Here is a 72,089-nt window from a genome sequence, read left to right as displayed (position 1 = left end):
AAAAAAATTATTTTTAATTTGCAACCTGATGGAGGTCAGTATAGATGGACTAATAGACCAAGTCCCACACACTGCTAGAAGCCCAAATATTTTTTCAGAGCTAGATGCAGAAAAAAATTATTTTTAATTTGCAACCTGATGGAGGTCAGTATAGATGGACTAATAGACCAAGTCCCACACACCGCTAGAAGCCCAAATATTTTTTCAGAGCTAGATGCAGAAAAAAATTATATTCAATTTGCACCCTGCTGGAGGTCAGTATAGAAGGACTAATAGAACAAGTCCCACACACTGCTAGAAGCCCAAATATTTTTTCAGAGCTAAATGAAGAAAAAAATTATTTTTAATTTGCAACCTGATGGAGGTCAGTATAGATGGACTAATAGACCAAGTCCCACACACTGCTAGAAGCCCAAATATTTTTTCAGAGCTAGATGCAGAAAAAAAATATTTTTAATTTGCAACCTGATGGAGGTCAGTATAGATGGACTAATAGACCAAGTCCCACACACTGCTAGAAGCCCAAATATTTTTTCAGAGCTAGATGCAGAAAAAAATTATTTTTAATTTGCAACCTGATGGAGGTCAGTATAGATGGACTAATAGACCAAGTCCCACACACCGCTAGAAGCCCAAATATTTTTTCAGAGCTAGATGCAGAAAAAAATTATATTCAATTTGTACCCTGGTGGAGGTCAGTATAGAAGGACTAATAGAACAAGTCCCACACACTGCTAGAAGCCCAAATATTTTTTCAGAGCTAGATGCAGAAAAAAATTATTTTTAATTTGCAACCTGATGGAGGTCAGTATAGATGGACTAATAGAATGATGCTATGCCCAAAAGATTTTATTTCACTAGGTGCAGTAAAAAAATTGGTATTCTATACACAGGTGGTATATCTTGCAACACAGATAGGCTACTCCACTGACTAACACACTCTGCAATAGGCCAAAAAGGATTAGCTTTGCTAGATTCAGCCAAATGCTGTGAAAAAAACTTGCACAGCACTGGCACAGACCTGCCTGGCAAAAACTGATAGGAACTGATGTAACCTAGTCCTGAAAAGGACTCCAATTACAATTAGTCTTTACTCCCACAATCTATCTATTTAAGAGCACAGACCTGCCTGATAAAAGTCGTAGGAAATGCTGTAACCTAGTCCTTAAAAGGATTGCAATCACAACTATTCCCTACTCCCAAGCTATCTGTATATTTGTGCGAAAATTGGCTTGAAATTAACAAGGTATAGCGCACACAGCAACAGCGGTGCCGTCTAACACGCAGCTGCAGCAGTGAGAAAATGGTGGCGACGGGGAAAATGGCTTGGTCTTATAGGGCAAGGACATGTGACATACACTGCCAATCACACATGCCCTTGCTTGTGTGAAAAAAAGCACTTCGCTCCATGTGTGCGCTGCTGATAGGCTGACAGATTGCACCTCCCCACTGCAAATGCGGGAAAGAGAAAAAAAAATGGAGATCTTCATTGTTCCTGCAGAGATCCATCCCCTGCCCCTCCCCCCGCCCCGCTGTACACTCAAACTGCGTATTAACATTAATTTTCATCATTACTGAGAAAAAATCCAGTTATGATTTTGGTGCACGAACAGTTATCGAACATAACCTCGAACAGCCGAATTTTTCTCAAATTGTTCGTGTTCGCCGTCCGGCTCGAACACCGCCCAAAACAGCTCGAATTTGAGATTGGCGAACAGTTCGAGTAGAACAACGCTCATCTCTAATTATTATCTTCATTTAATTTGCTTGCAAGGAAAAAACACAAAAGAGAATAAAGCAAAAATCATATCATTGATCATTTAACACAAAACTCCAAAAAAGGGCAGGACAAAAGTATTGGCACCCTCAGCCTAATACTTGGTTGCACAACCTTTAGCCAAAATAACTGCGAACAACCGCTTCCGGTAACCATCAATGAGTTTCTTACAATGCTCTGCTGGAATTGTAGACCATTCTTCTTTGGCAAACTGCTCCCGGTCCCTGATATTTGAAAGGTGCCTTCTCCAAACTGCCATTTTGAGATCTCTCCACATGTGTTCTATGGGATTCAGGTCTGGACTCATTGCTGGCCACCTTAGAAGTCTCCAGTGCTTTCTCTCAAACCATTTTATAGTGCTTTTGAAAGTGTGTTTTGGGTCATTGTCCTGCTGGAAGACCCATGACCTCTGAGGGAGACCCAGCTTTCTCACACTGGGCCCTATATTATGCTGCAAAATTTGTTGGTAGTCTTCAGACTTCATAATGCCATGCACACGGTCAAGCAGTCCAATGCCAGAGGCAGCAAAGCAACCCCAAAACATCAGGGAATCTCCGCCATGTATGACTGTAGGGACCGTGTTCTTTTCTTTGAATGCCTCTTTTTTTTTCCTGTACACTCTATGTTGGTGCTTTTTCCCAAAAAGCTCTAATTTTGTCTCATCTGACCAGAGAACATTCTTCCAAAACGTTTTAGGCTTTCTCTGCCAAAACTTACCTAACTCCAGCCTGGCTTTTTTATGTCTTGGGGTAAGAAGTGGGGTCTTCCTGGGTATCCTACCATTCAGTCCCTTTTCAGTCAGACGCCGACGGATAGTACGGGTTGACACTGTTGCACCCTCGGACTGCAGGGCAGCTTGAACTTGTTTGGATGTTAGTCTAGGTTCTTTATCCACCATCCACACAATCTTGCGTTGAAATCTCTCGTCAATTTTTCTTTTCCGTCCACATCTAGGGAGGTTAGCCACAGTGCCATGGGCTTTAAACTTCTTGATGACACTGCGCACGGAAGACCCAGGAACATTCAAGTCTTTGGAGATGGACTTGTAGCCTTGAGATTGCTCATGCTTCCACACAATTTGGTTTCTCAAGTCCTCAGATAGTTCTTTGGTCTTCTTTCTTTTCTCCATGCTCAATGTGGTACACACAAGGACACAGGACAGAGGTTGAGTCAACTTTAATCCATGTTAACTGGCTGTAAGTGTGATTTAGTTATTGCCAACACCTGTTAGGTGCCACAGGTAAGTTACAGGTGCTGTTATTTACACGAATTAGAGAAGCATCACATGATTTTTCAAAGGGTGCCAATACTTTTGTCCACCCCCTTTTTTAGGTTTGGTGTGTATTTATATCCAATTTGGCTTTAGGACAATTCTTTTTGCGCTTTTTTCATTGAAGACAAATTAAATGAAGAGAATAATACCAAAGAATTTGCGATTGCAATCATTTTCAGGAAGAAACTGAGTATTATCTGACAGAATTGCAGGGGTGCCAATACTTTTGGCCAGCACTGTATTTACAAAGTGTCAAACAATTGCATTCATTCGACTTTCTTTTTTTCATTTTTGAAAATTATCTACCTACTAAGATATATTCATGGAATATGAGGCCACTTTCTCTGTAGAAGATCAAGTAGGTTGGTGGCTGGCTGAAGCTTTATACCATAGAATGAGGATAAAATTAGACATTTTGTAGTGTAATTTTGCACAAAAAGTCTCTTGCCCCAGTCCATAGTATGAAGTCTTGACCAACCTCAGAACTACTTGCTCATCTTGTATAAAGAATATGGTGTCTTATTCCAAGAACATATAAATATATATATAAATATATATATATACACACATAAAAAAGTTAAAAATATCCAATAAATTTCGTTCCACTTCACAATTGTGTCCCACTTGTTGATTCTTCCCAAAAAAATTAGAATTTTATATCTTTATGTTTGAAGCCAGAAATGTGGCAAAAGGTAGAAAAGTTCAAGGGGGCCAAATACTTTCACAATGCACTGTATATACAGTACAGACCAAAAGTTTGGACACACCTCATTTAAAGATTTTTCTGTATTTTCATGACTATGAAAATTGTACTTTCACACTGAAGGCATCAAAACTATGAATTAACACATGTGGAATTATATACTTAACAAAAATGTGTGAAACAACTGAAAATATGTCTTATATTCTAGGTTCTTCAAAGTAGCCACCTTTTGCTTTGATGACTGCTTTGCACACTCTTGGCATTCTCTTGATGAGCTTCAAGAGGTAGTCACCGGAAATGGTTTTCACTTCACAGGTGTGCCCTGTCAGGTTTAATAAGTGGGATTTCTTGCCTTATAAATGGGGTTGGGACCATCAGTTGTGTTGTGCAGAAGTGTGGTGGATACACAGCTGATAGTCCTACTGAATAGACTGTTAGAATTTGTATTATGGCAAGAAAAAAAGCAGCTAAGTAAAGAAAAACGAGTGGCCATCATTACATTAAGAAATGAAGGTCAGTCAGTCTGAAAAATTGGGAAATCTTTGAAAGTCTCCCCAAGTACAGTTGAAAAAACCATCAAGCGCTACAAAGAAACTGGCTCACATGAGGACCGCCCCAGGAAAGGAAGACCAAGAGTCACCTCTGCTTCTGTGGATAAGTTTATCTGAGTCACCAGTAGTGTTGAGCCACCCCCGTAGTGTTCGAGTTCGGTTCGGTTCGTCGAACACCCGTGTGTTCGCCGAACTGTTTGTCGAACTGTTCGTCGAACACCTTCGAACACCGTTAAAACCAATGGCAGGCAAACAAAAACACATAGAAACACATAGAAAACACCTTCAAAGGTGTCCAAAAGCTGACAAACTGCTCAGAAGACACAACTAACACATGGAAAAGTGACAAGTACATATAGTCATGCGAAAATAAAAGAGGTGGAGGAGTAAAAGGAGGGGGAGACACAGATATAGGCATGTCATGCCCTTCTAAAATCCAAAAAGTGAGAAGCCGACACGGCCAGTCCGCTCCTGCCCGTGCCACCTCCGTGTCGCCGGGTTTGTGCCAGAGCCGCGGTGAACCCTGATGGCCAGCCCCCCTCTCCCAATACTGGTGCCTGTCCGCTGGTGGGTCGAGCGAGCCCCCCTGTGGTGGAGGCAGCTCTAAGCTTTTTAATTTAAATTGTCTCTCTAATTTGAATGAATACACTTTAAATCCATTTACAAGGATCTATTGGAGGGCAAGTCTCATGCCAGCAGCCGCGTAATTCCAGCTCCAGTAGCGTCCACTAAAGCTGCTGCAGTTAAAAAGCTTTTATAAGGATTGAGCTCGGCTGTCCACCGCAAGGCATCCTACTGCCAGTCCCAGCCCCTATGCCTTGGGGTGCCTCCTGATGCTCTTCACTGAGTATCCCATGGTCCCGAAGCATTTCCTTTGAAAAAATTAAGTGTCTAAACTACAGGTGGTGTAGCTTGCTTAACAGCCGGGATAATCCGCTAACTAGCAGACACTGCTACTAGGCACAAAGTATTTCCTGGGCTAGATGCAGTTAAAAATTTGTAATTAGATACTCTCGTTGGATGCTGAGAAAGCATTCCATAGAGTCTCCTGGCACGCCATATATGATTCTCTTAAAAAGCTTGGGGTAGGGGTCTAGGGGACCCTTTTATAGCCAAAATCACGGCCCTGTATCGCAATACGTCACCTAGGCTGAAGATAAATGGAACTGTAGCACCCTGAGGGCTCGGTTGCTACAAACGTATTGCACCTCACCCAGAGGTGTGATATCTCACTCTCAGGTAAGGATGGAGTGTGAATCAGGTCCCGACACCTGCATGCATTACACCACATTGCCGTGGGGCAGGGCGACCAATATGCCCCTGAGATGGGCACGACAGTCCCTGTCCCTGGCTGGAGTGGGGGGAGGGAACACTGAGGAAGGGGAACCCTGTAGTGCAGGAGCAGGGAGGAAGCAGTTCCTGGGTGCATTGAGAAGGGAGTATAAAAGGTGGGCACCATCTTAGTTCAGTGCAGAGAAGTCTGAGCAGAAGTGGCAGGGAGCAGGGGCTCTGCATGAGCTCTGCTCAGGAGGCGGGCCTAGTAACAGAGGCCCAGGCCTGGAAGAGGGAGAAGGAAGGAAGAGGAGCGGAGAAGGCTCCAGGAACGAGGAATGAAGGGATCCCAGGGGTGCGGACGGGCGAGTCGCCACCGCACGCCCTAATCCACCTGCGTGGAGGGGTCAGGCCAAAGGGGGAGACCGGTCCCCGAACTAGTGGAGGCAGGAAACGACCCTCAGCTAGAAACCGGAGGCTCTGACATTTTATGTGGCGCAGCCCCTCGCTACACCCACTAGGAAGGCACCACATAGGGTCAGGGAAACTGGCGCCAAGTTTACCAAGAGGAGGCCCGAGGCAGCCGGACAGAAGTGTTGGTAAGAAAGGCCAGACAAAGGACACACAAAGGGGGTCCTGTGAAGTGCTCCAAAGTTATCTGGGAGTTGTCTGAGCCCCTCACCTGGTGAGCACAGTACGACGTGGGGAGCCGTTACCTGCAGACGTGGTCTGGATAATAAGAACTGTGAGTAAAGGCCCTGGACTGCATCACTGACTCCGTGTCGTTACTGCTGCTGCCCTGCACCATCACGCCCATCCTCCGCATACACTGCCCTGAGGCTATACTCCTCCCGTGGGGAGATATGCTACGCTCTGCTGCACCCACAACACCAGCCTCAGCGGTCTGCCCTGTAGCGGCGGTTCACTCTGACCGCAATCCATGGGTGGCGTAGTCGGACATTTAAACATCAAAACCACATAAATAGTTCCGCCACTGGTTTGACCGCCCTGAGCCACGGAACCGGGTCGCCGCCACGAAGACTACAACCACCAGCATCCACCAAAAAGGGTCCGGCTCCGGGTGTCCCAAGGCCCAGGGGGTGCGTCAGAACATTTTCATCACCTTTCACAATCACCAATGGGACAAGGCAGGGATGTCCTCTGTCCCCTCTCTTATACATCCTAGTGACGAAGCACCTGCTCTCATCAATTCGCCATAACCCCAATATTAGGTGGATTGAGGTGGGAGGCACCGAGTACAAGTGCTCTCTATTTGCTGATGATGTCCTAGTATATATCACTCAATCACATATATCCATCCATGCTGTTATGGCTGAAATAGATCACTTTGTTACATGGTAAAATTTTAAAATCAATGCAGCGAAGTCTGAGGCCCTCGATGTCTCCCTCCCCAAATCCATATAGGATTCCATCCAGTCCAACTTTCCCTTTGCCTGGCCCTCACAGGGTATCAAATACTTAGGAATTCCTATTCATAGAGACCTCTCCCATCTATGTTATCTTAATTTTGGGCCCTTTATTGAACAATTCCATACAGACCACGGTTGGCAAGTTAGAACTGTAAGATTCACTACGTGAACCGCTGGTGTTTTGTGGAAAAGCACATGTACACCGCGTTCCAAATTATTATGCAAAAAGTGTTTAGGAGTGATAAGGGAAGAATTTGTTTGTTTGTCAGTTAAACTCATTGATGGTGATGTGTGTCAGGGCTCTTTATATCACTGTAAGCAATTGCAGACACCTGTGCTAATTAGTTTGGCAGGTGTGTCCAATGAAAGGCAAGACTACTTAAGAAGGCTCTCTCACATTATTAAGCAGCCTACATTTTCTGCCAAAATGGGAAAGAAAAAGGATGTGTCGGCTGCTGAGAAGCAACAAATTGTGGAGTGTTTAGGTCAAGACATGACTACAATCAACATTGTGCGATGATCAGGATGAAGTGTCTTGGCAATCAAGAAGTATGTAGCTGATTCACAGTACACACGTGTGCGTGCTGATAAGGGCAAATTGAGGACTCTTTCCTACAGGCAATTTCGTCAGGTTGAAAGAGCAGCGGCAAAAAAGCCTTGTCATAGCAGCAGACAAGTTTTTGAAGCTGCTTGTGCCTCCAACGTCCCCCGAACAACAAGATGCAGGGTCCTTCAAGGGTTTGCAGCAGTGCATACGCCATCCTGTCGACTTCACACAAGCAGAAACGGCTCCAGTGGGCCAAACATTACATGAAGACTGATTTCAAAACTGTTTTGTTCACGGATGAGTGCCGTGCAACGCTCGATGGTCCAGATGGATGGAGTGGAGGATGGCTGGTTGATGGACACCCCACGCAAACACGGCTACAGCGCCAACAAGGAGGAGGTGGAGTAATGTTTTGGGCTGGAATCATGGGGAGAGAGATTGTCGGCCCCTTTAGGATCCCTGAAGGCGCTAAAGATGAACTCCATAATGTATGTGGATTTTCTCAAACAGCACTTCCTGCCATGGTTCAAGAAGAAGAACCGTGTATTTCACAGCAAGATCATTTTTCTGCATGATAATGCACCATCTCATGCTGCACATAAAACATCTGCATCTCTGGCTGATATGGGCATAAAAGGGGACAAACTTATGGTGTGACCCCCATGCTCCCCTGACCTCTACCCCATTCAGAACCTTTGGAGCATCATTAAAAGGAGTGTCTATGATGGCGGGAGGCAGTTCACATCTAAGCAACAGCTCTGGGAGGGTATTCTGTCCTCATGCAAAACAATTGAAGCAGAAACCATCCAAAACCTGACAAATTCAATGGACGAGAGAGTTCAGAAGCTCCTTTCGAACAAGGGGTCCTATGTGAAAATGTAACATCACCTAGAATAAAGTTTTGAGTTGAAAACTGTTTGATTTCAGTTTCTAACAACCTGCTAATGCTTATAATTTCAAAAATGACCATTTTTTTGGTCTTTATTAAAATGAAAAGGTTGATCGAAAAGTTTGGGGGATCTAAGAGTGTGGCAACCCAGTAGTCATGATTACTTCGAATTCTGACAATATGAGGGTCATGCTGCAGGTAGTGCAGCAAGAAGGCACTTATGTGTCTTGCGCATCTCGGAGCCCCAAAATTATTTTCCGGGCTAGATGCAGCTAAAAATTATTTTTAATTTTAAATCTGGTGGAGCTTATTATAGATGGCCTAATAGGATCAGTGCTGCACACTGCTACAAAGCCCAAATTATTTTCCAGTCAAGATACAGATAAACATGATTAGTAATTTGAAAGCTTAAAACGTTTGGTAGGGTGATTTTAACCAATCATCAAGCTTTTACTCTCCCCAGGATGACACAGGGGAAGAAAAGTCGTTTCGGATCCATGATTTGTTCATCTTTATGAACGTGAGTCTGTCTACATTATCAGTGGAGAGCCGCGTGCGCTTATCTGTCAGCACACCACCAGCAGCGCTGAACACACGTTCAGACAGAACGCTGGCTGCGGGGCATGACAAGATCTCCAAGGCGTAAGTGGCTAGCTCCGGCCATTTATCCAGATTGGAAGCCCAAAAATAGCAAGGGTCTAGTGACACAGTCGTGGCTTCAATGTTTACTTGGAGATACTCCTGTACCATCGTCTCTAGGCGTTGACTATGTGTCAGACTTCTTGTCTCCTGTGGCCTTGCAAAGGATGGGCTAAAAAAGTGGTGAAATGATTCCGCAAAATTGATGTTACCAGCAGATACTGTGGTTCTGTTACGGTTTGAGTGCTGAACACTTGACGGTCCCACGGTTGGCAAGTTGGAACTGTGAGATTCACTACGTGCACCACTGGTATTTTGTGGAAAAGCACATGTAAGATTCTGCAACAGTCTCTGCTGATACTCCTGCATGCGTGCATCCCTTTCTATGGCAGGAATAATTTCTGCAAATTTACTTTTGTACCGGGGATCTAACAGTGTGGCAACCCAGTAGTCAGGATTATTTCTAATTCTCACAATTCGAGGGTCATGTTGCAGGTAGTGCAGCAAGAAGGCACTCATGTGTGTTGCGCATCCAGGAGCACCAAGTCCCTGTTGTGTTGGTGGCGAGGTAACAATCATGCTTCCTTCCTCTGTCCTCTCCCCCCAACCTCGCACAACAGAAATGTGATCAAGGTCTCCCTCATCTGATGAGTCTTCCATCAGTTCGTCCTCCACTTCTTCCTGGGCTCCTGCACCTTCCTCACTAGTTTGGCTGCTACCATGCGCCCTGGTAAAACCATCTCCCCCACCCTCACATGCCTGCCGCCTTGGTGCTGCCGACCTTCTGGACCTTGCAGATGTTAGCCCTTCCGCATACAACTCCTCCTCCTCTACTTCCTCCACCTCCTCTTGTGCCACCACCTGACTCCGAATTCTGTTTAACATGTGCTCCAGCATGTAAATCACCGGAATAGTCATGCTGATAATGGCATCGTCAGCACTAAACATCTTCGTCGCCATTTCAAAACTGTGCAGAAGGGTGCATAGGTCCCTGATCTGAGACCACTCCTCCAGCGTGATTTGCCCCACCTCTGAATCTCGTTGGCCCAGGCTATACGTCAGAACGTATTGCACCAGGGCTTGTCGGTGCTGCCACAGTCGCTGCAACATGTGCAGAGTTGAATTCCACCGGGTAGGCACATCGCATTTTAGCCGGTGAAGTGGCAGGCCCAACGACTTCTGTAGAGATGTAAGTCGCTGAGCTGCGGGATGCGAACGGCGGAAGTGAGCACACAGCGACCGTGCCCTCTGCAGAAGGCCATCTAGTCTGGGATAGTGGGCTAAAAATTGCTGGACAACCAGGTTCAACACGTGAGCCATACAAGGCACGTGTGTGACATTGCCCCGGCGAAGGGCCGCACCCAGGTTTGCAGCATTGTCGCACACGGCCTTCCCTGGTTTCAGGTCCAGTGGAGACAACCATTCATGAAATTGGTTCTCCAGAGCTGACCACAACTCCTCAGCTGTGTGACTCACATTTCCCAGACATTTCAATGTAAAAACCGCCTGATGACGTTGAGCCCTACTGCCAGCATAGTAAGGAGGTGTGCAGGATCCCTTCTGCGCAGTTAGAAAGCTTGTGGCATGACCAGACAGGCTTTGGGTGCAGGTGGAAGACCGAGAGGAGGTTGAGGAGGCAGAAGCAGTGGAGGAACTTTGACATAAAGAGGATTGACGCACAACTCGTGGGGACGGCAAGACTTGGACAGCAGCCCCTTGTCCTGCTGTCACCATAGTTACCCAGTGCCCAGTCAGCGACATGTAACGCCCCTGTCCATGCCTACTCGTCCAAGTGTCTGTGGTGAAATGCACCCTGTCACACACAGAGTTTCTCAAAGAAGCGGTGATGTTGTGTGCGACATGCTGGTGGAGCGCAGGCACACCTTTCTTTGAGAAGTAGTGCCGACTGGGCATCTGGTACTGGGGCACTGCGACGGACATAAGGTCTCGAAAATCCTCTGTGTCCACCAGGCGGAAAGGCAGCATTTCTGTAGCCAAGAGCTTGCAGATGGTGAAATTCAACCTCTTAGCTTTCTCATGGCTAGGAGGAAATGGTCTTTTACTTGTCAACATCTGAGGGACCGAGGGCTGGCTATTGTGCTTAGAAGGGGTTGATAAGGGTGTCCCCGGCAAACTGCCGGTCTGTGAGGAAGATGCAGGCGGACATGTTAGGTTGCCTTCATCCAAAGGTGGTGCTATCGATGTCGGACAGCGCTCAACGCCAGCTGGTGTTACCACCTCCAAAGAAAATGATGACCTGCCAATCACGCTGGCTGTTGCGGGTAAAGAGGTGGCAGGTCTGCGCCCCAAAACAGGTGTGACTGCTGTCCCCCCAGTCACAGAGGATGAAGAGGCCGCGGATGCACAAGATATGGCAGACGGTGGTTGGCCCGGCCGGCTAGGCCGCATTGTAGCACACTGAGCTTCCCACTGCAACTTATGCTTTATGTCCATGTGCCGGTTCATGCATGAAGTACTCAAACTATGTATTTTTTGGCCTCTACTTAGCTTTTGCTGACAAATGTTACAGATAACATGAGTTGGGTCATCTTTATCGATCTGAAAAAATGCCCAGGCTATGCAAGGCTTAGCACCCATGCGACCTGAAGAGCCACCACGACTTGTGGTGAGAGGCAGAGTTGTGTTTGAGGATGCAGTTGTTGACGTGCTTCCAGTACTACGTCTCTGTCCAGGAAGGCGCAACCTGACCTCGTCGTCACTAGCATCTTCCTCCACCTCCTCTGCTGACCTCATCTCTTGGCTGACTGTGGGTTGACAGTAAGTGGGATCTCCGACCTCATTATCATCACCCTGTGCGTTATCACACCCGTCGTCCTCAGAGCCAACCTGTTCCTGCCCTGACAAAAAACTAAAGTTGTCGCTCCAATCAGGTATTTGAGTCTTATCATCGTCTTCCTCATTGTCTCCACCAACAGGAGTTACAGTTTGGGAATGAGGGTCTACATTATGGTCAGAACCTTCTGCGTCTGGTCCTGGATCCGACTCATAAAGATTCTGGGCATCAGTGCAGATCATTTCCTCGTCTGGATTCACAGAAGCGCTGGAGTCGACCTCTGATTCCCAGGCTATAGTATGAGTAAACAGCTCTGCAGACTCAACCATCTGTTCTACCTCATACTCAGACGGGCAGCTGGAGATTTGGGAGCTGTGAGGAAGCAAGTGCGATTTGGGTGACACCTTTGAGGACTGGAGTATTTGTGATGTTGAAGTTGATGTGGAGGAGAGCCCACTTAAAGGAGCACTTGATATCCGTTGAAGCACCTGCTGTTTTTGTGCCTCATCTGGAATTTGTAGCGATTGGCGTGGCCGTAAGAAAGGGATCTTATCACATTGTCCGCTAAAAGAAGTAGACATTTTAGTTTGGCTGGAAGATGGTCTTTCTTCTGCAGATGTTACTGTTGCTTTAACACCTACCCCACGGACACAACCTTTTTTCCCCTTCCCAACACGCCTATTCCCCTTTCCACCAGCAGCAGGCCTTTTTCCACTCATTTTGGTGGTTAACTAATTCACAACTCTGGAGTTGTTTGCACAAAAAAACAATGGATGGTAACCGAGCAGAGCTGAGTGGCCAAACTGTGGTATTAGGACAAAACTATTGGCTGGGTTAGATGCAGAAAAAAATTATTTTGAATTTGCAACCTGATGGAGGTCAGTATAGATGGACTAATAGAGAAAGTCCGACACACTACTAGAAGGCCAAATATTTTTTCAGAGGTAGATGCAGAAAAAAATATATTCAGTTTGCAACCTGATGGAGGTCAGTATAGATGGACTAATACAACAAGTCCCGCACACAGCTAGAAGCCCAAATATTTTTTCAGAGGTACTGTAGATGCAGATAAAAATTAGTTTTAATTTGCAACCTGATGGAGGTCAGTATAGATGGACTAATAGAGAAAGTCCGACACACTACTAGAAGGCCAAATATTTTTTCAGAGCTAGATGCAGAAAAAAATTATATTCAGTTTGCAACCTGATGGAGGTCAGTATAGATGGACTAATAGAGAAAGTCCGACACACTACTAGAAGGCCAAATATTTTTTCAGAGGTAGATGCAGCAAAAAATATATTCAGTTTGCAACCTGATGGAGGTCAGTATAGATGGATTAATAGAACAAGACCCACACACAGCTAGAAGCCCAATAGTTTTTCAGAGGTAGATGCAGAAAAAACTATATTCAGTTTGCAACCTGATGGAGGTCAGTATAGATGGACTAATAAAACAAGTCCCACACACTGCTAGAAGCCCAAATATTTTTTCAGAGGTACTGTAGATGCAGATAAAAATTAGTTTTAATTTGCAATCTGTTGGAGGTCAGTATAGATGGACTAATAGAGAAAGTCCCACACACTGCTAGAAGGCCAAATATTTTTTCAGAGGTAGATGCAGAAAAAAATATATTCAGTTTGCAACCTGATGGAGGTCAGTATAGATGGACTAATACAACAAGTCCCGCACACAGCTTGAAGCCCAAATATTTTTTCAGAGGTACTGTAGATGCAGATAAAAATTATTTTTAATTTGCAACCTGATGGAGGTCAGTATAGATGGACTAATAGAGAAAGTCCGACAAACTACTAGAAGGCCAAATATTTTTTCAGAGGTAGATGCAGAAAAAAATATATTCAGTTTGCAACCTGATGGAGGTCAGTATAGATGGACTAATACAACAAGTCCCACACACAGCTAGAAGCCCAAATATTTTTTCAGAGGTACTGTAGATGCAGATAAAAATTAGTTTTAATTTGCAACCTGATGGAGGTCAGTATAGATGGACTAATAGAGAAAGTCCGACACACTACTAGAAGGCCAAATATTTTTTCAGAGCTAGATGCAGAAAAAAATATATTCAGTTTGCAACCTGATGGAGGTCAGTATAGATGGACTAATACAACAAGTCCCGCACACAGCTAGAAGCCCAAATATTTTTTCAGAGGTACTGTAGATGCAGATAAAAATTAGTTTTAATTTGCAACCTGATGGAGGTCAGTATAGATGGACTAATAGAGAAAGTCCGACACACTACTAGAAGGCCAAATATTTTTTCAGAGCTAGATGCAGAAAAAAATTATATTCAGTTTGCAACCTGATGGAGGTCAGTATAGATGGACTAATAGAGAAAGTCCGACACACTACTAGAAGGCCAAATATTTTTTCAGAGGAAGATGCAGCAAAAAATATATTCAGTTTGCAACCTGATGGAGGTCAGTATAGATGGATTAATAGAACAAGACCCACACACAGCTAGAAGCCCAATAGTTTTTCAGAGGTAGATGCAGAAAAAACTATATTCAGTTTGCAACCTGATGGAGGTCAGTATAGATGGACTAATAGAACAAGTCCCACACACTGCTAGAAGCCCAAATATTTTTTCAGAGGTACTGTAGATGCAGATAAAAATTAGTTTTAATTTGCAATCTGATGGAGGTCAGTATAGATGGACTAATAGAGAAAGTCCGACACACTACTAGAAGGCCAAATATTTTTTCAGAGGTAGATGCAGAAAAAAATATATTCAGTTTGCAACCTGATGGAGGTCAGTATAGATGGACTAATACAACAAGTCCCGCACACAGCTAGAAGCCCAAATATTTTTTCAGAGGTACTGTAGATGCAGATAAAAATTATATTTAATTTGCAACCTGATGGAGGTCAGTATAGATGGACTAATAGAGAAAGTCCGACACACTACTAGAAGGCCAAATATTTTTTCAGAGGTAGATGCAGAAAAAAATATATTCAGTTTGCAACCTGATGGAGGTCAGTATAGATGCACTAATACAACAAGTCCCACACACAGCTAGAAGCCCAAATATTTTTTCAGAGGTACTGTAGATGCAGATAAAAATTAGTTTTAATTTGCAACCTGATGGAGGTCAGTATAGATGGACTAATAGAGAAAGTCCGACACACTACTAGAAGGCCAAATATTTTTTCAGAGCTAGATGCAGAAAAAAATTATATTCAGTTTGCAACCTGATGGAGGTCAGTATAGATGGATTAATAGGACAAGACCCACACACAGCTAGAAGCCCAATATTTTTTCAGAGGTAGATGCAGAAAAAAATATATTCAGTTTGCAACCTGATGGAGGTCAGTATAGATGGACTAATAGAACAAGTCCCACACACTGCCAGAAGCCCAAATATTTTTTCAGAGGTACTGTAGATGCAGATAAAAATTAGTTTTAATTTGCAACCTGATGGAGGTCAGTATAGATGGACTAATAGAGAAAGTCCGACACACTACTAGAAGGCCAAATATTTTTTCAGAGCTAGATGCAGAAAAAAATTATATTCAGTTTGCAACCTGATGGAGGTCAGTATAGATGGACTAATAGAGAAAGTCCGACACACTACTAGAAGGCCAAATATTTTTTCAGAGGTAGATGCAGAAAAAAATATATTCAGTTTGCAACCTGATGGAGGTCAGTATAGATGGATTAATAGAACAAGACCCACACACAGCTAGAAGCCCAATATTTTTTCAGAGGTAGATGCAGAAAAAACTATATTCAGTTTGCAACCTGATGGAGGTCAGTATAGATGGACTAATCGAACAAGTCCCACACACTGCTAGAAGCCCAAATATTTTTTCAGAGGTACTGTAGATGCAGATAAAAATTAGTTTTAATTTGCAACCTGATGGAGGTCAGTATAGATGGACTAATAGAGAAAGTCCTACACACTACTAGAAGGCCAAACATTTTTTCAGAGGTAGATGCAGAAAAAAATATATTCAGTTTGCAACCTGATGGAGGTCAGTATAGATGGACTAATACAACAAGTCCCGCACACAGCTAGAAGCCCAAATATTTTTTCAGAGGTACTGTAGATGCAGATAAAAATTATTTTTAATTTGCAACCTGATGGAGGTCAGTATAGATGGACTAATAGAGAAAGTCCGACACACTACTAGAAGGCCAAATATTTTTTCAGAGGTAGATGCAGAAAAAAATACATTCAGTTTGCAACCTGATGGAGGTCAGTATAGATGGACTAATACAACAAGTCCCGCACACAGCTAGAAGCCCAAATATTTTTTCAGAGGTACTGTAGATGCAGATAAAAATTATTTTTAATTTGCAACCTGATGGAGGTCAGTATAGATGGACTAATAGAGAAAGTCCGACACACTACTAGAAGGCCAAATATTTTTTCAGAGGTAGATGCAGAAAAAAATATATTCAGTTTGCAACCTGATGGAGGTCAGTATAGATGGACTAATACAACAAGTCCCACACACAGCTAGAAGCCCAAATATTTTTTCAGAGGTACTGTAGATGCAGATAAAAATTAGTTTTAATTTGCAACCTGATGGAGGTCAGTATAGATGGACTAATAGAGAAAGTCCGAAACACTACTAGAAGGCCAAATATTTTTTCAGAGCTAGATGCAGAAAAAAATTATATTCAGTTTGCAACCTGATGGAGGTCAGTATAGATGGATTAATAGAACAAGACCCACACACAGCTAGAAGCCCAATATTTTTTCAGAGGTAGATGCAGAAAAAAATATATTCAGTTTGCAACCTGATGGAGGTTAGTATAGATGGACTAATAGAACAAGTCCCACACACTGCTAGAAGCCAAAATATTTTTTCAGAGGTACTGTAGATGCAGATAAAAATTATTTTTAATTTGCAACCTGATGGAGGTCAGTATAGATGGACTAATAGAGAAAGTCCGACACACTACTAGAAGGCCAAATATTTTTTCAGAGCTAGATGCAGAAAAAAATTATATTCAGTTTGCAACCTGATGGAGGTCAGTATAGATGGACTAATAGAGAAAGTCCGACACACTACTAGAAGGCCAAATATTTTTTCAGAGGTAGATGCAGAAAAAAATATATTCAGTTTGCAACCTGATGGAGGTCAGTATAGATGGATTAATAGAACAAGTCCCGCACACAGCTAGAAGCCCAAATATTTTTTCAGAGGTACTGTAGATGCAGATAAAAATTATTTTTAATTTGCAACCTGATGGAGGTCAGTATAGATGGACTAATAGAGAAAGTCCGACACACTACTAGAAGGCCAAATATTTTTTCAGAGGTAGATGCAGAAAAAAATATATTCAGTTTGCAACCTGATGGAGGTCAGTATAGATGGACTAATACAACAAGTCCCGCACACAGCTAGAAGCCCAAATATTTTTTCAGAGGTACTGTAGATGCAGATAAAAATTAGTTTTAATTTGCAACCTGATGGAGGTCAGTATAGATGGACTAATAGAGAAAGTCCGACACACTACTAGAAGGCCAAATATTTTTTCAGAGGTAGATGCAGAAAAAAATATATTCAGTTTGCAACCTGATGGAGGTCAGTATAGATGGACTAATACAACAAGTCCCACACACAGCTAGAAGCCCAAATATTTTTTCAGAGGTAGATGCAGAAAAAAATATATTCAGTTTGCAACCTGATGGAGGTCAGTATAGATGGATTAATAGAACAAGACCCACACACAGCTAGAAGCCCAATATTTTTTCAGAGGTAGATGCAGAAAAAAATATATTCAGTTTGCAACCTGATGGAGGTCAGTATAGATGGACTAATAGAACAAGTCCCACACACTGCTAGAAGCCCAAATATTTTTTCAGAGGTACTGTAGATGCAGATAAAAATTAGTTTTAATTTGCAACCTGATGGAGGTCAGTCTAGATGGACTAATAGAATGATGCTATGCCCAAAAGATTTTACTTCACTAGGTGCAGTAAAAAAATTGGTATTCTATACACAGGTGGCATATCTTGCAACACAGATAGGCTACTCCACTGACTAACACACTCTGCAATAGGCCAAAAAGGATTAGCTTTGCTAGATTCAGCCAAATGCTGTGAAAAAAACTTGCACAGCACTGGCTCAGACCTGCCTGGCAAAAACTGATAGGAACTCATGTAACCTAGTCCTGAAAAGGACTGCAATTACAATTAGTCTTTACTCCCACAACCGATCTATTTAAGAGCACAGACCTCCCTGATAAAAGTCGTAGGAAATGCTGTAACCTAGTCCTTAAAAGGACTGCAATCACAACTATTCCCTACTCCCAAGCCATCTGTATATTTGTGCGAAAATTGGCTTGAAATTAACAAGGTATAGCGCACACAGCAACAGCGGTGCCGTCTAACACGCAGCTGCAGCAGTGAGAAAATGGTGGCGACGGGGAAAATGGCTTGGTCTTATAGGGCAAGGACATGTGACATACACTGCCAATGACACATGCCCTTGCTTGTGTGAAAAAAAGCACTTCGCTCCGTGTGTGCGCTGCTGATAGGCTGACAGATTGCACCTCCCCACTGTAAATGCGGGAAAGAGAAAAAAAAATGGAGATCTTCATTGTTCCTGCAGAGATCCATCCCCTGCCCCTCCCCCCACCCCGCTGTACACCCAAACTGCGTATTAACATTAATTTTCATCATTACTGAGAAAAAATCCAGTTATGATTTTGGTGCACGAACAGTTATCGAACATAACCTCGAACAGCCGAATTTTTCTCAAATTGTTCGTGTTCGCCGAACGGCTCGAACACCGCCCAAAACAGCTCGAATTTGAGATTGGCGAACAGTTCGAGTAGAACAACGCTCATCTCTAGTCACCAGCCTCAGAAATCGCAGGTTAACAGCAGCTCAGATTAGAGACCAGGTCAATGCCACACAGAGTTCTAGCAGCAGACACATCTCTTCAACAACTGTTAAGAGGAGAATTTGTGCAGCAGGCCTTCATGGTAAAATTGCTGCTAGTAAACCACTCCTAAGGACAGACAACAAGCAGAAGAGACTTGTTTGGGCTAAAGAACACAAGGAATGGACATTAGACCAGTGGAAATCTGTGCTTTGGTCTGATGAGTCCAAATTTGAGATCTTTGGTTCCAACCACCGTGTCTTTCTGCGACGCAGAAAAGGTGAACGGATGGACTCTACATGCCTGGTTCCCACCGTGAAGCATGGAGGAGGAGGTGTGATGGTGTGGGGGTGCTTTGCTGGTGACACTGTTGGGGATTTATTCATAATTGAAGGCATACTGAACCAGCATGGCTACCACAACATCTTGCAGCGGCATGCTATTCCATCCGGTTTGCGTTTAGTTGGACCATCATTTATTTTTCAACAGGACAATGACCCCAAACACACCTCCAGGCTGTGTAAGGGCTATTTGACCAAGAAGGAGAGTGATGGGGTGCTACGCCAGATGACCTGGCCTCCACAGTCACTAGACCTGATCCCAATCGAGATGGTTTGGGGTGAGCTGGACCGCAGAGTGAAGGCAAAAGGGCCAACAAGTGCTAAGCATCTCTGGGAACTCCTTCAAGATTGTTGGAAGACCATTTCCGGTGACTACCTCTTGAAGCTCATCAAGAGAATGCCAAGAGTGTGCAAAGCAGTCATCAAAGCAAAAGTTGGCTACTTTGAAGAACCTAGAATATAAGACATATTTTCAGTTGTTTCACACTTTTTTGTTAAGTATATAATTCCACAAGTGTTAATTCATAGTTTTGATGCCTTCAGTGTGAATGTACAATGTTCATAGTCATGAAAACACAGAAAAATCTTTAAATGAGAAGGTGTGTCCAAACTTTTGGTCTGTACTGTACTTATATACAGTATTTAAATATTTATGATATAAATTAAGTTTCTATGGTTATATAAGTCAGTATATAATAAACAAAAACATTTGGTCCTTGGAAGGTCTTAAATTAAGGCACATACAACCTCAAATGAACACATCACAAATTACAATCAGGTCATTATTTATTTAACAAGTAGAGTTTTTGTTAATTAAATAATGACACGGCATTAGTAATGAGCAGATTGATCCATAGAGGATTGAATTTTAGTTAAATTGTTTAAAATCCACGGTTCCACACAAATTCGAACAATCATCGATTCGATTTGCAAAGATCGACAAAAAAACGGCCTTGTGCCATTTCACACATGCTGCACACTCAATGATTGGGAAAATGGCATCTGGCACGGAAGCACAGGTTTTCCCCATAATGCCCTACAGCAATCTGCTCACATGGTGTAACACAACCAATCAGAAGGGCTTTCTCAGGCATCATAAAAGATTGCGGCTGGCAAAAAAACTGTTCTGTGCCTGTACTATGTAGTGTTAAGAGCTCGGAACACTCAGGGTAGGGATAGAAAAAAGACCTAATGTGATTGTAGTGCTCTCCTTCGGTGCTGATGTCTATAATTTTTATAGACTTCTACATTGCTCAAATACCAGTCTAATATAAGACATATACACACACCATCTGAATACAGCGGCAAGTTGCACGTTCTTGCTATTGAAATGAAATTCTACATATATTTCCTTGTCCCATCCTAATTAGTAAAGGCATATGGAAATTTAAAAAAAAATGTAAAAAAGAAAACTGCGTTATCCTGAAACTTAAACACAAGTGTTTACCTGCTATAGTGTGTGTGTTATTTTTGTCATTTATTTTCACTGCTCCATTTTGTCTAATATTACACATGTGCACACACAGCCTGAATACAGCGGCCAGGTGCAGTGATTCTACCTACATTTTGTGGTCTATTTTGGAAAGGCACGTGGCCTTTTTTTTCTTCATTTTTATTATAAATGGTCTCTCTTTATTTTTGGAATACCTGTTTTAATCATTTACTCTAGATATCCTACACTCCATGACCAAACTGGCATTTTTTCAACATATTTGTTACTGGTTAAGAGCCTGCATGTATCAACTTTATAACCTAAGTATTTAGGTTTCATTAACTTACTTTTCATTTCGGATGAAGGTCAGTATTGTAAAAAAATGCAACTGTTTGATTAGTCACATTTAACAATCATAAGCGAGCAATACTGCTGGCTGTTGCCTCAAATTACTTTCCGTATATGTACTTATGCCGTGCCTTGTCATTGTCATCTACCCCATCATCAATCTCACCTACTGCTTTTCATACTCTTCCTCCTCTTCCTCCATTGCATCATTAGTTCTCATTTTCCGTGCCCAAGAAAAATGTGTTCAGTCATCCTGTTGCATGGTAATTATCTCCAAGTTCACCACAATTGATGCCTTTTGTAAAAGAATTGATCAGTGGAAAGTATACTGTATAGCCTCAAATATTTATTGTACCTCCTTGCCAGATTTGGGCAAAAAAAGGCAGCAATGTTTTAAATTAGAGTATTATGTGCATTACTTTTTTCAATGCAACAAATTCATCTTCTTTATAATTTGGGTGAAATTAAATATTAGAGTCTGCATCCGGGTTGAATTTTCCTGATAGCACCCTAACCAGAATTGTGAGAAAAGGTAAAACTGTTTAAAATTATCCAATCTATATTCTTTCACCTTCATAAGTGATTTTTTTTTAAATTTTGATTTGTTTCCAATATTGTTCAGAAATTTCGGGGCAATGGAACTTCCATACTATCAATCTGCGTTCCCTAATATGGATGAGTGAACGCCTGAGTGCTTCATAATACTCGGTTATCACTCGAATATCAGGGTGCTCAGATGTGCTCGTTACTCGGTGAGCAATGGGCACTGCTCGAATTCAAACTCGAATCCCTGCATCCTTGGCGCCTGTTACGCAGCCTATAAGCATGCGAGGATTGTCTGTGAGTCACTGTAATGCCATTGCCATATTTGTAGTGGCATTATTGTGATTGGCTGTCTGTCTGAAATCATCAGAGATTATAAAAGGACAGGTGGTGCCAGGCTCAGAACACTGACATCATTGCACAGCTCTGTGACAGTTTGTATTGGAGTAGAGAGTGCTTATACAGGCATGTGTGCAACGTATAACGATTCAGAGTCCTGTACTGTTGATACTGGTGCTGAAGCTGAGCCATCATACTAACAGCCCTTGTCAAAGCTAATCCTGTGTTTTCATGCTTGTATATATACATTCTGCATTTAGTGTAGGAAGGGAGAGAGAGTCGGAGGAGCAGGTAGAGTGACAGAATACAGTCTGTAGACAGGGACTAGGTCTGTGCAGTCCATTGGCTAGTACAGTTCCGGAAATAAGTATTTCATACACTGATGATTTTGCAAGTTTTGCCAACTACAAAGAATGGAGAAGACTGTAATTTTTATCGTAGGTACACTTCAACTGTAAAAGACAGATTCTTAAAAAAATCCAGAAAATCACATTGTATGATTTTTACATTACTGATTTGCATGTTATGGCATGAAATAAATATTTGAACACCTACCAACCAACAAGAATACTGGCTCTCACAGACCTGTTAGTTTTTCTTTAAGAAGCCCTCCTACTCTGCACTCATTACCTGTATTAATTGCACATGTTTGAACTCATTACCTGTATAAAAGACACCTGTCCACACACTCAATCAATCACACTCCAACCTCTCAACCAAAGAGCTGACTAAGGACACCAGGGACAAAATTGTAGACCTGCACAAGGCTGGGATGGGTACAGGACAATAGGCAATCAGTTTGATGAGAAGGCAACAACTGTTGGCACAATTATTAGAAAATGGAAGAAACACAAGTTTACTGTCAATCATCCTCGGTCTTCGGCCCCATACAATATCTCGCTTCAAGGGGTACGGATGATTCTGAGAAAGGTCAGGAATCAGTCCAGAACTACATGGGAGGACCTGGTCAATGACCTGAAGAGAGCTAAGACCACAGTCTCAAACATTACCATTATTAACACACAACGACGTCATGGGCTAAAATCCTGCAGGGCACGCAAGGTCCCCGTGCTCAAGTCAGCACATGTCCAGGCCCATTTGAAGGTTGTCAATGACCATCTGGATGATCCAGAGGAGGCCTTGGAGAAGGTCATGTGGTCAGATGAGACAAAAATTGTACTTTTTTGCTTCAACTCCACTTTCTATGTTTAGAGGAAAAAGAAGGATGAGTACAACCCCAAGAACACCGTCCCAACCGTGAAGCAAGGTGGGGAAAAACATCATAATTTGGGGGTGCTTTTCTTCAAAGGGGACAGGATGACTGCACCATATTTAAGGGAGAATGGATGGGGGTCATGTATCGTGATATTTTTGACAACCTCCTTCGATCAGATGGGTCATGTCTGGGTCTTCCAGCATGACAATGACCTGAAACACATAGCCAGGGCAATTAAGGAGTTGCTCCATAGGAAGCATTTCACGGTCCAGGAGTGGCCTAGCCAGTCTCCAGATCTAAACCCCATAGAAAATATTTGGAGGGAGCTGAAACTCAATGTTATCCAGTGACAGCCCCGAAACCTGAAAGATCTGGCGAAGATCTGTATGGAGGAGTAGGCAAATATCCATGCTGCAGTTTATATAAACTTGCTCAAGAACTACAGGAAATGTCTTATCTCTGTAATTGCAAACAAGGTTTCTGTGCCAAACATTAAGTTCTGTTTTTCTATTGTAACTAGTGTTGAGCGATACCTTCCGATATCGGGAAATATCGGATCGGATTGGATCGGACCGATACCGAAAAAGTATCGGATATCGCCGATTCCGATACCGGAAACCAATGCAAGTCAATGGAACAGAAATATCGGAATGAAAATAAACCCTTTCTTTCCTTGTAGGTTAATTCTACATGAAGGAAAACAACTAAGAATAATGTAGAATGTATTGGGGGAGGTGGGGGAGACAATAAACGCATAGAGGTTTAGCCCAATCAAATGGAATAGCAGGAATTAATATTTTTTTTAAGACGTTCTGAGTTACGGAAATATTGACTATGTTAAGTATTTTTATATTTTGTCAGATATTTATGTTTCACTACTTCCATGCTCTTCACCTTCTTTTTTACTTCTCCCACACTTTCTCCTTCATCATCCACAGCATCTTTTTCATCCTCTTCTTCTTCACCTTCTTCATCTTCTTCTTCTTCACCTTCTTCGTATTATTCTTTTTTTTTACATTCTTCATATTCTACTTCTTCATCTTCTTCATATTCTTCTTCTTCATCATATTCTTATTTGTGACAGGCATTCCTGTAGTTGTTATCTATAAAAGGTTGGACATTACACCTTTCGTTCTGCCCGTCACAAAAGATTTACAACAGGATTTGTCCGCGTACAGTTTGGCCTGCAGCAGCAGGTCTTTTCCAGGGGCACCATGAGGAGGAACGGACTCACCCCCATACACTGCTTATAATTTAGATATTATCTTTTGCTCTGATTTTTAGTCTTATGCTTAATGTTCTTCCACTTTTTGTTCTGCAGCTTCTTGTATTTCTGCTTCTTGGTTTTCTGTCTCTTGTTCTTCTGTATCTTGGTGCTTGTCTTCTCTTCTTTGTCCTCTTGGTCAACTTCTTCAGGGTCATCTTCTTGGTCTTCTTCGGGGTGGTCTTCAGGGTCCTCGTCTTCGGGGTCCTCGTCTTTGGGGTGGTCTTCAGGGTCCTCGTCTTCTTCGGGGTGGTCTTCAAGGTCCTCATCTTCTTCGGGGTGGTCTTCAGGGTCCTCGTCTTCTTCGGGGTGGTCTTCAGGGTCCTCGTCTTCAGGGTCATTGTCTTCGGGGTCCTCGTCTTCTTAGGGTTGATCTTCAGGGTCCTCGTCTTCAGGGTCCTCGTCAGGGAGATCCAGAGTGATTACCAAGAACCATTTCAAAAAGCTTGAACTTGGAAATGTAGCAGAAGGTACAAGAAAGCTGAGGAACTACCGAGAACCAGCTGACGGTACTGGAACCCCGATGGGTAGCAGAAGGTACAAGAGCAAATGGAACTGCCGAAGACCAGCTGACGGTACTGGAACTTGGTTACTAAGCAGGAGGTACCTGTGCCAGAAAGCACTACCAAGGACCAGCAGACGTTGGTGGAACTTGGATACCGAGAAGGAGGCACCTAATCCAAAGGCACTGCCGAGAACCAGCTGACGGTACTGGAACCCGGCTGGGTAGCAGAAAGTACCCATGTAAAAAAAAGTTCAAGGCCGCGAGCCGGCCGCAGTTACCAAAACCCACAGTCCTACAGGGGGTGCTTGTCCTATAGGCACTATGGAACCAGCCTTCATTGCCAGATCCCGCAGCCCACATAGGAGTCACCTAAACTGCAGGCACCATAGAGTCGGCTAACCCGACCGCAACACGACAGGACAACGCATTGGAGGCAAAGTGACGTTGACACTACCCGGAAACAGCTGGCGTGCTGGAACCAGGCTGAGCAGGAGGGAGTACCCGTGCCAAAGACACTGCCGAGAACCAGCTGACGGTACTGGAACCCGGATGGGTAGTAGAAGGTACAAGAGCCAATGGGACTGCCGAAGACCAGCTGACGGTACTGGAACTCGGTTACTAAGCAGGAGGTACCTGTGCCAGAAAGCACTACCAAGGACCAGCAGACGTTGGTGGAACTTGGATACCGAGAAGGAGGCACCTAATCCAAAGGCACTGCCGAGAACCAGCTGACGGTACTGGAACCCGTATGGGTAGCAGAAGGTACCCATGTAAAAAAAAGTTCAAGGCCGCGAGCCGGCCGCAGTTACCAAAACCCACAGTCCTACAGGGGGTGCTTGTCCTATTGGCACTATGGAACCAGCCTTCATTGCCTGATCCCGCAGCCCACATAGGAGTCACCTAAACTGCAGGCACCATAGAGTCGGCTAACCCGACCGCAACACGACAGGACAACGCATTGGAGGCAAAGTGACGTTGACACTACCCGGAAACAGCTGGCGTGCTGGAACCAGGCTGGGCAGGAGGGAGTACCCGTGCCAAAGTCACTGCCGAGAACCAGCTGACGGTACTGGAACCCGGATGGGTAGTAGAAGGTACAAGAGCCAATGGAACTGCCGAAGACCAGCTGACGGTACTGGAACTCGGTTACTAAGCAGGAGGTACCTGTGCCAGAAAGCACTACCAAGAACCAGCAGACGATGGTGGAACTTGGATACCGAGAAGGAGGCACCTAATCCAAAGGCACTGCCGAGAACCAGCTGACGGTACTGGAACCCGGATGGGTAGTAGAAGGTACAAGAGCAAATGGAACTACCGAGAACCAGCTGGCGGTGCTGGAACCCAGGGTAGATACTAAAAACAGAGTGGAGCCAGAGGTGTAATTGGAGCAAGTTTTAAATCAGCAGTACAGTGGATGTGGACAAAGCAGGAGAATTTGCCGGACACACAGCAGGGGAACAGCTGACGTTACTGAACCCCCATAACACTGGAGCAAGCTTTGACTGTGCAGACGGCACATCTGAGCAGCAACTAGCGGTATTGGAGCCCAGGGTAAATACTAAAAACAGAGGAGCCAGAGGTGTATTTGGAGGAGGTTTTAAATCAGTAGTACAGTGGATGTGGACAAAGCAGGAGAAATTGCCGTCCGCACAGCAGGGGAAGAGCTGACGTTACCGAACCCCAATAACACGGCAGCAAGTGTTGACTGTGCAGACGGCACGTCCGAGCGCCAACTGGCGGTGTTGGAGCTCGAGGATAATACTGAAAACAGAGGAGCCAGAGGTGTATTTGGAGGAGGTTTTAAATCAGTAGTACAGTGGATGTGGACAGAGCAGGAGAAATTGCTGTCCGCACAGCAGGGGAACAGCTGACGTTACTGAACCCCAATAACACGGCAGCAAGTGTTGACTGTGCAGACGGCACTTCCAAGCGCCAACTGGCGGTGTTGGAGCTCAGGGATAATACTGAAAACAGAGGAGCCAGAGGTGTAATTGGAGCAACTTTAAAATCTGTAGTAGAGAGAATGTGGACAGAGCAGGAGAAATTGCCATCCGCACAGCCGGGAAACAGCTGACGTTACCGAACCCCAATAACATGGCAGCAAGTGTTGACTGTGCAGACGGCACTTCCGAGCGCCAACTGGCGGTGTTGGAGCTCAGGGATAATACTGAAAACAGAGGAGCCAGAGGTGTAATTGGAGCAACTTTAAAATCTGTAGTAGTGAGAATGTGGACAGAGCAGGAGAAATTGCCATCCGCACAGCAGGGGAACAGCTGACGTTACTGAACCCCAATGACACGGCAGCAAGTGTTGACTGTGCAGACGGCACTTCCGAGCGCCAACTGGCGGTGTTGGAGCTCAGGGATAATACTGAAAACAGAGGAGCCAGAGGTGTAATTGGAGCAACTTTAAAATCTGTAGTAGTGAGAATGTGGACAGAGCAGGAGAAATTGCCGTCCGCACAGCAGGGGAACAGCTGACGTTACCGAACCCCAATAACACGGCAGCAAGTGTTGACTGTGCAGACGGCACTTACGAGTGCCAACTGGCGGTGTTGGAGCTCAGGGATAATACTGAAAACAAAGGAGCCAGAGGTGTATTTGGAGGAGGTTTTAAATCAGTAGTACAGTGGATGTGGACAGAGCAGGAGAAATTGCCGTCCGCACAGCAGGGGAACAGCTGACGTTACTGAACCCCAATAACACGGCAGCAAGTGTTGACTGTGCAGACGGCACTTCCGAGCGCCAACTAGCGGTGTTGGAGCTCAGGGATAATACTGAAAACAGAGGAGCCAGAGGTGTAATTGGAGCAACTTTAAAATCTGTAGTAGTGCGAATGTGGACAGAGCAGGAGAAATTGCCGTCCGCACAGCCGGGGAACAGCTGACGTTACTGAACCCCAATGACACGGCAGCAAGTGTTGACTGTGCAGACGGCACTTCCGAGCGCCAACTGGCGGTGTTGGAGCTCAGGGATAATACTGAAAACAGAGGAGCCAGAGGTGTAATTGGAGCAACTTTAAAATCTGTAGTAGTGAGAATGTGGACAGAGCAGGAGAAATTGCCGTCCGCACAGCAGGGGAACAGCTGACGTTACCGAACCCCAATAACATGGCAGCAAGTGTTGACTGTGCAGACGGCACTTCCGAGCGCCAACTGGTGGTGTTGGAGCTCAGGGATAATACTGAAAACAGAGGAGCCAGAGGTGTATTTGGAGGAGGTTTTAAATCAGTAGTACAGTGGATGTGGACAGAGCAGGAGAAATTGCCGTCCGCACAGCAGGGGAACAGCTGACGTTACTGAACCCCAATAACACGGCAGCAAGTGTTGACTGTGCAGACGGCACTTCCGAGCGCCAACTGGCGGTGTTGGAGCTCAGGGATAATACTGAAAACAGAGGAGCCAGAGGTGTAATTGGAGCAACTTTAAAATCTGTAGTAGTGAGAATGTGGACAGAGCAGGAGAAATTGCCGTCCGCACAGCCGGGGAACAGCTGACGTTACTGAACCCCAATGACACGGCAGCAAGTGTTGACTGTGCAGACGGCACTTCCGAGCGCCAACTGGCGGTGTTGGAGCTCAGGGATTACAGTTCAGGTGGTAGAAACATGAACAGAACAGGAGACCTGGATACTTTTGCCAACAATTATTTATTCTGGAAGAGGACTGGCAAATTCATGAGAGATCCAGGCCTTGCTCATTTTGAGAAAAGTAAGCCGGTCAACGTTATCGGAGGATAGTCGCATGCGACGGTCTGTTAGTACACCACCTGCGGCACTAAAGACGCGTTCCGATAATACACTAGCAGCAGGGCAAGCTAGCACCTCCAATGCATACTGACTTAGCTCTGGCCATGTATCTAGCTTACAGACCCAAAACTTGAAGGGAGAAGAGCCGTCTGGGAGTACACTAAGAGGGCAAGACATGTAGTCTGTCACCATCTGACGGAAACGTTGCCTCCTGCTGACTGGAGCCGTCTGTGATGGTGTAGACATTTGTGGCGGCGGGGACACAAAACTTTGCCACATTTCGGCCATACTGGTCTTGCCTTGTGCTGAGGCGCTGCTTCTGCTCCCTCTTTGTGCAGAGCTTCCTCCACTGCCTCGACGCACTGAGCTGCTTTGTAAAGCACTAGCAGCACTGCTCTCGGTTGGAATGGAGAACATGATGGAATGCACCAGTGCGTCTTGGTACTCCCGCATTTTACGCTCCCGGTTCAACGGTGTTATGAGGCTTTGTAAGTTGTCCCGGTAGCGAGGATCTAGGAGGGTGGATCTCTGCTTGAGGCTTGATCTCTGCCTGCTCTGCATCACCCCACCCTCGCTCTAGATACTGACTACTAGAGCATTGTGTACCTCCCTCCTCTGGACAGATGTCTTCCTCATCCATTGACTCCTCCTCATCCTCCTCACAAAGTGTCCCCTGCCTAGGCCTTTGTGAGGAACCACGTTGCGCAGACTGTAGAGAAGCAGATGGCATTTGTGACTCCTCATCCTCCACCTCTTCCAAAACCTCGTCCCTTAGTGCTTGCAGTGTTTTTTCAAGCAGGCAGAAAAGGGGGATAGTCATGCTGACTAATGCATCATCTGCACTCGCCATCCGCATGGAATAATCGAAGGCACGCAAAACGTGGCAAATGTCCTTCATAGAGGCCCACTCAGTGGTGGTGAAGTGTGAACGGCACGCACTGCGACTTCTTTGCGCCTGCTGCAGCTGGTACTCCATTACTGCTGCCTGCTGCTCACAAAACCTCTCCAACATATGTAACGTTGAATTCCACCTGGTGGGTAGGTCACATATGATGCGATGTTCCGGAAGACGTAATCGGCGCTGCAGAGCTGCAATGCGTGATCTTGCATTGCTGGAACGCCGCAAGTGAGCGCACTCTATGCGGACCTTGTGAAGCAGTGCATCAAGATCCGGATAGTCCCTCAAAAAACTCTGCACGACCAAGTTGAGCACATGTGCCAGACATGGGATGTGAGTGAGGTTGCCTAGGCCCAGATCTGCCACCAGATTTCGGCCATTGTCACACACTACCATGCCTGGCTGGAGATTCGCTGGCACAAACCACACGTCGCTCTGCTGCTTGATGGCATTCCAGAGCTCCTGCGCTGTGTGGCTTCGATTCCCCAAAGAAATTAATTTTAATACGGCCTGTTGACGTTTGGCCACGGCTGTGCTCATATTGGTCACCATAACAGGTAACCGTTCACGGGTCGATGTGGAGGTAGACCGTGACGGCTCCTGCAGCGCTGATTCAGAGGAACTGGAGTATGAGGAGGAGTCAATGTGTACAGACTGGATTCCTGAAATCCTTGGAGTTGGCAGAACACGTACAGCGCCACTCTCAAGATCTGTACCCGGCTCCACAACATTTACCCAATGGGCAGTGAGGGAAAGGTATCGTCCCTGTCCATGCTTACTGGTCCACGCATCGGTGGTCAGGTGGACCTTGCTACTGACGGCGTTTTGTAGCGCATGTTTAATTTTTCCCTCCACATGATGTTGCAGGGCAGGGACGGCTTGCCTGCTGAAATAAAATCGGCTGGGCACATTGTATTGTGGGACTGCCAATGCCATAAAGTTACGGAATGTGTCAGTCTCCACCAGCCTGAATGATAGCATTTCAAGGGCCAGTAGTTTAGCAATGCCAGCATTCAGAGCCTGTGCTCGGGGGTGGTTTGTCGAGTATGGGCGCCTTTTCTCCCATGCCTGTTCTAACGATGGCTGTAGACTGGCCTGGGAGTGTGAGGATGACTGGGAAAGTGGTGCTGTGGGTGGAATTACACTGTGTTTCTGTACAACAGTGCCAGAGATTCTTCCATGGCGATCCTGTGAGGAAGCCGAACCAGCTGTGTGTGAGCTGGAGGAAGAGGCTACAACACGAGCTGAAGAGGTGGTAGGTGGCGCTGTAGGTTGGCCTAGGTCTTCAGTGTGTTTTTGTAACTCCACCACGTGCTTGGTCCGCACATGTTTCCACATATTTGTGGTATTGAGGTTGCTGACACTTTTCCCTCTTTTCACCTTCTGATTACACAGCTTGCATTTGACAAAGAAAATGTCATCTGCAACTGTGTCAAAAAAGGACCAGGCACTGCAAGTCTTGGGAGCGCCCGCTTTGGATTTTGGAAGAGCCATGCTCCTAATGGGTGCCGAAGTGGAGGCTACAGGCAACCAAGTCTGCCCCCTCCCTCTCCCTCCTTTTTGGGCTGTTCGGGGAATCTCTTCCTCAGAGCTGCTCCCACCACCTTCCTGTCCCTCGCGCCATGATGGGTCAAGGACCTCATCATCTACACCACCCTCTTCAAACAACTGCTTCTCCTGGGTAGTCTCGACAGCACAGTACGCACCAGAAAGTGGCACCTGAGTCTCATCATCAGATGCGTACTGAGGAGTGCTGCTGACCATAGGCACTGGCCCACCCGCCTCTTCAGATTCAGAGAGACAAAACGGTTGCGCATCACTGCATACTACCTCTTCTTCAAATTCTCGAATTCTGCTTGGCTGGCCCCCTCTTTCCAAGCTAAGAGATTCAGATAACAGAAGTAGAGATGGCTCCTGTCCAGGGCTCTCTGACTGCCTGGGCAATTTGGCAGGTGGTGAAGAGACAGATGGGTGCTCTTCAGTGCTCAGGACCTGAGAGGATCTGGAACTAATTGAAGTCGATGCGTTAGCTGCCATCCATCCGACAACGGCTTCAATTTGGTCCTCCCGCAGCAGTGGGGTACGGCTAGCTCCTACAAAGCTGCGCATAAAGGACTGTTCCCTGGTAAAACTGGGGGATGCTGAGTCACTGGTGCCCGCAGCAGGCACAGAATCCCCACGTCCTCTCCCTGCAGGCACAGAATCCTCACGTCCTCTCCCTGCAGAAACTCCACGCCCACGCCCACGCCCACATGCCTTACTCCCTGCCTTCTTCATCTTGGTAGACTGATAAAGATAGGCAGAAAAGTACTAAGGGCTTAGTGTGCTTATTCCTGAACAGCTGCTAACAGGTATAAGAAACACTAATTTTATAAAGTGTGGACTAGACTTTAATATGAGCTAATGTGGCCTACACAACTGTAAAGTGGAGTGTTTGGTGAACTTTATTTAGTTTTTTTTTGTCACAAAAAGACACTGGATGTGCCTAAAGATGTAATAACGATAGTATCACAAACTTTTTGTAGCTATTACAATTTAGGAAGGTAACCTACAATGCAATAGATGAGGCTGCAAAAAATAGGCTAATACTAATCTGGCTGGGGCTGCAGGGCCCAATGCTGCAGAAAGGCTCCTCTAACTACTCCTATATAGTGTGTTTGGAACCAATTTAGCTGAATACGGATGGAACCACCACACTAATAGGAGAAATCAGGAAAAATTATGAATTGGCAAAAAAGGACAATGTATGAGGCAGTGACACACACTGAGTGCACTACAACCAGACGTGGTTGAAGCACACACTACAGGGTGAGCTGCACTCACACACCAGACCTTGCAGACAGCGGTGAACAGTACAGATTTTGAGCACTGTGCACTAGCGCTGCAAGACCAAAAAAATTTCTCTATCTACTCCTATATAGTGTGTTTGGAACCAATTTAGATGAATACGGATGGAACCACCACACTAATAGGAGATATCAGGAAAAATTATGAATTGGCAAAAAAGGACAATGTATGAGGCAGTGACACACACTGAGTGCACTACAACCAGACGTGGTTGAAGCACACACTACAGGGTGAGCTGCACTCACACACCAGACCTTGCAGACAGCGGTGAACAGTACAGATGCAGAGCACTGTGCACTAGCGCTGCAAGACCAAAAAAATTTCTCTATCTACTCCTATATAGTGTGTTTGGAACAAATTTAGCTGAATACGGATGGAACCACCACACTAATAGGAGATATCAGGAAAAATTATGAATTGGCAAAAACGGACAATGTATGAGGCATTGACACACACTGAGTGCACTACAACCAGACTTGGCTGAAGCACACACTACAGGGTGAGCTGCACTCACACACAGAGACCTTGCAGAAAGCGGTGAACAGCACAGAGAACTGTGCACTAGCACTGCAAGGCACAGCGATTTATAAAGTAGCTTGGGTAAAGCAGAATAGACCAAATAGGTAGCTAAAACTGTCCCTCAGAGCAACAGCATCCTATCCCTAACTGAATTCACAGCAGAGTGAGCTCAAAATGGCGGCGGCGGCATTTATAGTGCATCATGACATCATTTCAGCAGCCAATCACAGCCATGCCATTAGTTAAGATGCCTACATGCCTAACAGGATGTGCCCACACTTCTTAGGATCCTCATTGGCTGAATAAAATGAAAATGGCTCATTGCATTATGGGAACTTCCGATTCCGGTATACGATATTGCAAAAGTATCGGAATTAAGTATCGGAATTCCGATACCGCAAATATCGGCCGGTACCCGATATTTCAGTATCGGAATGCTCAACACTAATTGTAACAAATACTTATTTGAAGCAATAAAATGCAAATGAATTATGTAAAAATCATACAATATGATTTTCTGGATTTTTTTAAGATTCTGTCTCTCACAGTTGAAGTGTACCTATGATAAAAATTACAGACCTCTTTATTTTTTGTAGGTAGGAAAACTTGCAACATTGGCAGTGTAGTAAATACTTATTTCCTCACTATATATAGCTGTACCTTTTTTTGTAGGGGCTGAAAAAATGTAATATATTTTGATCCAACGAGTATTACGTGCTTTGAGGTCCTTTTTTGTGTTATACAACATTTCCAAAAATCATTGAAACATTTTCCGAGGGTACATCTCTCAGCCATAAACTATTCTGTAGTATAGGGAACATTTCTGTGATCTATACAAAAAAGCTTTTAAAAATTTTGTAGGGTTCCATTTCTCAGCCATACAATGTTACGTGGTCTGTGGACATTTCTGTGATCTATAAAACTGAAAAAAAAGCTTTTCAAAATATTGCAGAGTTCCATTTCTTTTTAAAATTTTGTAGGGTTCAATTTCTCAGCCATACAGTTTTACGTGGTCTGTGAACATTTATATGATCTCTAAAACAGAAAAAAGTTTTTAAAAATGTTATAGGGTTGCACTTCTCAGCCATACAGTATAATGTGGTCTGGGAACATTTCTGCGATCTCTAAAACTGAGCCAAAGCTTTTAAAAGTGTAGTAGGGTTCAATTTCTCAGTTTTTCAGCCATAAAGTGTTACATTATCTGTGAACATTTCTGTGATCTCTAAACCTAATTAAAAGCTTGTATAGTTTTGAAGGGTTCCATTTTTCAGCCATACAGTGTTACATGGTCTGTGAACATTTCTGTGATCTCTAAAACTGAAAAAAAAGTTTTAAAATATTTGCAGGGTTCCATTTCTGAGCCATACAGTGTTACGTGGTCTGGGAACAGTTATTTGATCTCTAAAACTGAAATAAAAAATTTGCAGGGTTCCAAACTGAAAAAAGTATTTTCAAATTTTGTAGGGTTCACTCTCTCAGCCATACAGTGTTACGTGGGCTGTAAACATTTCTGTAATCTCTAAAACTGAAAAGGGATTTTAACAATTTTGTAGGGCTCCATTTCTCACAGATGCAGTTTTACATGGTCTGTGAACATATTTGTAATCTCTAAAACTGAAAAAAGATTTTAAAAATTTTGTAGGGTTCCATTTCTTATCCATACAGTGTTACATGGTTTGTGATAATTTCTGTGATCTCTAAAACTGAAAAAAAGGTTTTAAAATTTTTGCAGGATTTTATTTCTCAGCCATACAGTGATGCGTGCTTTGGGAACATTTATTTGATTACTAAAACTGAAAAAAAAAGTTTTTAAAAATGTTGTAGGGTTCTATTACTCATCCTGTCAGTGTTACGTCATCTGTGAACATTTCTGTGATGTCTAAAACTGAAAAAAAGCTTTTAAAAATGTTGTAGGGTTCAATTTCTATGTCGTACAGTGTTACGTGGTCTGTGAACATATCTGTAATCTCAAAAACTGAAAAAAGATTTTAAAAATTTTGTAGGGTTCCATCTCTTAGCCATAGAGTGCTACGTTGTCTGTGAACATTTCTGTGGTCTCTAAAACTGAAAGAAAGCTTTTAAAAATTTTGTAGGGTTCAATTTCTCATCCATACAGTATAACGTGGTTTGTGAACATTTCCGTGATCTCCAAAAGTGAGAAAAAGCTTTTAAAAATTTTATATGGTTCCATTTCTCAGCCATACATTGTTACATGGTATGTAAACATTTCTGCAATCTCTAAAACTATTAAAAAGGTTGTAAAAATTTTGCAGGGTTCTATTTCTCAACCATACAGTGTGATATGGTTTGGGTACATTTCTTCGATCTCTAAAACTGCTGCTTCCAATAGGTGGCACTATAGAGTTCATGTCCTCTTTTTCTCTGAAGAGGCAATTTGCATATTAAATTTCGCAGAGGATCATTGCATGGTGAATAAGCCTCCTTACTAGTGTTGAGCGAGCATGTTTGACACTGCTTGGTACTCGCCTGAGCATCACGCTACTCGGGATGTTCGGCGATCACCGAGCATTTCCGGGTTACTCGGGCGGGAGCTCGGGTCTCCGCCCTGCATGCTTGGCTTTACAGAGCCAATGAACATGCAGGGATTGCCAGCCAGTCACTGTAATGGCGCAGCCATGTTGGTTGTGGGCATTACATTGATTGGCTGGACACACAGCATCACCTCGAGTATTTAAAACCGGACGCCGCCATCTTGGACACAGACGGCTGGGATCAGACAGTGTAGGGACAGCGCTGCTGATTTAGGGGGAGATATAGTGCGAAATAGTTCCAGCTTTTGGCATTTTTTGCCGTAAAGAAAAACTAATAGTGTCTCCCTGATTTTTCAGACACAAATATATCTGTTGAAAATAGTCTGGTGTAGGCCAGAGAAACAGAAGTGTGGTTTTGTAGTTCCACGGTTAAAACCTCTGTATTATCCACTTTTGGGCCATTTGTATCTTAAAAAAAACAGATTGAGTGTGTCGCTCACTGTTCAGCCGCAAATATATCTATTTAAAATTGTCTGGTATACCCCAGTAAACAATAACTGTGGTTTTGCCATTCCACGGTAAAAAATCTCTATTATTCAGCTTTTGGTATTTTTTCCGTAAAGAAAAAACGTAATAGTTTCTCCCTGATTGTTCAGATTGTTTAAAAGAGTCGAGTGTAGGCCAGAGAAATAGAACTGTGGTTTTCCTCTTCCACGGTTCTAATCTACTTTTTATTACCTTTTTCCATTGATAGTGCGAGTGTAAGCTATTTTACTTCCTTTACAATGGGCAAGGCGCATGGCAAGGGACGTAGAACTGGACGTTCTGGTGATGGTGCTTGCAGAGGACGGGGCCGTGGCCAAGGTGAAAATGTGTCACAACCAACAGCCACATCTTCTCGCTCCCACTTCTTGACCGAATTACTAGGGAAGCACAGAACAACACCAGTATTGTGAACTGATCAGTGTGAACAGGTTATTAATTGGAGAGCAGATAATACTTCCAGTAATCTGGGCAACACCACCTCTGGTCTGTCTTCCACACGGTCAACTCTTAGTAGCTGTGAGTCTCGACCTCATACTCTTCCTCACCCTGATGCTCCTTCCTCGCACCATGCCGAGTGTCGTCAGACAGCAACTGATCCCACACTTGGACACTCTGAAGAGCTGTTCACTGGTCCATTTCTAGATTTGTGCCCCTCGCCTGCTCCGCTTGAAGTGGTGGAAGAGGAGATCCCATGTAGCGAACCCCAAATATTTGAACAGCCACGGCCACAGGAAGTCAACGTTGGCAATTTGTCACAAGAGGTGGACGATGACGAGACACAATTGCCAGGAAGTGAGGAGGAGGATCATGGTGCCCAAGTGGAAGAGGAGGAGGTGGTGGATAGAGATGAGCGGTGTTCGACTCGAACTGTTCGCCAATCTCAAATTCGAGCTGTTTCGGGCGGTGTTCGAGCAGTTCGGCGAACACGAACGATTTTAAAAAAATTTGGCTGTTCGAGGTTATGTTCGATAACTGTTCGTGCACCAAAATCATAACTGGATTTTTTCTCAGTAATGATGAAAATTAATGTTAATACGCAGTTTGAGTGTACAGCGGGGCGGGGGGAGGGGCAGGGGATGGATCTCTGCAGGAATAATGAAGATCTCCATTTTTTTTTCTCTTTCCCGCATTTACAGTGGGGAGGTGCGGTCTGTCAGCCTATCAGCAGCGCACACATGGAGCGAACTGCTTTTTTTCACACAAGCAAGGGCATGTGTCATTGGGAGTGTATGTCACATGTCCTTGCCCTATAAGACCCAGCCATTTTCCCCGTCGCCACCATTTTTTCACTGCTGCAGCTGCGTATTAGAAGGCACCGCTGTTGCTGTGTGCACTATACTTTGTTAATTTCAAGCCAATCTACAGATAGCTTGAAAGTAGGGAAGAGTTGTGATTGAAGTCCTTTTAAGGACTAGGTTACATTATTTCATACGACTTTTATCTGGCAGGTCTGAGCTCTTAAATAGATAGATTGGGAGTAAAGACTAATTGTAATTGCAGTCCTTTTCAGGGCTAGGTTACATCAGTTCCTATCACTTTTTGCCAGGCAGGTCTGTGCCAGTGCTGTGCAAGTTTTTTTCACAGCATTTGGCTAAATCTAGCAAAGCAAATCCTTTTTGGCCTGTTGAAGAGTGTGTTAGTCAGTGGAGTAGCCTATCTGTGTTGCAAGCTACACCACCTGTGTTTAGAATACAAATTTTTTTACTGCACCTAGTGAAGTAAAACCTTTTGGGCACAGCATCATTCTATTAGTCCATCTATACTAACCTCCACCAATTTGCAAATTCAATATAATATTTTTCTGCATCTAGCTCTGAAAAAATATTTAGGCTTCTAGCAGTGTGTGGGACTTCTTCTATTAGTCCATCTATACTAACCTCCATCAGGTTGCAAATTAAATCTAATTTTTTTCTGCATCTAGCTCTGAAAAAATATTTCAGCTTGTAGCAGTGTGTGGGACTTGTTCTATTAGTCCATCTATACTGACCTCCATCAGGTTGCAAATTGAATATAATTTTTTTCTGCATCTAGCTCTGAAAAAATATTTGTGCTTCTAGCAGTGTGTAGGACTTGGTCTATTAGTCCATCTATACTGACCTCCATCAGGTTGCAATTTAAAAATAATTTTTATCTGCATCTAGATCTGAAAAAATATTTGGGCTTCTAGCAGTGTGTGTGACTTGTTCTATTAGTCTGTCTATACTGACCTCCATCAGGTTGCAAATTGAATATAATTTTTTTCTGCATCTAGCTCTGAAAAAATATTTGGGCTTCTAGCAGTGTGTAGGACTTGGTCTATTAGTCCATCTATACTGACCTCCATCAGGTTGCAAATTAAAAATAATTTTTATCTGCATCTAGCTCTGAAAAAATATTTGGGCTTCTAGCAGTGTGTGTGACTTGTTCTATTAGTCTATCTATACTGACCTCCATCAGGTTGCAAATTGAATATAATTTTTTTCTGCATCTAGCTCTGAAAAAATATTTGGGCTTCTAGCAGTGTGTGGGACTTGTTCTAATCGTCCATCTATACTGACCTCCACCTGGTTTCAAATTGAATATAATTTTTTTCTGCATCTAGCTCTGAAAAAATATTTGGGCTTCTAGCAGCGTGTGGGACTTGTTCTATTAGTCCATCTATATTGACATCCATCAGGTTGCAAATTAAAAATAATTTTTATCTGCATCTAGCTCTGAAAAAATATTTGGGCTTCTAGCAGTGTGTGGGACTTGTTCTATTAGTCCATCTATACTGACCTCCATCAGGTTGCAAATTGAATATAATTTTTTTCTGCATCTAGCTCTGAAAAAATATTTGGGCTTCTAGCAGTGTGTGGGACTTGTTCTATTAGTCTATCTATAATGACCTCCATCAGGTTGCAAATTAAAAATAATTTTTATCTGCATCTAGCTCTGAAAAAATATTTGGGCTTCTAGCAGTGTGTGGGACTTGGTCTATTAGTCCATCTATACTGACCTCCATCAGGTTGCAAATTCAATATAATTTTTTTCTGCATCTAGCTCTGAAAAAATATTTGGGCATCTAGCAGTGTGTGGGACTTCGTCTATTAGTCCATCTATACTGACCTCCATCAGGTTGCAAATTGAATATAATTTTTTTCTGCATCTAGCTCTGAAAAAATATTTGGGCTTCTAGCAGTGTGTGGGACTTGGTCTATTAGTCCATCTCTACTGACCTCCATCAGGTTGCAAATTGAATATATTTTTTTTCTGCATCTAGCTCTGAAAAAATATTTGGGCTTCTAGCAGTGTGTGGGACTTGTTCTAATTGTCCATCTATACTGACCTCCATCAGGTTGCAAATTTAATATAATTTTTTTCTGCATCTAGCTCTGAAAAAATATTTGGGCTTCTAGCAGTGTGTGGGACTTGTTCTATTAGTCCATCTATACTGACCTCCATCAGGTTGCAAATTGAATATAATTTTTTTCTGCATCTAGCTCTGAAAAAATATTTGGGCTTCTAGCAGTGTGTGGGATGTATCGGGTCTGGGAGGCGGAACCTCTGAGCAACTATACAAGGGGGCGGTCCTTGTAAGGAAGCGGATGACTCCCAGGGAAGACGGGCAGGTAGTCACGGCAAGTGACAGGGACAGTCTCTGGGTAGAAGGGCAGGTAGTCACGGCAAGTGACAGGGACAGTCTCTGGGTAGAAGGGCAGGTAGTCACGGCAAGTGACAGGGACAGTCTCTGAGTAGAAGGACGGGTACTCACGGCAAGTAACAGGGACAGTCTCTGGGTAGAAGGACAGCAGGCAGGTGGCTGGTGAGCGCTCCCAGGTGAGCCGGCGAGAGTCTTTGGACAGGCAGGTGGTCACAGCAAGTGACGACAGAGCCTCCTGGTAGGCTAGCAGACAGGTAGCAGGTGAGCGCTCCCAGGTGAGCAGGCAAGAGTCTCTGGACAGGCAGGTGGTCATGGCAAGTGACGGCGGAGCCTCCAGGTAGGCTAGCAGGCAGGTAGCAGATGAGCGCTCCCAGGTGAGCGGGCAGGCTGGTCCATAGACAGACCGACAGGTGTCGGAAGGCAGACCGTCGGACCGCAGGCTTGCAAGCAGGTAAACGGATATCAGGCGGGTATCAAGCAGGAATCTGGCAGGTGACAGGCAGGAAACAGGCAGGAATCTGGCAGGTGACTGGCAGGTAACTGGTAACGGGACCTGAGGGCTGAAGCAGAGTGAAAGTTTGCTGTTCAAAATAGTTACCTACAGGTTAGGTATACAAAACTTTGTTTTCCCCGTCACACAGATCACAAATACGTTTTCAGAAAATAATGCCATTTCGGGCCTCTATTAAAAAAAAATTCAGTGTGTCAGTGAAGCAATTGACACCAGTTTGCTGTTCAAAATAGTTACCTACAGGCCAGGTATGTAAAACTGTGGTTTGTCCGTCACACGGATCACACATACATTTTCAGAAAATACTGCTATTTCTGACCTCCATTAAAAATTTATTTCAGTGTGTCAGTGAAGCAATTGACACCAGTTTGCTGTTCAAAATAGTTACCTACAGGTCAAGTATTTAAATCTGTGCTTTCTCCGTCACACGAATCACATATACGTTTTCAGAAACTACTGCCATTTCTGGCCTCTATTAAAAATTTATTTCAGTGTGTCAGTGAAGCAATTGACACCAGTTTGCTGTTCAAAATAGTTACCTACTGGCCAGGTATTTAAAACTGTGATTTGTCTGTCACACGGATCACATATAAGTTCGCTCCAAATTCAGTCATTTGTAGTGAGCATGGAAGATATTGTCCTCCATTTAAAATGGACAAGGCACATGGCAAGGGACGGGAAACTGGACGTGATGGTGATGGCGCATGCAGAGGTCGAGGCCATGGGCAAGCTGAAATTGTGCCACAACAAACATCTTCTCGCCCGAACTTCCTGTCCCAATTAATAGGGGACAGCAGAACACCAGTATTGAACACAGTGCAGTGTGAAAAGGTTATTGGTTCGATAGCAGATAAGGCTTCCAGTCACTTAGCCACCCCCACCACCACCTTGTCTTCCACACGCTCAAGTCTCAGTAGCTGTGAGTCTGGACCGGATATTCCTCACCCTGAACCTCCTTCCTCCCACCATGCCGAATGCCCGGAGACAACTGATCCAACACTTGGACTCTCTGAAGTGCTGTTCACTTTTCCATTTATAGATTTGGGCCTCTCGCCTGGTCCACTTGAAGTGGGGCAAGAGTAAATCGCATATAGCGATGCCCAAATATTTGAGCATCCATGGTCACACGAAGGCGACGGTGGGAAAGTGTCACAAGAAGTGTACAATGATGAGATACAATTGCCAGAAAGTCAGGACGAGGACCAGAGTGCGGAAGTAGAAGACGAGGTGATGGATAATATACAGTAGTAACTGACCCAACCTGGCAGGAGGACATGCAGAGCGAGGAGAGCAGCTCACAGGGGGAGGGAGGCAGAGCACCCCAACAGGCTGGAGGAAGCAGTGTGGTGGCCACAGAAAGAAGGCAGGCAACCGTTACCCGTAGCACCAACATGAAGGAAGTTGCCAGTACAACTGTTAGGTCTTCCTGAGTGTAGTTGTTTTTGAAAGACTCTGCCGATAACCCCAAAAAGGCCATTTGCACCACCAGTGAGGCTAGCATCAGCGGGGGTGCCAAAACTGCCATCCTGACCACCACCAGCATGATCAGGCACATAGCAGCAAAGCACCCGACTTTGTGGTCCGAACCCCAGGGTCCAGGAACAGTGTCTGCGGGTGGCACCACTGCTTCTTCCGCTGTTGTGCATGCAAGCCAATCCACTGTTCATGGTGCATGTGAATATGCCTCCTGCCCTGCACTAGTCATTGCACACTCTCAAGTAGCAGCATCAGGAAGCACGTCCATGTCCTTGTCCCAATGCAGAGTTCAGCTGTCCTTGCTATGCAAATACGCAGCCAACGCCCCACAGGCCACACTACTAAATTCCCACGTTGCACTAGAAATGTTGCCTTTTAGGCTCATGGAGACAGAATCATTCCACAACCTGATGTCGGCGGCCGTTCTTTGGTACTCGGTCCCCGGCGGCAACTATTTCTCCCGGTGTGCCATCCCCGCATTAAACAAGCACGTGTCCCAAAACATTTGCCGTGCACTCTACAACGCAGTTACCTGGAAAGTCCACCTAACCATGGAACATGTCCTCTTGACGCCAAGGATTGCAGGCCCTAGGTCAATCATGGTTGACCCCACAGTGTACAGTTCCTGCACCTCATGCTCCTCCTGTCGTGGCAATCTCTCAACTAGCACCATAAGCAACCACATCCACGTCCTTGTCCCTGCGCAGCATTCAGTGGTCCCTATCCCAGTTCTTGGAATGCAAGCTCAAATACGTAGCCAACGCCCCACAGGCCACACTACTAAATTCACATATTTCGCAAATGTTTGCGCTCAAAATGTTGCCCATTAGGCTCATGGAGACAAACTTTCTGCAATCTAATGGCTGCGGCCATCCCTCGGTACTCGGTCCCCAGCCACCACTATTTCTCCCGGTGTGCCGTCCCCGCATTATACAAGCTCGTGTCCCAAAACATAAGCAGTGCCCTCTACAACGCAGTTGATGGGAAAGTCCACCTAACCACGGACACGTGGACAAGTGCTTGTGGGCAGGATACATGTCGCTGATGGCACACTGGGTTAATATAGTGGCAGTTGGGACCCAGTCGAACCTTGGGACAGAGCATGTCCTCCTGACACCGAGAATTGAGGGCCCTGGATCAATCGGGGTTGCCCCCACATTCTAAAGCTCCCGCACTTCCTTCTCCACCTCTTCAGCCTCCATCTCCGAAATGACCACATCAGTCACAAGCTGGAAGCACTGCAGCACTGCCTCGGCCAAGCGGCAACAGGCTGTGTTGAAGCTAATATGCTTAGGTGACTAAAACACACAATGCTGAAGAGTTGTGGACAGCTCTGAAAGAGCAGGCAGATCTCTGGCTCACACTGCTGAACCTACAGCCAGGCATGGTCGTTTGTGACAATGGCCGGAACCTGATGGCAGATCTGAGGCGAGGCGAGCTCACACACGTACCATGCCTGGCCCATGTGCTTAACCTCGTGGTTCGGCGATTTCTCAAATCCTACCTGGAGCTGCCAGATCTGCTTGTCAAAGTATGCCGCCTGTGTGCCCATTTTAGAATGTCAACTACAGCTTCTGCTGACCTTCCCATGCTTCAGAACAGTTGGCAGCTTCCGGCTCACAGACTGGTGTGTGATGTCCCCACGTGTTGGAACTCTAAACTGCAGATGTTGCGTAGGATTTGTGAGCAGAAGAGGGCAGTTGTTGAGTACTAGTATCAACAAGGCTGTCGGTATTCATTTCAGACTCCACACATAAGACCTCCGGAGTGGACATGGATGTCAGACATATTTACCATCCTCCAAAACTTTGAGGATTCCACCAAGATGGAGAGCGGCGATGACACCATAATTAGCGTCACCATCCCGCTTTTCTGTCTTCTGAAATGCTCTCTGTTCACAATCAAAGAGGATGCATTGCAGGCGGAGCATGATGAGAGGGAGAAAGGAACCATACAGGGAGATTACACACAGCCCAGCCTCATCCCATCCCAACGTGGATTGGGTGACAATGAGAAAGAGGAGGAGCAGGAAGAACTGGAACTAGTTTCCTGTGCTATAGACGGTGCTAACTGCTCAACTGTCATACCGTCTGTTCAGCAGGGATGGTATTTGGACAGAGAGGAGGAGAAAGAGGAGGAGAGCATAGTTACTCGTCCTCTGGATGAGGACACGGAAGTCTTGCCTGTTAGCAGTCTGGAACGCATGGCTGAGTTTATGTTACGCTGCCTTTCCCATGACCCTTGCGTTCTCAAAATTTTTGGTGACAGACATTACTGGTTGGTGACACTTCTAGACTCACGCTACAAGGAGAACTTTATATCTCTTATTCCTGAGGCGGACAGGTCTACAAAAATGGGGCAGTACAAGAAGGCCCTTGTGTAACTATTAAAAAAATTCCCATCTGAAAACGCTGGCGGCAGAGGTCACAGTTCGTTGGACAACCAAGGTCTATAGGCGAGAGAGACACACCTCCAATCCAGCAGACTCTGTCAAAGTTCTGGGAGAATTTTCTCAGCCCCTCCCATCGCACAAACCCTGAGGCGCAGGGTACTCTCACAAGGAGTGCAAAGTTTGGGAAGTTGCTGAGGGAGTACCTTGTCGACCGTACCAACATCCTCTCTGATTCCTCTGTGCCTTACAATTATTGGGTATCCAAGGTGGATACGTGGAATGAACTGGCTCTCTATGCCTTAGAGGTCCTGGCCTGCCCTGCCGCCAGTGTTTTATCAGAGCGGGTTTTTAGTGCCACTGGTCGGATGATAACTGATAAGCGCATCCTCCTCTCACCTGAAAATGCTGACAGGCTAACTCTTATAAAAATGACAAAGGGCTGGATTGGGCTAGACTTCTCAACACCACCGAATGATAGCAGCGTAACATAAACTCAAATCCAGTGTCTTTTTTTGGGAGGTGTATTCCCATGAACCTCTTCACACCCACACATGGGTATACGCTTCCTGATTTTGGCTATTTGCTCTTGTCCTCCTCCTTTTCCTCATCCTCATCTTCCACCACCATATCACCAGGGTGACTGTGGTCCGTGATGCAACACCCACATAATTTTATGTTTATGATGTCCGTAAACATTTTTTTTTATACAGTATGTTCATGTATACCCCCCCAGGGGTTAATATTTGTCAGTCCATACACTTAGTGCAGGGGCATTACAAGTATAGGAGACCTGCTTCTTTCTAATGGGATCATTTTTTTATGAGGCCCTCCTCCGCGTCTCTTCCAAGGGGCATTGGAGTGCCTCCAAATTTTTGGCAGCCCTTGCATTCACTGCATAGGCCAGCACTATGGGAGACCCTCTCTTTTCTAATGGGAATTTGTCGTTCCTGTGAATCTGCTCTATGTGTCTTTAAATTCTTAGTGGGATTTTTCCTAAATTTGGTCAGCCGTTGGACTCACTGCATACCCTATAACTGTATAGCAAACTCTCTCCTTTCTAATGGGAACATGTCATACTCGTTACTGTGGCCCTGCTTTATGTGACTTTAAATTCTTATTGGGGTTTTCCCAAATTTTGGCAGCCCTTGCTGTCAGAGCATATGCATTACCATTATAGGAGACCCGCTCCTTTATAATGGGAACATTTTTTTTACTGAGACCCTCCTCTTTGTCTCTTCAAAGGGGTATTGGGTTGCGTCAGAATTTTGGGCAGCCCTTGCAGTCACTGCATATGCAATAATAGTATAGGATACCCACTCGTTAATAATGGGAACAACAAAGCATAGTCGGCTGATGGCTCTCTAACAATAGAGAGGGCCGACTGCTGGCCTTTTAAGAATAGTAAAGGCCGCCTGATGGCCCTATAAAAATAGGCTTTGTGACTTTCAGAGTCCCTCCATCTTAAATGAAACAGGATGTGTCTGATGATGTGTCACACACCACATTGCCAGATAAGGTTGCAAAATGTTAAAATTACATTTCCCGGTAAATGCATTTGTCTTAAAAAATTACGTAAAAACATAAGCTGAAAGCACTGCAGCACTGCCTGGGCCAAGCAGCAACAGGCTGTGCTGAAGATAACATGCTTAATGCTTAGGTGACAAACCGCCCAGCGCTGCAGAGTTGTTGAAAGCTGTAACACAGCAGCCTGATCTGTGGCTCTCACCGCTGAACATACAGCCAGGCATGGTCTTGTGTAACAATGGGTGGAACCTGGTGACGGAGAAATGACAGTCAGAGTAGATACGGTTTCCCCTTTATGCCACTCCGTTCACCAAGCTAAAGAATATCGCTGTGGTGAAATACAACTCCCACTGAGAAGCTGTTTCAGATTGAAAAACATTGGGCCCACCAGAGGATTTGATTCTGAGGGCTCACCTTTCTCCCCCGCTCAAGAGACCCTTTGCAGCTGCAAAGTTAGCTATATCATGAACTCTCCTGATGTAGAAGCCAGGGCACACCAGAGGTTACTCTCGTGGGACCGTCCAACCCTGCCGAGAAGCAGTCCTGGCTAAGAAAAGTGTGTGGGATGGTTCCCGGACACTCTATGGCTGCTTTTTTACTGAGGTGGAAACCCACGCAAACACGGGGAGGACATACAAAATCCTTGCAGATGTTGTCCTTGTTGGGATTTGAACCCAGGATCCCAGCGCTGCAAGGCTTCAGTGCTAACCACTGATCCAATGTGCTGCCGTTCACCCTCTGATAACTAACAGGCTGGAGAAATTTGCACCTACTGCCACTCTATCTTCAGATCCTTTGTGAGAAACTAATGTATTTGGGCAGCCATTCAGCTACCAAATAAAATTCCTGAGAAGGAAATTGGGGATGGCTTCGCTACTGGTACTGGGGGCAATGCTAATCCCATGGCGTCGTACCATAGTTTACTGGAAATATTCTAGGCTGGTAGGAGGCAAGCAGATTCCCACAGAAAAGTACCAGCAGTAATGCTCAGGAGCCCGCGCTTGTAGAAGGCGGAGACAACACCGGGAGAAATAGTGGCGGCTGGGGACCGAGTATCGACAGGAGGCATGAGGCATGAGGTAGTGAAAAGCTTCCGCCTTCACGAGCCTAAAAGGCCACATTCCAAGTGAAAGCAGCTTCTTCCTGGGAGATAAGAAAGCTGGAGAAGATATGGTTTCCCAAGTCCTTTCACCAAGCTAAAGAATATGGCTGTGGTGAAATACAACTCAGCAAAAAAAGCTGTGGACTGGCTCCGTACCGTCCCTGGTCACATTCTCTTGACCACGTGTTTGTGGTTAGGCTGTCCTTCCCAGTAAGTTCACTATGGAGAGCACGGGTAATGTTGTGGTGCCTGTGCTTGTGGAAGGCGGAGACGACACCTTGAGAAATAGTGGTGGCTGGGGACCACCGCCGGCATGAGGTTGTGAAAAGCTTCCACCTCCACGATCCTAAAAGGCCATATTTCAAGTGGAAGCAGCTGCCCAGAAATCTGGCAGTTTAGTATTGCGGCCTGTGGGTGGGTGGGTGGCTGGCTGCATACTTACGCTTGCATTCCAAGCAACAGAAAACTAAGTAGATGGTGGCCTCTATCATCATCATGGCCTCACTTCGGCACTATGCTATGAACTCTTCTGAAGTAGAAGCCAGGGCACACTGGAGGAGTCTCCGGTTTTCTGGTGTGCGGGTCCAACCCTGCTGAGAAGCAGCCCTGGCTAAGAGAAGTGTGGGGGAAGGTTCCCGGACACTCTATGGCTGCTTTTTTAATGTGGATCGGACATGCTTATGCATGTTATTTCTCAAACTGCATTGCAGATCAGGCCATTGCCCAACTCTGTAGTCATGAAATTAAATGCGCGAAGAAATGTTTGTGTGTCAAAGCACCACCAACAAGTGCGAGCTGATGTTGAACGGGCTGCCATTGCTTCTGCAACAAGCTGCATAATAGGACTTCCTGGGAGTAATGACACCCAGAGTAGATACTGTTTCCCTCTATACCAACCAGTCCTTTCACCGAGCTAAAGAATATGGCTGTGGACTGGCTCCATACCATCCCTGGCCACAAGTCATTACCCGGGAAAGGATGTTCCTTAACATATTTCCCAGGAAAATACATTACATATATACATATACATACGAATATTTCAATTTGCAGGACCCGAGCAACGAGTACCTGAGCAATTTAGTGCTCGCTCATCACTAATAAAATCCCCATTGGTGCTGCTGCTTCCGACTAAAGGATAGAGATTTTCGGTAAGAAAGTACGATTTTTGGTTGCAGCTTCTTTTCTGCCAAGAAATCAGGTTTTAGCTGGAGAAAAACATGCGGAAAAAAAACTTGTGAACAGAGCCTAATAGTGCTACACAATACTACTGATGCTGGGAAACATGCTCTCATGTTTGTGCCCTCTAGAAACAGCTCTGAAAATTGCCTAATTTTTGAAAATTTGGTGATAATGAGCAATAACTTCTTCCTGTTGAAAACAGAGTAACTATTTTGTCTCTAGAGAAAAATAGGATAAATTTTGGATCGTTTGATAAAAATGGATCATTGTTTTCACTTTTAGCTGAGATGCCATAGTTTTTTCTCATTTAAAACATTAGGGTACACCCGCTTTATTTCCCTAATTAAATGGCAATTTTTTTGTCGCCTTATAAAAAAGCTGTCGTTTCTTCATTTATCAAAGTGCAAAGAACCTTTATCTCCCTAAACAATAATAATTATTGCACCCAACCATGTGAAAATGCCATGGCTTTGGCTGTTTCCACCATCTGTCTATAAGCAATTGCAATGATTAAAAAAAATCTCTTTTGAGGGGACATATTCAAACAGTTTGTAAAATTTTGACATTCTGAAAAGTTTGTTACTGTATTGTGTTGTTACATATGTTGCTGATTACCTTTGGCTGCAATCCGTTTTCCAGTAGCCATATACACTGTATTCCAAATTATTATGCAAATAATATTTTCTCAGATTTTCCCAAATTACCTTTATGAATTGCAGTCATTGTAATTTTCCAGTCAAATAACTATTAGAGTACAATTGAAAGGTTTTTGCACAAACTGCCTATGATAACAGTATATTTTTAAAAAAATAAAACACTCAAACTGCACTCAAAATGCATGTTCCAAATTATTATGCACAGCAGAGTTTTCAACCTTTTCATTTGAATAAAGAACAAAAAAATGGTCATTTTTGAAATTATAAGCATTAGCAGGTTATTAGAAACTGAAATCAAACAGTTTTCAACTCAAAACTTTATTCTAGGTGATGTTACATTTGCACATAGGACCCCTTGTTCGAAAGGAGCTTCTGAACTCTCTCATCCATTGAATTTGTCAGGTTTTGGATGGTTTCTGCTTCAATTGTTTTGCATGAGGACTGAATACCCTCCCAGAGCAGTTGCTTAGATGTGAACTGCCTCCCGCCATCATAGACACTCCTTTTGATGATGCTCCAGAGGTTCTCAATGGGGTTGAGGTCAGGGGAGCATGGGGGCCACACCATAAGTTTGTCCTCTTTTATGCCCATAGCAGCCAGAGATGCAGATGTGTTATGTGCAGCATGAGACGGTGCATTATCATGCATGAAAATGATCTTGCTGTGGAATGCACGGTTCTTCTTCTTGAACCATGGCAGGAAGTGCTGTTTGAGAAACTCAACATACATTATGGAGTTCATCTTTACCCCTTCAGGGATCCTAAAGGGGTCGACAATCTCTCTCCCCATGATTCCAGCCCAAAACATTACTCTACCTCCTCCTTGTTGGCGCCATAGCCGTGTTTGCATGGGGTGTCCATCAACCAGCCATCCTCCACTCCATCCATCTGGACCATCGAGCATTGCACGGCACTCATCGGTGAACAAAACCATTTTGAAGTCAGTCTTCATGTATTGTTTGGCCCACTGGAGCCGTTTCTGCTTGTGTGCAGGGGATAGAGGAGGTCGACAGGATGGCTTACGCACAGCTACAAACCTCTGAAGGACCCTGCATCTTGTTGTTCGGGGGACGTTGGAGGCACCGGCAGCTTCAAAAACTTGTCTGCTGCTATGACAAGGCTTTTTTGCCGCTGCTCTTTTAACCTGACGTAATTGCCTGTAGGAAATAGTCCTCAATTTTCCCTTATCAGCAAGCACACATGTGTACTGTGAATCAGCTACATACTTCTTGATTGTGCGATGATCACGATGAAGTGTTTTGGCAATGTTGATTGTAGTCATGCCTTGACCTAAACACTCCACAATTTGTTACTTCTCAGCAGCCGACACATCCTTTTTCTTTCCCATTTTGGCAGAAAATGTAGGCTGCTTAATAATGTGGGACAGCCTTCTTAAGTAGTCTTGCCTTTCATTGGGCACATCTGCCAAACTAATTAGCACAGGTGTCTGCAATTGCTTACAGTGATATAAAGAGCCCTGACACACATCACCATCAATGAGTTTAACTGACAAACAAAAAATTTCTTACCTTATCACTCATAAACACGTTTTGCATAATAATTTGGACCACAGTGTAGATAGGAGCCATATGTACATTAAAAAGGCTGTGTTTATACTACACAGCTCAAAACATGTTAAATTGACTGCAAGTCAAGCTCGTAGTGGTTTACATATATCTTTCAGGTAATTAGAAGCTTTTTAATTATGCAATTCACACTAATTTTTTCGCCAAAAATCTATTTTTGATGACATTTTGGGAAAGCCAACAAATTTCAATTTCAAAAGATCAGCTCATCTCTAAAAGGAATAAATTGTAATGTGCTTCTGTTCATCATTAGTTCAAAATGAAAAACGCCAAAGGACTAAGACCCAGATTCAACAAAGTGTTTACGCCAAAAATCTGGAGTAAAACAGTTTTAAAACATGAGGTTGCGCAAAATTTTTGCAACTTTTGCTGTTTTCACGACAGTTTTGTCCAGCTGGGGCAGGATGAGGGTAAGATGAGGGCGGGGTAGACTGTAGCACTGCCTACTCACCTAATTCATGACTAGTTGTGTCATACCTTATGCCAAAATTCTTATTCCAGTCTTCTGAAGTAAGATTTGTGGCAAGGCGTACTAGGACGCACAACACTTTTAAGGCATGCCTGATTCATCTAGAGGCATGAATCAGATGCCTCTAACTCCAAAACACCTCCTCATCAAGACTGTCCGCTCCACACACCCCAGCTTGCTCCATGATATATATAACAAAAATAGAACATGGAAGGGTGTAATTTCTCATGCAAAAAAATCTGATTTTATACAGCCCATGAAGAACATAGAAGAGTAAAGATGAGGCTGTCTCTTATACTGGAGCAACCTTAGCACACTCCATGAAATGCACAGCTTGAAGGATAGCAAGAATAGGATGGGAGCCCAGTGTAGTGACATGTGGAGTCTGGAAGCCATTGCTAGGGACACTACATAATCCCAGCTGCAGTATTTGGGTTCAAAAATGAATGCAAAAGTAAAGGCAGTTTCTGAAAAAGCTTTAATAGCCCCAGGTTTTTAACCCTTTCATGAATGTGAGATTTTCCTTTTTGGTGCTATTATTTTCCCTGTGGCATAGCCGTATGAGGCTTTGGATTTGCAGAACATGTTGTAATTTTGAATGTCAACATTAATTTTACCATACAATTTAAAGAAATATGGAAAAAAGTTAGAATTATGATGATAGCCAATTTATAAGATTTTTTAAATGGTTAAAAAATACAGATCTTTTATAAAAATAAATTTGTGGTATGTTGACATTTTCTGACATTTTTTTATTTACATTTTTACTTTATTTTTTAATCCCCCTGTGATAGCTACTAGTGATGAGCGAGCCTGCTCGCGACTACTCGGTACCACTGTGCTCGACATGCTCGGCACTCGGCGAGTATTTTCGGGTTGCTCTGGCGGGAGCTCGGGTTCCCGCCCTGCATGTTTGGCGCTCTTTAGAGAGCCAATGAACATGCAGGGATTGTCTGCCACGCACTGTAATGACATAGCCACCTAAAGGTGTGCCCTATGAAAACACTTTAAAGCTCACCTGTAGACATGCCCCCTGACAAAGCGAGGGCGAAACACACGCCTCCTGATGAAGCGAGGGCGAAACGCGTGTAGGGGTGCGAGGACACGCAGTATTCACTCAAGTCTAGTTGTAAGTATACTAACTACTCTGTAGAATGTTGCTTTATGCATGATATATAGATATAATATTTTAAAGTAGTACTGCTACTTGTATAGAGATGTGCTATATTATCACTATTTAAGGGTTGGGCCTTTTCTCATAGAGATGCATGATTGCAGAAATCCCTTGTTGTCTAATTAGGTGTAATACCTTGGAGATTAATACAAGTTTGGATGTACTTTGCACAAAGGCACAAGTCACTTTACATAGCACCTGGGACACTTTAGTCATTTTCTGTTAAATGAGTTCTTCAGTGGTTTTAAATGTTGTAGCAATTTACCTATTTAAATGGAGGTGTAAGTGAACTGTGTCTCCTCTATGTAGTACTGTGTGATTTTAATTGTGTTTGTAACTGTTTGGTATGTTGAATAAAGATAATTTATGGTGCACATAATAACTCTGGTCAGCTGGGCTTATTTCTGTGAGCCTGTTCCTTGCGATAAATATGATTTTGAGTTTGGTAATGGACGAATTTTGTGGATATCATATGAGCATGATGTTATTAATGCCGTAGCCATGGTGGTTGTGGTACTTCAGTGATCGGCTGGCCGCATAGCATCTCTATATAAGACCTGGTGCCGCTATGCTCGTCACAGTCTAACCCGGAATCAGGCAGAGTAGGGAGAACTGCTACTGAGTCAGGGAGAGATTTGCTTGTTTATAAGTTAATATAGGTATTCCACAGCATATCTCTATATTCATCTGAACTAATAGTGCTTCTGAGAACTAATCCAGCTGCATATATTCACTGGTGACAACAGGAGTTAGACAGGCAGGGTTTGTGGCAGTGTATACATCACAAGAGGATCCATTGCACCTTCTGTCTGCTGCTGCTGCTGTTAGAGATATCCATAGACAAGGCCCCAGATATCAGGGGCCAGGGCTAATTTTTTTTTTATCTTAATCCTGATTATTTGCTTAAAAAGCAGTCCAGAGAACACCATTTTAGTGCTCCATTTGCTTGTTAGAACTGCAGAATGCAGCCACATCTTTTCCATATTCAGACATGATCCCATATTACAGCGATAAAAATCCACAAATTTGTAGTTAACTTGGAAAATATTGTCCTCCATTTAGAGTTTTGCATCAGTGTGTCAGTGAAGCTATTCACATGTGATCGCTGTGAAAAATAGTAAACTAAAGGCCACTATTTAAAACCATAGGTATCCGTTAGACATATGACATATACCTGCGGTTCAAATCCAGACATTTGTAGTGAACATGAAAAATATTGTCCTCTATTTAAAATGGGCAAGGCTCGTGGCAAGGGATGGGGAAGTGGGTATGATGGTGATGGTGCATGCAGATGCCGAGGCCGTGGGCAAGCTGAAATTGTGCCACAAAAAAAGCAACCACATCTTCTCGCTCGACCTTCCTGTCCCAAATAATAGGAGACCGCAGAACATCACTGTTGAACACCGTGCAGTGTGAAAAGGTTGTTGGTTGGATAGCACCACCACCACCAACCTGTTTACCACACAGTCAAGTCTCAGAAGTCGTGAGTCTGGACCGCATATTCCTCACCCTGATCCTCCTTCCTCCCACCATGCCGAGTGCCTGGAGACAACTAATCCCACACTTGAACACTTTTCCATTTATAGATTCTAGCCTCTCACCCGGCCAGCTTCAAGCAGGGCAAGAGGAGAATGTGTGTAGTGATGCCCAAATATTTGAGCAGCCACGGTCACACGGTGGTGACGGTGGGAAAGTGCAATTACTGTCGCAAGAGGTGGATGATTATGAGACACATTTGCCAGAATGTCAGGACCAGGAGGACCTGGATGCGGAAGTGGAAGATGAGGTGGTTTACAATATAGTCACTGACCCAACTTGGTAGGAGGACATGCAGAGCGAGGATAGCAGCACACAAACAGTGGGAGGAAGGAATAGCACCACAACAGGCAGGAAGAAGCAGTGTGGTGGCCACATAAACAAGGCGGGCAAGCGTTCAAACATAGTTGCCAGTATAACTGTTAGGTCTTCCCGAGTCTGGTTGTTTTTTAAAGACTGTGCAGATTACCTCAAAAACGCCATTTGCCCCATCTGCCAGGCCAGCAATACTAGCAGCCTGACCACCACCAGAATGATCAGGCACATGACAGCAAAGCACCTGACTAGGTGGGCCGAACGCCAGGGTCCAGAAACAGTATCAACTTGTGACATCACTGCTTCTCCCGCTGTTGTGCGAGCACCCATTCCCTTGTCCATGGCGCATATGAAGATGGCTCGCGCGCTGCACATGTCGTTGCACACTCTCAACTAGCACCATAAGCAACCACATCCACGTCCTTGTCCCAGCGCAGCTTTCAGTAGTCCCTATCCCAGTTCTTGGAATGTAAGCTCAAATGCGCAGCCAATCCCCACAGGCCACTCTACTAAATTCACACATTTCGCGAATGCTTACGCTCTAAATGTTGCCTTTTAGGCTCATGGAGACAAACTTTCCACAACCTAATGGCGGCGGCCATCCCTCGGTACTCGGTCCCCAGCCACCACTATTTCTCCCAGTGTGCCGTCCCCGCATTACATAAGCTCGTGCCCCAAAACATTAGCCGTGCCCTCTACATCCCAGTTACTGGGAAAGTCCACCTAACCACAGACATGTGGACAAGTGCTTGTGGGCAGGGACGATACATTTTGCTGACGGCACACAGGGTTATTATAGTGGCAGCCTGGGCCCAGTCGAACCTTGGGACAGAACACGTCCTCCCGACGCCGAGAATTGTGGGCCCTAGGTCAATCAGAGTTGCCCCCACATTCTAAAGCTCCTGCACTTCCTTCTCCTCCTCTTCAACCTCCATCTCCAAAATGACCACATCAGTCACAAGCTGGAAACAGTGCAGTACTGCATCAGCCAAGCAGCCACAGGCTGTGCTGAAGATAATATGCTATGGTGACAAAACACACAATTCTGAAAAGTCATGGACAGCTCTGAAACAGCAGGCAGATCTGTAGCTGACACTGCTGACCCTACAGTCAGGCATGATCATGTGTGACAATGGCGGGAACCTGGTGGCAGCTCTGAAGTGAGGCGAACTCACACATGTACCATGCCTGGCCCATGTGCTTAACCTAATGGTTCAGCGGTTTCTCAAAACCTACCTGGATCTACTTGTCAAAGTATGCCGCGTGTGTGCATATTTTAGAATGTCAACTACAGCTTCCGCCGCCCTTTCCATGCTTCAGCAATGTTTGCAGCTTCCAGCTCAACAAATGGTGTGCGATGTCCCCATGCGTTGTAACTCCACGATGCAGATGTTGGGAAGGATTTATAAGCAGCAGAGGGCAGTTGTTGACTACCAGCATCAACACGGCCTTCGGTTTTCAGGTCAGCCTCCACACATAAGACCTCAGGAGTGGGCATGGATGTCAGACAACTATGCCATCCTCTAAAACTTAGAGGACTTCACCAAGATGGTGAGTGGCGATGACGCTTCTCTGTCTTCTGAAATGCTCGTTGCTCACGATTAAAGAGGAGTAGTGTTGAGCGAATATGTTCTATTAACCCTTTTGCCGAGTATACTCGGGCCAAGCTGCGAGTATTTATAGCTGCTCGGTGATATGGTTGAATCGCTCCCGTGTGCATGATTTGCAACTGTTTTATTACATGTGAGGAATGTCTATTTCTTACACATTCCTCACATGTAATAAAACTGTCAAACAGTTGCAAATCATGCACACGGGAGCATTTCAACCATATCACCGAGCAGCTATAAATACTCGGAGCTCGGCCCGAGCAGACTCGTACAGAACATACTCACTCAACCCTAAAGAGGAGGCATTGCAGGAGGAGCACGATGAAATGGAGCAAAGAACCATGCAGGGTGATTCCATACAGCCAAGCCTCATCTCATCTCAATGTGGGTTGAGTGACAATGAGGAAGGGGAGGAGGAGGAGGAGGAAGAACAGGAGTTAGTTTCCTGCGCTATAGACAGTACTACCTGCACAACTGTCATACCGTCTGTTCAGCGTGGATGGCCTTAGGAGAGGGAGGAGGAGGACGTGGAGGAGAGCATGGTCAGTCATTCTCTTTGTGAGGACATGAAAGTCTTGCCTGTTAGCAATCTGGCACACATGGTTGAGTTTATGTTACGCTGCCTCTCTCGTGACCCTCGTGTTCTCCAAAATTTGGGTGACAGTCATTTCTGGTTGGTGACACTTCTAGACCCACACTAAAGGGGAAATTTCTATCTCTTATTCCAGCAGCAGACAAGTCTGCTAAAGTGGGGCAGTACCAGATGGACCATGTTGCAGAATAATTCCTATCTGAAAACGCTGGCGGCAGAGGTCACAGTTCGTTGGACAACCATGGAGTAAAGGCAAGAGAGACACAAATTCAATCCAGCAGAAGCATGGGAACACTGTCAAAGTTCTGGACTGTTTTCTCAGACCCTACTATCGCACAAGCCCTAATGCGCAGGGCAGTCTCACAAGGAGGGAAAAGTTTGGGAAGATGCTGAAGGAGTACCTTTCCGACTGTACTAACATCCTCCATGATTCCTCGGTGCCTTATAACTATGGGGTATCCAAGCTGGAGAAGTGGCATGAGCTGGCTCTCTACACCTTGGGTGTCCTGGCCTGCCCTGCTCCTAGCGTTTTGAAAGAGCTGGTTTTTAGTGCCTCCGGGGGAATTATAACTGATAGGGGCTTCCAACTGTCAACTGAAAATGCTGACAGGCTGACTCTTATAAAAATGAACAAGGGCTGGATTGGGCCAGACTTCTCAACACCACCGAATGATAGCAGCATAACATAAACTCAAATACAGTGTCTTTTTTGGCAGGTCTAACTCTATTCCCAAGCACCTCTTTCTTCACACTCAGACATGGGTATATGCTTCCTCATTTTGTCTATTTGCTTGTCCTCCTCCTTCTCCGCATCCTCAGCCTCCACCATCATATCACCACCATATGTACCATATCAACATATCTATGTCTCTTGCAAGGGGCATTGACGTTCCTCCAAATTTTTGACAGCCATTGCTTCTCTGAATAGGCAAACAGGATGAGAGACCAACTTCCTAATAATGGGAGCATTGTTTTCAGGATGCCCTCCGACCTCTACGTCTTTTGCAAGGGGCATTGGAGTTCCTCCAAATTTTTGGCAGCTGTTGCTTCACTGCATAGGCAAACAATATGGGAGACCAACTTCCTAGTAATGGGAGCAAATATGGGAGACCAACTTCCTAGTAATGGGAGCATTGTTTTCAGGAGGCACTCCGACCTCTATGTCTCTTGCAAGGGGCATTAGAATGCCTCCAAATTTTGGACAGCCATTGCATTCACTGCATAGGCAACGAGTATGGGAGACCCTCTCCTTTCTAATGGGAATATGTCATGATTTTTTGGGAGGTCTAACTCTATTCCCATGCACCTCTGTCTTCACACACAGACATGTGTTAGAAATCTCCTGTTAGGTTTTTTTTTCGTTTGCTGGTCACATGACCATTTTTGCCTATTTAATCCGGCTCCGCCCTCCTGGCCTTGCTGGACTTCATTGTATTTACTACTCTTGAGCTAGCTTGGTGCTCTGTTGCCGTTCTCTGTCAGTTTTGCTAGGTCTTCTGACCGCTATGCTTTTTGTTGTGTGTTTGTCTTTGACTGCTACTATTTCTGCTAGGAGGTGTCCAACTTATCCCAGTCCCTAGTTCTTGTAGGGATCCCTCCCTCACATCTATAGGTCTTCGTACAGACTAGCCGAGGACTTTAGCGGGTCTGATCGCAGGATCAGGTTCCCCGTTACATCGTAGGGATCTAGTTTAGTTCTATTGTAGGGACAGTTCTCCTGTCTTTCCTTAGTCCCTGTAGAAGATCATAACAACATGGGTATGTGCATCCTGATTTTGTCTGTTTACTCTTGTCCTCCTTCTCCTCATCCTCATCCTCCACCACCATATCACCACCATATCTAATTTTGGCAGCCCTTGCATTCAGTGCATAGGCAATATCAGTATGGGGCACCCACTGCCAAATAATGGGAAATCAATTTTCATTGGAGTGCGTTCAAATTTTTGGCAGCCGTTGCAAACACTGCATACCCAGAACAGTGTGGGAGACCTGCTCATTTCTAATGAGAAGATTTTGTTACTGAGGCCCACCTCTATGTGTCTTTAAAATGGTATTGGGTTTTTTCCCAAATTTTGGCAGCCGTTGTACTCACTGCATACTCTATAACTGTATAGAAGAACCGCTCCTTTCTAATTGGATCATGTCGTTACTGAGACACACCTCTATGTGTCTTAAAAATGGTATTGGGGTATTTCCCAAATTTAGACAGCCCTTGCAGTCACTGCATGTGCATTACCACTGTAGGAGACCCACTCCTATATAATAGGAACATCTTTTTACTGAGGCCCTTCTCTATGTCTCTTCAAAGCAGTATTAGGGTGCATCCAAATTTTTGGCAGCTCTTCCAGTCACTGAATACACAATAAGAGTATAGGAGACCCACTCGTTAATAATGGGAACAACAAAGCATTTCTGACTGCAGGCCCTTTAAGAATAGTAAGGGCCACCTGATGCCCCTATAAAAATAGGCTTTGTTACTTTAAGAGTCCCTCCCTCATAAATGAAACAGGATGTGTCTGATCATGTCTCACACACTACATAGACAGATAAGGTAGTTCTTGCACAGGGACCTTCTTCTATATGTGTCCACCCCTGACATTCAGAAGACTCCCTGCTCTCATGGCAATCCATCAACATCCCATAATTGCATCAGAGGGGGTGGTGATGGTGAATATGCATAATGGCAACCAGTGCATTTAAACATAAGTGTCATTGCTTAACTGTGGCATCTAAATTATTAAACAATAGCAATCAGAGCTCGCTTGGGTCTTTGTTAGTTGATGGTGTATAACACAGGTGGCACCAGCCATGTATGAATCACGCTCAGCTCCTGAGTCAGCTACATTCACTAACACCAGATGTAGGAAGTACTATCATGTCATATGTGGGGAAGAAGTTAAACAACGGTAAACAAGGGTAGACTCAGGACCTTCAAACTGGATGCTGCAGAGCAAACAGCACTAGCAACCTGTCACCAGAATTCTCATTTCCCAAGATTTTACTGGTGAGATGGGAATTGGAAAAGCTGTTTGGGTGTGCTATATTGATGATGCCTTGACAAATGTAAGAGGTTGACCACGGTATGTATAACTCAAGATATGTTCAAACTTTGGTTTAAGGTTGCATTATACTTGATGATGCATCATTGCCTGTCAGTGATTATATATGTCATTGGCAGTCAGAAAAGGGCCAGGCCAAAATTGCAGCCATTTTACAGGTTTCTTAATACATTAATCTTTTTTATTAGCCTCCTTTGTTTGTCATCAGTAGGAAATTTGATGATGATGATGGTGATAACAATAGTTGGGTAGTTATGATCAACCTACTATTTGTACTTTGCATAATAATTTGTAATATATTCATGAAAAAGATAATAAAATTAATTCTGAAAATTATTTTTTCATATAGCCTATATTGTAAAAAAATTACCACAATTTTTTAATGTTATATATTTTAGCTATAAATTTAAAAAAAAAAACTGGTTCCAGATTCCCTTTAACATCTACACCCCTGAAAAAAAACACAGCACATTTTCTAGTATTTGTGAGTAAAGAAATGTTAGAAAATTATGTTTAAATGTTAGACATTATGTATGTCATTTAATAAGGAAGCTAGTGTATACTTGAATGCTGCACAGCTGGTAATAAAGTTGAGAATTCATTATTTTTCCTAAACATTAGATGAACTGGCATTCCAAGAAGTGGTAATATGTCCCATGTGCAGTGTGTGATTCTTACTGTCTCTACCTCATTGCTCTCATTTTGTCTTTGAATTTTGCTGTGTCCATACATTGCCTCCCAACTGTTATGCTCAAAGGTAAAATTCCAAACATAATTAATATGCTGCTTCTTTTATTGAGATGTAGTCCATTTTATCCTTTGCATTCTATTTTCCTTACTTTTCATTTTTTACCCACTTGATGAACAAAACACAAACAACTGAACATATATGTTGGTATTGCTGTTCATATTGTTTCTGGCTTTTCCCATGCAAAATGAATACTCATATTATTTTGTTCTGTAGTTTCTTTCCAGATTTAACCACTTTTTGGGTGTAAAATTTTGATTTTGCTTTGGTTCTATGGGCTCTAAGGATCATTCACCACATAGATACTACATTGCTCTTCTATGGTTAAGTGCATTATTTCAGGATACAAAGTGTTAGAATAACAAGCTGCATATTAAACCTCACCAAGAGTGCTTTCCTTCGGTCAAACCCATTAAATGCCACTGTCACCATTGACCACTGCGAATAAATGGTTGAAGTGCTGAGACTGCAGATAGTCCTCCTCTCAGCAGGTGCTGCAAGAGCTTAGCAGCATGCTATACCTGGTCTGACTGCAAATAAAATGGGCACACACTTGTACCCACACCATTCTAGGAACAAACACTGTATGGACGAAAGAAATAGAAGACACCTCCAAGGCTGATTTCATTCATCTATGTTTCACGATCGGAGTATAGACCCAATGCATAGACTAGCAGCTGGTCTCCTGACCTGAACTTGATATATATGAGGTTCTTGAGTAATTTCAGGGGAACCACAGTCTGTCCATATTTACTATGAAACATGGATGTGTGATACTTTACCGGCCTTGGATTCAGGATCTTATCTCAGTTCCATTGCCTTTACAAACATTTTTGAAAGAATGGATCATTCTAAAGAGCTCACTGAATTTGAATATGGTGCTGTAATACGAAGCCACTGTTGCAACAAGTTACTTTATGGAAATTATTAACTGGTAAATATTCCATGATCAACTGTGAGTGGAGATAAATGGATCAATCTGCAGAGAATTCAGTAATCAGTCGAATTTCCCGAAAATTTGTGATTTAATGCGAATTTGAACAGGTTGAGATTTGATTCGCAATTTTCAGAAAAAAGTCCTTGCCCAGCACCATTTCCCACACTGCTGCAGCATCAGAGAACAGACTAAGATAATTTTGCATGGTCTTGCGAGCCTCCTCATAATGCTCTGCAGCTATGACATCTAGCGGATTATCATACCTTATACAGTGGTGGTCACTACCTGGATCATCACAAATCAGCGGTTCCCAGTGGAGTACAATTTATACAGCAGAGTTATTTTCCATACTCAGAGTCATTTTGTATGTATCTCTTTTCTGTAATGTGTAGCCTCTTATGTTCAGCAGGGTCTTCTCTTTTTCTCTCTCCCTTTCCTGTAGGGTGTAATTTCTTATGATTAGCGGAGCCCTCTTTCATTCTCTAGCCTATAGAGTGAAAACACTCATGGTCAGTGGGTAAATCGGTACTGCCTGAAGAAGTTAGCAATCCACTACCAAAATGCGTTGTAGCTTAATAAAAGGTTTGTCACTTTTATTGTCTACGTCCCTGTGGTTTCTGTGCCTTAGCACTCTAATTAGACCGCCTATTCAATTCCTGCATCCATACGTCCCCATTGTGATGGTCTGCGGCAGGAGCTGCTCTGGGCCGGATATTCCACTTACCACCCATCTTTGAGAACCTGCGGTGACTTTTTTCCTGGATCGCCCAATCACGTGACCGACCCAGCAAACCTGTGATCGGACAACACTCTGACAGACCTGCGGTGACGTACTTCCTCACCGACCACGTGACAGGCGTGCAGGCCACAGGATCAAACCCAGGAAACTCCTGCACGCAACTCGGTGCCTCCGCTGTGAAGCTCATCACTGGTGTTGTGCAGGGGTGCACAACACGCTAACGTGAGTGGCCAATTTATCATATCTAATATTGCTCCAATATTACATCACTGGTACCTCTCATTGCGCTCCCCCCCACTCTTTTTTTAATTTTGTCCTAAGTAAGGACATTTTTTATGCCCATTGGAACTGACCTATTTTGGACCCAAAAGACAAGGCTTTTTTATTTTTTACGTTTTTTCACTGTCACATTCAAAGAGACATAACGTTTTTAATCTTCCTTTGACATAACCATAAGAGGGCTTGTTTTGTTTGTGCAATGAGTTGTATTTATCAATGGAGCTGCACCATTTTGAGGTACATAAAGCTTAAGAAAAAAAAAATTTGCCTTTTTTTTACATTTTAAATCATTCACCATGCTGCACAAATGAAGTGTTATCTTCATTCTGTTATGTTAGTACTAAAGATAAGCAAATAAATGTAAGTGGAATTAAATTCAACCTGAATTTTACGAACATTCACAGAAATGCAGATTTTTTTTGTTATTCCCTTCCACATGGAATGAACAGAACATTTTGTGGAACCATAAAAGGCCATTAAAGTGATATATAAAAAAAAAAAAAAAACTTATATTCACCTCACCGACTCTTTAGTTACTTACTTTCACCCATCCACATTTCGTCGCATCCTAGGATCGGCATTGGCAACACTAAAATCCCCCGAGGTTTAAGTGTTTGCTAGGCCAAAGTTGGTTCTGCTCATGCACCTGCAAAGGTCACCACTAGTGATGAGTGAACGTGCTCGCCACTGCTTGGTACTCGCCTGAGCATCACTGTGCTCGACAAGCTCGGCGAGTATTTCCGGGTTCCGTGGGAGGGAACTCAGGTCCCCTCCCTGCATGTTTGGCACTGTTTAGAGAGCCAATGAACATGCAGGGATTGCCTGCCACACACTGTAATGCCGCAGCCATGATGGTTGTGGGCATTACAGTAATTGGCTGGCCGCACATCATCATCAGGTCTATATAAGACCTCACGCTGCTATGCTCGGCACAGGGTACCCGGGAATCAGGCAGAGTAGGGAGAGGTGCTGCTGCATCAGGGAGAGATTTGCTTCTTTATAGTTAGTATAGGTATTCCACAACATATATCTATATCCATCTGAACTAACAGTCCTTCTGAGGGCTAATCCAGCTGCATATAATCAGTGCTAGGTAGGCAGGAAGTGTATAGAGGGTACGGAAAGTATTCAGACCCCTTTACATTTTTCACTCTTTGTTACATTGCAGCCATTTGGTATATTCTAAAAAGTTCATTTTTTTCTCATTAAAGTACACTCAGCAGCCCATCTTGACTGAAAAAAAACAGCAATGAAGAAATGTTTGCAAATTTATTAAAAAAGAAAAACTGAAATATCACATGGTCATAAGTATTCAGACTCTTTGCTCAGTATTGAGTAGAAGCACCCTTTTGAGCTAGTACAGCCATTAGTCTTCTTGGGAATGATGCAACAAGTTTTTCACACCTGGTTTGGGGATCCTCTGCCATTCTTCCTTGCAGATCCTCTCCAGTTCCGTCAGGTTGGATAATGAACGTTGGTGGAGAACCATTTTTAGGTCTCTCCAGAGATGCTCAATTGGGTTTAGGTCAGGGCTCTGGCTGGGCTAGTCAAGAATGGTCACAGAGTTGTTCTGAAGCCACTCCTTTTATATTTTAGCTGTGTGCTTATGGTCATTGTCTTGTTGGAAGGTGAACCTTCGGCCAAATCTGAGGTCGAGAGCACTCTGGAAGAGGTTCTCATCCATGATATCTCTGTACTTGACTGCATTCATGTTTCCTCCAATTGCAACCAGTCATCCTGTCCCTGCAGCTATAAAACACCTCCATAGTATGATGATGCCACCACCATGTTTCACTGTTGGGATTGTATTGGGCAGGTGATGAGCAGTGCCTGGTTTTCTCCACACATACCGCTTAGAATTATCAACAAAATGTTCTATCTTCGACTCATTAGACCAGAGAATCTTATTTCTCATAGTCTGGGAGTCCTTCATGTGTTTTTGAGCAAACTCTATGTGGGCTTTCATATGTCTTGCACTGAGGAGAGGCTTCCGTCGGGCCACTCTGCCATAAAGACCAGACTGTTGGAGGGTTGCAGTGATAGTTGACTTTGTGGAACTTTCCCCATCTCCCTACTGCATCTCTGAAGCTCAGCCACAGTGATCTTGGGGTTCTTCTTTACCTCTCTCACAAAGGCTCTTGTCCTACAATTGCTCAGTTTGGCTGGAAGGCCAGGTCTAAGAAGACTTCTGGTGGTCCCAAACTTCTTCCATTTAAGGATTATGGAGGCCACTGTGCTCTTAAGTACATTGAGTAATGCAGAAATTCTTTTGTAACCTTGGCCAGATCTGTGCCTTGCTACAATTCTGTCTCTGAGCTCCTTGGGCAGTTCCTATGAGCTCATGATTGTCATTTGGTCTGCCATGCACTGTGAGCTGTGAGGTCTTATATATACAGATATGTGCCTTTCCACATCAAGTCCTTTCAGTTTAATTAAAGACAAAAAAGGGGGTGTGGTGGAAAAGCGCAGTGCTTGTGTGAACCTGTATGGAAGTCGAATATACGTGCAGATACAGTGGTCTGCTCACCTGAGTGGGTTGTGCAGACCGCACAACCCAGGTTAAACAGCTACTGGTGCTGATAGCGCTGCCACAATGCCTTCAGTGTCTCCTCTGGATTAGCAGATGGAGCTTCTAATCTTGTGATTCCGGGTCAGCAATGGGAAAGGGAAGCAATGAAGACTTTGAAGAACAATAATCACATTATAATAAAAAGTGCTGATAAAGGAGGAGGAGTCGTGATTATGGACAGATCCTGGTACTTGTGTGAGGGTCTTAGGATACTTAGGAACGACCAATACTACCATAAATTGGACATTGATCCTTCTCTTCTATCTCCATCTTTGTTAATTATAATTATTTGATTAAGGAAGGTTATGAAAAGGGCATTCTGAATAAGAATGAAAAAAGGTTCTTAGACATCTCAGGTTACCGGACCCCCATTTTTTATTTTTTACCTAAATTACACAAGGATCTTTGTAATCCGCCTGGGCGCCCCATCATATCCGGGATAAATTCCATTACGTCCAATCTATCACACTTCATCGACTTGTTTCTTCAGAAATATGTATGTGAATTGGGGTCCTATCTTAAAGACTCCTCAACTTTAATTGCCACAGTTAGAAGTTTGCCGTCTGTGTAGAACTGTATCCTTATCACAGCAGACGTTGCAGCTCTTTACAGTAATATCTCCCACGAACTAGGTATAGAAGCGGTGCGCCATTACTTAATGGAAGATGGTAGTATCCCCATTTTTCAAAAAGAGTTTATTTTGAAATCAATAGAATTCATATTAAATAATAATGTGTTCTCATTCGAAGATAATTTTTATAAGCAAATAAAGGGCTGTGCAATGGGGATGAGGGTAGCTCCCAGCTACGCAAATATCTTCATGGGACGCTTTGAATCTTTGTTCATCACGTCTTCTCCTCTAACCCAAGGCCATATACGTTTGTATCGTCGTTACATCGATGATCTGTTCTTTATCTGGGAAGGGACGGAAAAATCGGCCCAGGATTTCTTTGAAATATTGGATAATAACCCAAGGGGTCTTAAGTTCACTGTATCCATGTCAAGTGACTCCATACAGTTTCTTGACTTAGTTTTGAAATTGGATGATTTGGGGAGGGTTCTCACATCCACCCATTTCAAAACCGTGGATGTGAATAGCTACCTCAGATTTGACAGTGGCCATCTTCCAAGGTGGATTAAGAACATTCCGTATGGCCAGTATTGGCGTATACGGAAAAATTGTAAGCAGGATGAAGATTTTGAAAAGGAGGCTGATGTCCTTGAAAAAAGATTCTTGAGGAAGGGGTATCCTAAGAAATTGATTAGGGATGCACATAAAAGAATTAAGCCGCTCAGTCAGGAATCATGTCTGGCTCGACTTTCTGGCCCTAACTGTGAGCATACAAATACAGGATATAAAGATTGGAGTTTAGTGACTACTTTCAATAAATCTAGAGTGTACATACAGGAACTATTAAGTCGTTATTGGTGCGTCCTGTTGGGGGATCTGCTTCTGTCCAAACATTTGCCATGTAAACCCAGGATTGTTTATAGGAAAAATCGGAATTTACGGTCCTTCATATCGCCCAGTAACACGACATTGAAATCTGCAGCTTCAGTACGGAGATATGGGAGGCAAAGGCAAGAAGGAGTAGGCTGTTTTGCTTGCAGATCTCCTGGCTGTTTATGCTGTAGTACAATTAATCATGGGGCAGTATCCTTCTGCTCGCAAACCACTGGTGAATAATTCCCCATCACCTGTAAAGTAGACTGTCATTCTGACTATGTGGTCTACTTGTTGCAGTGTGGATGTGGTTTGCAATACGTATGCCGAACTATACAAAGAATGCAGGCCCGCCTTAATAAACATCGCTCTAATATTAAGAATGGGTATGTGCCGCATAGTGTTTCTAAGCACTTTCTGACTGCCCACCAGAGAGATCCCATTAGCTTAAAACTCACGATTTTAGAACAAGTGCCTGATAATGTAACAAATCGGCTTAATTATCTTATGAAGAGAGAGAATTTTTGGATTTTTAAATTGGGTACATTATATCCGGAAGGTTTGAATTTAGCGATTGATAATGTGTGCAGATGAATTATTAATATTAATCTATTTTTGGGGGCATAAAAACTGGTTGAGGGGTATACTCAGGATATGCCTCACCAATTTTTATGTAATATGCTCATTTACCCTCATTTATATATGCATTTTTATATGTATGTATTTGTAAAGCATTGCCGTTAATGTCTGCATCTTGCATCTTCATAGTAAGTTTATAATGTGTAGTTATTGACCCGTAATGCTTTTTTAAGTCCCCTTTGTTATTAAATTGTAATTGTCTTTTTTAACGGTGATTAAGGGGTTAAGTACCAAATTCTCCTCTGGCACCTCCCATTGAGTTCCTTTGCTTTAGGTATAAAAGTGCCTGTTTCTGCCATTTTCCCATAACTCCACCTTATGAAGGCAGCAGACCGCAGCAGAAACGCGTTGTGGGCATTAGAACTTCAGTAAAGAGGTTTGTTTTATCCTTTTCCAGCACCTTATCCAGTTTCTAGCGCCCCACTGACCACTTCAATTTGCACACTTTCAGTTTAATTAAACACAGCTGGACTCCAATGAAGGAGTAGAACCATCTCAAGGAGGATCACAAGGAAATGGACAGCATGTGACAGAAATATGACTGTCTAAGCAAAGGACCTGAATACTTATGACCATGTGATATTTCAGTTTTTCTTTTTTAATAAATTTACAAACATTTCTACATTTCTGTTTGTTTCAGTCAAGATGGGGTGCAGAGTGTACTTTAAAGAGAAAAAAATGAACTTTTTATAACTTACCAAATGGCTGCAATGAAACAAAAAGTTAAAAATGTAAAGGGGTCTGAATACTTTCTGTACCCACTGAATGTGGCAGACTTCAGAGTATGTGGCAGACTGCAGTGTATGATAAAGCAAAAGAGGGTCCATTGAAGTCCAGTTAGTATAGGTATTCCAATATATATAGTTACATAGTTAGTAAAGCCGAATAAAGACTTGCGTCCATCAAGTTCGACCTGTTAGTTCTGTAATTGCTAAAGTTGATCCAGAGGAGGGCAAAAACCCCAAATGATTTAGCCAATCTTCACCTGAGGAAAAATTCCCTCCCGACTCTGAAACCAGCAGTCAGAATAAATCCCTGTATCAACCTACTATTTTATTTTATTTTTAAGTATATGCTGAAATCTGCCTGGTATCTAGAAAAGCATCCAGTCCCCGCTTGAACTGGTTTAGTGAATCCGACATTACCGTCTCCTCACTCAGTGAATTCCATATTATCACTGCTCTTACCGTAAAGAACCCCTTCCTATTCTGGTGCTGAAACCTTTTCTCTTCCAGTCTTAGTGAGTGCCCTCTTGTTACCGTAATATCCCTCCTTTTGAACAAATCCCGGGCAAGGTCTCTATACTGTCCCCTAACATATTTGTACACATTTATTATGTCCCCCCTCAACCTTCTCTTTTCCAGGCTGAATAGTCCTAGTTTTGCCAACCTCTCTGGGTATTGCAGTCCCTCCATTCCCCTTATTAATTTTGTTGCCCTCCTTTGTACCTTTTCAAGCTCATTTATATCCTTTCTATATATTGGGGCCCATAACTGAGCACAGAATTCCAAGTGTGGTCTGACCAGTGCTTTGTACAGTGGAAGAACAATGTTCTCATCCTTTGCAGCTATACCTCTTCTGATACATCCCATTACCCTGTTTGCCCTTACAGCAGCGGCCTGACTTTGGGCACTCCAATTTAGTTTGCTATCAATCAAGATGCCCAAGTCCTTCTCCATCTCTGAATTCCCCAATGGTTTCCCATTCAGTGAGTACTGGTGACTTCCATTTTTCCTTCCCATATGTATGACCTTACATTTCTCCTCGTTAAACCTCATTTGCCATTTAATGCTCCACCTACCCAGCTTATCCAAATCCCTCTGTAGGTCTTCACTATCCTCTTTTGTATTTATTGTTTTACATAACTTTGTGTCATCTGCAAATATTGATATTTTACTATTTATCCCATTGACTATGTTGTTAATAAAGATATTAAATAACATTGGGCCTAGTACAGACCCCTGTGGTACCCCACTAGTGACGCTTACCCAATCTGAGTATATTCCATTTATAACCACCCTCTGCCTTCTATCCTTTAGCCAGTTAGCTACCCACTTGCAGACATTTTCCCCCAGCCCCATCATTCTCATTTTGTATACCAACCTATTATGTGGCACGCTATCAAACGCTTTTGAGAAGTCGAGATACATGACATCCACTGGTTCCCCCTGATCTACTCGAGAGCTAACCTCCTCGTAGAAGTCAATCAGGTTTGTTTGGCAGGAGCGATTCCTCATGAATCCATGTTGGTTCGGGGTTAATAGATTATTAGCATCAAGATGCTCCATGATTGCCTCATTAATAAAGCCTTCAAAAATTTTGCCCACAACGGACGTCAGACTCACCGGCCGATAGTTTCCGGTGTTACTTTTTGCTCCCTTTTTGAATATTGGCACTACATTCGCCTGTCGCCAATTAAGTGGTACAGACCCAGTCTCAACAGAGTCCTTAAATATAAGATATAACGGTCTGTCTATCACATTACTTAGTTCCCTTAGTACCCGTGGGTGTATGCCATCAGGTCCTGGTGATTTGTTTATTTTAATGTTACTGAGGCGTTTCTGTACCCCAGCTTGGGTTAGATTTGTCATACTTAGTGGAGGATTAAGTTTGTCACTTTTCATTTCGCCTGTTAGTTCTTTTTCCTTTGTGAAAGTTGACGAAAAAAATTTATTTAATAGATTAGCTTTATCCTCATCTTTCTCTATGATTTTGCCTTCATCACTTTTTATCGGTCCAATATTATTAGATTTAATCCTTTTACTATTTATATACGTAAATAACAGTTTGGGATTTGATCTACTTTCCCTAGCAATACGTCTCTCTGTTTCCTCCTTTGCTATTTTCATTTGTTTTTTGCAGGTTCTCGTTTTTTCCTTGTAACACATTAGTGCCTCCTTGCTGTTTTCCTGTTTTATACAGTATATATATACAGTACAGACCAAAAGTTTGGACACACCTTCCCATTTAAAGATTTTTCTGTATTTTCATGACTATGAAAATTGTACATTCACACTGAAGGCATCAAAACTATGAATTAACACATGTGGAATTATATAGTTTACAAACAAGTGTGAAACAACTGAAAATATGTCATATATTCTAGGTTCTTCAAAGGAGCCACCTTTTGCTTTGATGACTGCTTTTCACACACTTGGCATTCTCTTGATGAGCTTCAAGACGTAGTCACCGGAAATGGTCTTCCAACAATCTTGAAGGAGTTCCCAGAGATGCTTAGCACTTGTTGGCCCTTTTGCCTTCACTCTGCGGTCCAGCTCACCCCAAACCATCTCGATTGGGTTCAGGTCTGGTGACTGTGGAGGCCAGGTCATCTGGCGTAGCACCCCATCACTCTCCTTCTTGGACAAATAGCCCTTACACAGCCTGGAGGTGTGTTTGGGGTCATTGTCCTGTTGAAAAATAAATGATGGTCCAACTAAACGCAAACCGGATGGAATAGCATGCCGCTGCAAGATGTGGTAGCCATGCTGGTCCAGTATGCCTTCAATTTTGAATAAATCCCCAACAGTGTCACCAGCAAAGCACCCCCACACCATCACACCTCCTCCTCCATGCTTCACGGTGGGAACCAGGCATGTAGAGTCCATCCGTTCACCTTTTCTGCGTCGCACAAAGACACGGTGGTTGGAACCAAAGATCTCAAATTTGGACTCATCAGACCAAAGCACAGATTTCCACTGGTCTAATGTCCATTCCTTGTGTTCTTTAGCCCAAACAAGTCTCTTCTGCTTGTTGCCTGTCCTTATCAGTGGTTTCCTAGCAGCTATTTTACCATGAAGGCCTGCTGCACAAAGTCTTCTCTTAACAGTTGTTGAAGAGATGTGTCTGCTGCTAGAACTCTGTGTGGCATTGACCTGGTCTCTAATCTGAGCTGCTGTTAACCTGCGATTACTGAGGCTCGTGACTTGGATAAACTTATCCTCAGAAGCAGAGGTGACTCTTGGTCTTCCTTTCCTGGGGCGGTCCTCATGTGAGCCAGTTTCTTTGTAGCGCTTGATGGTTTTTGCAACTGCACTTGTGGACACTTTCAAAGTTTGCCCAATTTTTCCCACTGATTGACATTCATTTCTTAAAGTAATGATGGCCACTCGTTTTTCTTTACTTAGAATTTGTATTATGGCAAGAAAAAAACAGCTAACAGTCTATTCAGTAGGACTATCAGCTGTGTGTCCACCAGACTTCTGCACAACACAACTGATGGTCCCAACCCCATTTCTAAGGCAAGAAATCCCACTTATTAAACCTAACAGGACACACCTGTGACGTGAAAACCATTTCCAGTGACTACCTCTTGAAGCTCATCAAGAGAATTCCAAGAGTGTGCAAAGCAGTCATCAAAGCAAAAGGTGGCTACTTTGAAGAACCTAGAATATAAGACATATTTTCAGTTGTTTCACACTTTTTTGTTAACTATATAATTCCATACGTGTTAATTCATAGTTTTGATGCCTTCAGTGTGAATGTACAATTTTAATAGTCATGAAAATACAGAACAATCTTTAAATGAGAAGGTGTGTCCAAACTTTTGGTCTGTACTGTGTATATATATATATATATATATATATATATCCATATCCATCTGAACTAACAGTTCTTCTGAGGACTATTCCAGCTGCATATAATCAGTGCTAGGCAGGCAGGCAGTGTATGTAGCAGACTGCAGTGTATGATACAGCACAAGAGGGTCCATTGAACGTCCTGTCTGCTGCTGCTGTAATAATTACAGATATTTGTAGACATAGCCCAAGATATCAGGGGCCAGGGCAAATTTTTTTCTTTTTATCTTAATCCCGGTTATTTGCTCCAAAAGCAATCCAGAGTATACAATTTATCTGCTCCATTTGCTTGTTCTCACTCCAGAATAAAGCCAGATCTGTTCCATATTTTAGCGATAAAAATCCAGAAATTAGAACTGAACGTGGAAAATATTAGCCTCATTTTCCATTCTGTTGCATTGTGTCAGTCAAGCTATTCACGCTAGGTGTCTGCGAAAAATAGTATTAGTAAATTACAGGTCTGCTGTTTAAAATCGTGGTTCTCTGTCAGACTTATCACATATATAACAGCGTTTCAAAATCAGCCATTTCTGCCTTCCATTTCGTTGCAGTGTGTCATTCAAGCTATTCACACTAGGTCTCTGTGTAGAATAATATTAATAAATTACAGGCCTCCTATTTAAAATCGTGGTTCTCTGTCAGATGTATCAAATATAACTGCGTTCCATAATCAGCCATTTCTCATGAACGTGGAAATTATTGTCCTCCATTTAAAATGGGCAAGGTACGTGGCAAGGGACAGAGAAGTGGACGTGATGGTGATGGTGCTTGCAAAGGTCGATGCCGAGGACGTGGAAGTGGGCAAGCTGAAATTGTGCCACAACAAGCACCCACATCTTGTCACTCGACCTTCCTGTTCCAATTACTAGGGGTCCACAGTACACCACTATTGAACCCAGAGCAGTGTTAAAAGGTTGTTGGTTGGATAGCAGATGATGATTCCAGTCACTTTGCCACAACCACCACCACCCTGTCTTCCACACAGTCAAGTCTCAGTAGCCATGAATCTGGAGCGCATATTCCTCACCTTGATCCTCCTTCCTCCGATCATGCCGAGTGCCCGGAGAAAACTGATCCCACACTTGGACACTCAGAAGAGCTGTTCACTTTTCCATTTGTAGATTCGGGCCTCTCACCAGGCCAGCTTCAAGCGAGTAAAGAGGAGAACGTGTGTAGTGATGCCCAAATATTGGAGCAGCCACTATCACATGAAGGCAACGGTGGGAAAGTGCAATTACTTTTGCGAGCAGTGGATGATGATGATGATGAGACACAATTGCCAGAAAGTCAAGAGGAGGACCAGGGTGCAGAAGCGGAAGACAAGGTAGTGGATGATATAGTAACTGACCCAACCTGGCAGGAACACATACAGAGAGAGGACAGCAGCACACAGGGGGAGGGAGGCATAGCACCACAACAGGGAGGAACAAGCAGTGTGGTGGCCGCAGACACAAGGTCTGAAAGCGTTCCTCGTAACACCAACACGACGGAAGTTGAAAGTGCAACTGTTAGGTCTTCCCAAGTCTGCTTATATTTTAAAGACTCTGCAGATAACCCCAAAAAGGCCATTTGCACCACCTGCCAGACCA

This window comes from Phyllobates terribilis, unplaced genomic scaffold (genome assembly GCF_046119375.1).
Source record: "Phyllobates terribilis strain yellow unplaced genomic scaffold, ASM4611937v1 Scaffold_1__5_contigs__length_1240528914, whole genome shotgun sequence".
NCBI lineage: Eukaryota > Metazoa > Chordata > Amphibia > Anura > Dendrobatidae > Phyllobates > Phyllobates terribilis.
This window is presented reverse-complemented; position numbering follows the sequence as displayed.